Raw genomic sequence first — 70,497 nt, 5'->3', positions numbered from 1 at the left:
ATAGGAATTTCCTTATTAATAAGTTGGGATATGAAACAAAATTGAAGCAAAGGATGTGTCATCTAATAAAGCAAATAAACACCTTGTGCCATTAATTGTTGCATGTGCAAATTATATACAAATTCAAGATTTTTGTTTGGTCCCTTTTACTTCTTTAGTACCTCCCTCTCAAGCATCAACATATATTCGCAATTAATTACTCAGTCAAACTTAGTAACTTTAGTTTAAATTCAATCGTTAATTTAAAATTTACTATATAAAATTCAAGATTTATAAGCTTCAATTTTGAAGCCTCAAACAAATGAATTCTTTATATATATATATATATATATATTTGTGAATTAAGACTCGAAAAAGAATAAAAGACGATTTCAAACATTTGTTTCTTTGTTTTTTTTGAAATCTTTTTTGATTTTATCATTAACCGCATCTTTGAATAATCATTTTTTATGAGAGTTAGGTATTCATTGAAACTCTGAAATTTTAATTTAAAATTTTGCTAATTATTAATTTAAAACTTATCAACTTCAAAAAAAACCCTCGTAAAATTCAAAATTTATACGCTTCAAAATCTAACTCTATTTGATCATACACGTAGAATCAATGCCTTTTTTAATAAAAAAGAAAAAAAAAGTGAAGCAAGACTTGACAAGGAATAAAAGACTATTTCAAAACATTTGGTCCCATTTCTTTGTTTGCTTCTTTGAATTCCTTTTTATTTTTATTTTTTTTACCATTAACTGCATTTTTGTATGATCATTTTCAACGACGGTTACTGAAAATCTATGCATTTAATGTGGTTCTCATGGTCTTCCATATATTCCAAAATTGCCATTTAACGAAACTACTTACTCTTCTTAGAAATCTACTCCTTTTTATAGGCTTATCCCACTCTTCTTAGGGTTAGGGGTAGCCTCTCTTTGAAAATAAATATGTTTGTTATATTTTGTTGTTTAGTGAGTACTACATCTCTTTTTCTTAGACACCATATGTGTAATTATATCGAGTATATTTTTATAATTGTAATTAAAGACGAATTTAGAATTTGAGGGTAATGGAGAGCACCACTAATTTTAGTACACAAAATTTGTTCTGTGAAATTAGCACTTTTTCTTAAAAAAAACACATAAATTAGTTAAAGGGGGTTTAATATTTATTATCTATATGCAATATTTTCATAAACGTTTTTGGGGCAAGTTTCGGAACGGCGCGCATAAAAAAGCTCTGGGGCGTAAGTTAAAGGTGTAGATCCATAAGGCGTATGTTCTAAAATTTGAGGCGTAAGCCTCGGGCATAAAAACGTAAGTCCTGAGCGTAATAAGGTAGGCCGGACATTTTTAATTTTTTTTTTTGCTTGAAATCATATTTTATTATTATTGGTGTAATGACATTTCTCAGATAGTAATTATAATACTTTTTTCTTCATTTGTTGATTATTAATACTTATGTCAATTAAAAATCATAGTATAATTTCTATATATTATAGGTTATATATAAATATTTATTTTTAAAATCATTAAAAGATTTAATTTGTTTATTTTATTAGTAATAAAACTATAAAATTGAATATACATGAGATGTCTCAATATCATGGGACTTACGCTCCGTGAATCCATAAGACTTACATTCCGTGTCTCGAGACTCATACCTCACCCCATTGTATAAAACATCTTACCTTACGCTTCCGTTTTTTAAAACACTGTGTATCTAAAAAAAATTGATCATATATAAATAAAGTAAATTATTTCACCAAAGAATATTTTTAAATGAACCCAATAACCTACGTTACAAAAAGAAGATAATGGTTCTGCACAACAACTAGCTTCTCCAATCTAATACATATGATTTCAGAAATCCCCTCACTTAGTTAATATGAAATTGTGCAATAGAAAACTTACTAGACGATATTTTAAACCTCTTTATAGAATACAAATCGAATATTAAATTTGATATCTGATTGAGATTTTTGATTAAAATAAAATAGTGATAAGTGAGACTATATTAACACCTATCGTATCGATGAATTTCGTTTGAAACATATAATATTAAAATTTAAAAAAAGTAAAGAAAAGTTGAGCTATAATTCATTGGACTTCTCCATTAGTTGTCACATTAATCTAGAAGGAACGATTAGAAAAAAACAGAGGGTTACGCAACAGACATGAAATTACCTAAAATCATTTTAGCAACTCAAACTTATTACAGAAACCAAACCTCCTAACTTTTTTCTACAAAGCTTAGACTATACTTGTTACCTCCTCTTTTAAGTTGTTAGGAAAATTACGCGGTTAAAAAAATGTATGTTATTTTAATTACTTATCATAATTATAGTTTGTTATTAATATTATTTACGATTAATAATCATTAAATATGTAGCTGATTTTGAGTTTATATAATTACTCGCGTTTGTGTAATTTTCTTTATTTGTATAATTAGCAACTAATAATTCATATTTTTTTATATTTGTATACGATGATTTGTATTGTATATGACAGTGATTTCGATTGATTTTTCAGTTTTGTCGTCATATACATTTAATCTTTTTGTGTATAACTTTTTAAAGTTCATATAAACATGTAGTTTTCAAATTTTGTATAATATAACTAATAATATAATGTAATTTGTATAATATATTTTGTATAATTGTTTAAAGTTCATATGTTTATGTTTGTATTGATTCGTTATTTCGAGTATTATCATACTTGTATAATTCAAACTTTATATTACTCAATTATACAAACGTACCTACAAATTATGCAAACAAGATGGGAATAATATAAATTATTGTCCTCTCTGCTCGTCTCTCTCTTCCCTCTCCCAATCTATCTCGCCTCTCTCCTCCTCTCCCAATTTCGCTCGTCAGATATATAAATACATATGTACAGTGTTGGGAATTAAACACACAACACACACAAATAATCTAGAGAAAAGAGAAACGGAACACAAACGGGACACACAAGAATTTAACGTGGTTCGGTTTCCCTACTCCACGACTGTAACAGGAGGATTTTATTTCACTTGTGCTACTACAGAATTACAAATACAAGGATCATATTTATAGGAAAACCAAATGGTTAACCTAGGGTTTCAGTAATGGGTCGGGCCGGCTCACAAGCCTCCACAAAGCCCAACAATCTCCCACTTGGAGGCTTGAAGAATTTCAACTGTCATCCACTTAGAACACTTGTATGTCTAGTAATCTTTTTCAACTCTCTCCTGCTACAGCGGCCTTCTCATCAGTCAACTGAAAGGCCCGTTGAAGCTCCCCGAAGCTTCAACACATCAGTCACGGCTGAAACTGCCCTTGACTCGTCCTCGGTCCCTACCGGCTCCCACTTGAGACACGAACTGCCGGATCCTAGAACTCCCTGAGAACAAACACTCTCCATACTCAGCAAGATATTTTCTGGAGACGTATCAACAGCTGGAATACTGGTTCTCTTGACCCACTGTCTTCTAGGAGCCTTGGCTGAAGCACGGCCGGTGCTCCCACTGCCACAAACGCCTCTGACTGGTCTTCCTGAACCTTTCCTTGCTCGTTCATCCTGAATCTGACCTGTGGCTCTGGGTTTCTTTCTTGCAAAGACAACCTTCTTCTGCCCACGAGATTCTGTGAACCGGACTTTGTTTTTCTTCTGAACTGGGACGGTCACTCCCTCAGACGGTAATCCGACAATATACAACGATCCTCTTTTTGTTCCACGAGCCATGACAAGATTGCCCCTCACGACCTTCCACTGCCCATTTCCGAACTTCACATGATGTCCCTGTTCATCCAACTGCCTAACAGAAATCAAACTTTTCGTCAAGCTTGGAACAACTCTGACATCCTTCAAGGTCCAGAAACCGACTGGCGTCTTCAGCACCATGTCACCCATGCCCGTAACATCAAGAGCTCTATCGTCTGCAAGCCTTACCTTTCCAAAGTCTCCAATAACCAGATTCTGCAATGCTTCACTGCTGTGGGTAGCGTGAAAAGAAGCACCAGAATCCATGACCCAGGAATCCACATTGCTCTCCGCGCAACAGATAAACAAATCCTCGTTGACGCTGTCTTCTGCAATGTTGACTTGTTTGTCTTTCTGGCATTGATTCCTGAAATGCCCCACCTCCTTGCAGTTCCAACATGTTACACCTGAGCCATCCCGAGCCTTCGACTGACTCCTTCTTCGGTTCCTGCTCCCACTACCTCTGTTATTTCCTCTGCCTCTGACGACGTTTAGCATATCACCTGATGATTCTCCAGAACTCCTTCTTCTGACATCCTCGCCAAGAACGAGATCACGAATCTTCTCAAAGGTGAATCCATTAGGTCCCACTGAACTGGCAACTGCTGTAACCGTTCCGGACCAACTGTCAGGCAATGATGATAACAGTAGTAAAGCTTGAACTTCATCATCGAACTTAATGCCAACTGACAAAAGTCTGGCTAAGATCGAATTCAATGAGTTGATGTGCTCGGTAACTGAACTGCCTTCCTTCATCTTTGTGTTCACCAACTCTCTAATCAGAAAAATTTTGTTTGCTGCAGATGGCTTCTCGTACATGTTAGACAAGGCTTCCAAGATGCCTTTCGCTGTCTTCTCCTTAAGAATGTTGAACGCAACATTCTTGGTCAACGAGAGTCGGATAACTGACATAGCTTTCCGATCCAAAACTGCCCACTCTGCATCAGACAATTTTCCTTGCTTGTCACCCAACACTACGTCCAAATCTTTCTGAACCAGCAAATCTTCAATCTGCATCTTCCACCAACTGAAATCTGTACCATCGAACTTCTCAATTCGGAACTTCCCATCTTCTGCCATCTCAAAGGACTTCGGCAATTCCCTTAACGGCGTCTACAGACAGCGGGCGGCGATTTGGACGATGCTCACGATCTGGACGCTCGCGGCTGGATCTGAGGCTCCTCGACGCGGCGGCCAACGGAACGGCGCGACGGACAGCACACGGACGACGGCTGTTCGCACCCTGCGCGGTTCTCCTAGCCGGCTGCTGCTTGAGGTTACCCACACGGTAACGGCGGCTACTCCTCCCTGCACACAGTTCTTCACACAAGAACCCTAGGTGACAATTTCTCACAGTTTGTGTTACAATGTTGTTGAAACCTCGCTCTGATACCAATTGTTGGGAATTAAACACACAACACACACAAATAATCTAGAGAAAAGAGAAACGGAACACAAACGGGACACACAAGAATTTAACGTGGTTCGGTTTCCCTACTCCACGACTGTAACAGGAGGATTTTATTTCACTTGTGCTACTACAGAATTACAAATACAAGGATCATATTTATAGGAAAACCAAATGGTTAACCTAGGGTTTCAGTAATGGGTCGGGCCGGCTCACAAGCCTCCACAAAGCCTAACATACAGTATATGATTATCTAACCAATATACATATACAATTCACACCTCTCTCACTCTCCGCCCTCTTTCGCTCGCCTCTCTCCTCCCTCTCCCAATCTCGCTCGCCACTCTCCTCCCTACAACATGTAGCTACGACTCCTAATTAGCAGAGTATAGCTATGGAGCATAATTCAGCTATTTTTGAGTGAGACTATATGTGAAAGTTCACCTTGTTTAAAAGTTAATTTGATTAAATTAAATTATATTGATTCAATTTTTATAAAAAAAATAATTAATATTCAGAATTATATGAAAAGTATTATATAATTGTAACTTTACATATCAATATGATGAAAAAATACATTGTAAAATGTTAGTCGAACTTTTTATCGTTTGACTCTAAAAAAAATCATGACCACTAAAAGAGGACAGATGGTGTATATATTAATCAACGATGATTCAAGATCTGAATATTTCCCTCCGTCCCATTTCTATTTTTCATGATGATTAAAAAATCAAATAGATTAATCAAACTTTACTATTTTGCCCTATGTTTTAATTAGCCTCTTGAAAAAAGAAACTTCATATCTCAAAAATTTGTTTACACTTTTATAAGTCATATTAATTATAGGGATAAACTAGAAAAAATTAATTAATTCTATCCTAATTTAATCAAGATCAAATAATATGAAACAAGTATTTTTAGTAGATGCTTAATATGGGACGGCGTGTATATTGATTTAAGTTTGGAATATAACTCATTTGATTTTAAAGAATTTAGAATTGGTCCATGGACTAAACTCGATTAATATCGATATTTTGATAATATTGTAATTATAAAATCTTTAATTAATGTATTTGACATTTGAGTGCCATATTATCAAATCATCAAATATACAAAATTATAAGATAGTGTGTTTACTTGGAATTTACCACTTTGAATATTCATTAGCAACAGTTTATCTAAGTGTAAATGTCAAAAATATAGTTTACAAATAAGATCTTACATTAATCGTTCATTCTCATTTTTTGATACGCTGTATCTCGTAACGTCTCATTCATTTTTTTATCATCTGAACACCAACCTTTAATTTCGACAATATTTATCTAAATTATATATAAATATATTTAAAATAATTTATTTTAGTTAAATATCAAACTAAAAAATAAATATGAAATTTACCTATTTTACAGAGAGAGAAAAAGTTCTCTGTGGGAAATAATTTGCTTTAATTTGTACCAAACACAACTAGAATGTTGAAATAATATTTGTGACGTGTCATATATGCATATATGAAATTCAGAAGAGGTACGTAATTAATTGAAGGATTTTTTTAACTTTTTAACTAATTTATATGATACTTTTTTTTTTCCTTTTGTTTTAATTTATGGGTTGTTTTACTTTTCAATCTATTCTAGAACGAATGTTTTTTTTTTTTCAACTTCTTAATCATTTTCTTACGTGTCATATTTTGAAATTAATAATATTAACGAATATTTAATAATATTTACATATTTTTAATTTAAAATTATAAAATTTTTAAAAAAGAAATTATACTCTTAAATTATGTGATCAAGATAGAATTAATAATAAGGATTTTAGTGCTGTATTTATATCTATATCTCATATATATAAAAATAAATTATACTCTTAATTATGTGATCAAGATTGAATTGTCTTGTTTTAAATATATATTTTTAAGCAAAGAAATTTAAGCATTTTTTTATAGTATTTGGATTTAAAAAGTTTTAAGTCAAAATAATCAAAATAAATCAAAAACCATGAGTTAAGATTCTTAAATTATGCCTTATAACTTATAATTCATTTTCCAAAATCAATTCAGTGAACTCTAAATTTGTTTGTTAGATTGAATAAAAGTTAAAATATCTCATTAGATAATGTAACATAAATTTAAATAAAATAATAAAATATATTTTTTGTCCAATCACTTGATGTAAAAGTCCAACATGAAAGAATTTCTCAAGTAGAAGCAATCATACTTGTGTTAGAAGAATTCTAAGGACACGTCACTTCAGCAAGTTTCAGTTCTACGTGAATGATACTGCAACACAAAAATAAAATAACTAAATTACTATAATGTTATTAATTAATTAGAGTATCATTCAACCTATAAAATCGAATTCGTGTTCCATAGATCTCATTAAAGAGATTTTAAATTTCTTTATAATAAGAGTTTTTCTATGCCTAACGACTCAAACACATGACTTATAATAATTTAAAATAAAGAAATTTCATTCATCCAATGTTATTTTAATCTATGTAAGTATGATCATATAGTTGAAACAATCTATGTACGTATTAATTATATATAGTTGAAACTTTTTTTTACATATATATATGCAATGAATAGTAGGAGTGATGACATTAAATTCAATACGTTCGATCAGCTCAACTGATTTTTTTATTTACCAGTTCAACTAATTTCAATCCGTTGAGAATTGAATTCGAATTGATTCTTAAGAAACTTGTTAAAATATTTTTTTAATAAAAACATATAACCATTTAAAGAGATTATAATATTATAAAAGAATAAATAAAATAATAAAAATTAAATATGTTAAATTATGACTTGTAATTTAATTTATTAATATCAGATTAAATAACTTTTGAGTGGATTAATAATTTGATCATTATTGAGTAAATTTTATTTTAATTTTTTTCAAATTTAATGTAACTCGTTCATTTAATATCTTTACATGCCGACATACCTAATATAATATTATCGAAGTCAATAAAGGTTCGAATCGAATGAAGAGAGACAAATAAGTTGGAATACGTAGTGTCACGACTAACTTGTTACTGTAGTAACTAGTAAGCAATTGATGAACATTTTTTGTATTCTTGAAAACTTACTTAGCACTAAATTTAACCAACCTATATAATGTCTAATCATAACTATTTGCTTCCTTTTAATTTTTTTTTTAATAATCCACTGGTCCAAAGAAAAAGTTAAATTTTCAACTACTTGTAATATGTTTAGTTGCCTAACTTATTTTAAAGCTGTTGGGATTTAGCAAGTGTGAATGGGAAAAGAAAAGAGAGAATATGAAAAGTGAGGGAACTACTTTGGAGGGAAAATGAAAAGTCATTTGCAAAGTACAAATGAAAAGTCATTTCTCCCATATCGGCAAAAGAAAGGGAAATTGTTGCTTCGGCTTCGGATTCGGCTTCGGCTTTGGATTTGGATTTGGATTTGGATTTGGATTTGGATTTGGATTTGAATTTGGATTTGGCAAATGATGTGATTGATTGATAAATTTTTTGGACAAAATTTATTTAATCAGTTTTTGTTAAATCAAATAATCCTGTTAACATTATCTCTTATAAATTTGCGGGTAACGGTAACATTGGTAACATTCCGAAAAGTTGTTACTCTTTCCGAAAAGTTGTTACTTTCCGATAAGTCGTTACTTTCCAAAAAGTCGTTATTTTCCTAACAGACACATTTTTCCGAAAAGTTGTTATTTTTTCCAAAAGACAACTTTCTGGATAAAACAGGTCTGAACAGATTTCTCTGAACAGACACGTTCCTTGCTGAAAATGGCTATAAAAGGAAGTCAATTTTCGATTTTTCAAACACTGAAAATTTTTCCTCCTCTGCATTTATTTTTCTCTCAAATAAAATCAAAGTGTCGATCGACTGAGTCTGTGTGACTTGTCGCTGTTCTTAAGTTCGTTGAAGTTGAAGAAATTTGAGGCACCGCTATTTCTTTAACAGGTTTAATCCGTTTTATCTTGGGAGAAATTAATCCATAACCTTGGGTACAGTGAGGGGATTAAATTTCTCAAGGACACACAGTAGTTTCTGCGGACTCGGATTACTTCTTGTATTTTATGTATTTTCCGCTTCATCTTATTTCTGTTTCTGTTCATTGGTTAACCTTATAAATACAAGTTACTATAACAATAACAAAAGCTACCTAGGTTACAAATTAGTATCCCTTATTATGACGTATTTTTTAAAATGATTTTTTATAGTCAAAATTCTTCTAGTCCATATGATCATAAAATCTCTCATTTTCGATAAAATTTGGATCGTTGATTAGTAACATTTCGCATGATTTTTTATTTTTAAAAAAATCTTTAACAAACGAGTCAAATTCTAATAGAAAGTTAGTCCGAATTTACTAAAACTTATAGCAGTGCGGCAAACTGATAATTGTTATGTTGTTTGTGTGTAGTTACATATTATAATCACATATCAGGTATTGAAGACACGATCCTAGATAGGAGGGGTATAAAGGTCAAGAATTAGAGTAGAAGGTTAGTAGGTAATTGTGTGTTGTTTAGTTTCTCTTATGATTATTGAAAATGCTATAGAACTACCCTTTATTCATGTATGGCTTCCAAATACCTCTGTCATCCACCTAGATATGTTATTATTGCGTATCGATATCATAAAATCAATGAGGCCTACTATCGTTTAGGTACTTTAACCGACACTGCATCCTCTTCACCTGGCTAAATATGTAAGAACATACTCACTCATGGACCATCTGTTTATTTTTATTTAGATATGTTAATTATAGGTACTATTACTATTATTCATGAACTTGCATATCAATCATATTCATATGTGTCATGATTCTTCCAGTGTTCTCAATTAATTACCCTTCACTTCATGAGACCCAGATTAATAATTAATTAGAAAAACATAGTTGACATAATGTGCGACATAATAATTGTTATGACTACATTTTCATGTCGTAACATAAATAAGTAGTTAAATAGTTGCGATCATTTCACACGGTTCGAACTTTCGATGAAAGATCAATTTGATTAAATTTCAATATAAATATTGAATAAGTAAAAAAAAAAAATGCATAATCCCTTCATAAGAAAGTTGTATGTCTAGTGATCCTCCATTCATACGATGTACATACATATTTTGTGGAATACAAGATTTTATATAAAAATCATATAAAGGACGTAATCACAAGTGAAATTAATTTTAAAAATATTATTGTTATAGAAAGAATAATTTAATTTAACAATTAAAGTGTGACGAGAGCAAGTGCTATAGATCAAGTATCTATGACAAATTAATCACAAAGTTAAATTAACTTTTAAAATGATATTGTTAAAGAGAGAATCATTTGATTCAAACAACTATAGTATGAAGAGAGAAAATTTTACATATCAAGATTGAAATTTATGACATGTATTTTCGCATTAAAATACAAATCTCTGCTTTTTATCGAAAGGGCTCAAAAAGGAATATGATATTGTCTTTTTGATCATTATCTCTAAAACTTTTGCCTTATTGTATATCAAAACTAAAAATGTGTATAGCATCTGAATTTATATATTTTTCACCCCCTCAATTTATCAGCCTCTCCTTCTACATAAGTCACCTTTATCATGAGCCTCAAAATAAGTATGAAACTACATAACTCACAAATATTAGAAACATATATACGTGTTTTTTCATAATTTTTTAATTCGAATTTGGGAAAAATATATTCGTCAAACAATATTTCAAATATTAATTAAAATAATTGCTCGTGCGATTGATTAGTTTTATACCAATATAAATTGTAATGAAATATAATGAATAAATTTTTTAACTTCATCTTAAATCAAAGATCTCGAAATCTATTCTCTAAATATAAAAAGAATACTTTAACTTTAAATAAACCTTATACAATGCTATTTAAATTACATAAAGCTTCAATATAATATCAGGCTTTTTGAAATAAAGAAAAAAAAAAGATAGATTAGTTAGTTTTGTGAAGACAAATGTGAAATTGAGGGGCTCCCGGTGTTACAACGAAGCAAATCCAAGCATAGTTAATTTTTGTTAATAAAATAAAAATAGCAAGTATCTGGCTTTTCCGCGTAAATTTGAATTTAATGAAATTTTAAAATAAATTTCAAATATTAGGATAAAAGTTAAAAAAATTAAAAAAAATAGCTGTTAAAATATCGTAAAACCACGTGGGACCTACTATTTCTGCATGGATGATTGGTGCTTCTTGCCAAGCCCCCATACAATATCGTAGCGTTGTATATTATGCTCAGAAAATATTTAAAAGTAAGAATATGTGATTTGATAAAAATTGAAATTTGATATTATAATTTTATTTTTATTAAAATATATAATTTGAATTATAAATTTTGTATTTTTGTTAAAGAAGATTTATCATTCTAAATTTTATAAAAAAATTAATTATGATCGGTATGGAGAAATTGTTTATACCATATTTATGATCTATAATTTTTTCATTTGATAAGATTATATATAAAAATGAGGAAAAATGATAGTTTTCTCTTTTATTTTGGGAGAGAAAATACAACTTAAAAAATTAAAAATTACACATCTTAGCATAATTTTAATTTCAACTCATAATTTCAAATTATGTCCCAAAAAGGGACCCTAAGTTACTTAAAAGTAATTATTAATTATTTTATATAATAATATTTATTAGTAATCTTAAATAGATGATTGATAACATCTTATAACAAGTTAAACAGGGTATAAGTAAGTTTTTTAGTTTATGAATTGTGAATCATATACTTTCTTTTTTCGTTTTAGTTACGGGTTTTGAATTAATATAATTACAAAATTTGAGTTAAAAGTAATCAAATTTATCAGATTCCACAATTATCATTATAACTCCGCCCCTAATGAATAATGATGATATAAAAAGTTGTAAGTATATATTATTTTCTCCGTTTTAATATGTTTCAAAAAGAGTGTTGTTTTTTTTTTTTTTTTTTTTGACAACTCTTAATTTTAAGTTTTCCGCGAAATGCAAAACGCCAAAAAAATTAAATGGAAGTTTTAAAATCTTTTACGTATTTTTAGTTTGAAATTGCAAGATTCAAAAATTTCTTTTACTTTTTTAAACTTCATATCAAGTCAAATCAGATAAACAAATTAAAAATGAAAAAAATACTAAAAATGAATTTTTAATATAAGTACAACTCAAAATGACTTAATTATATGTTTGTCGAATCTGTAACTACCATTATAACATCGATAATATAAAAAATTCTTTACACTACCGGTATTACTAGAATCCAAAAAATTATTGTACTGTAGTACTCATCAATTCTCATGAGCATCTATTATATAAGACATTGAGTCCCTCCACTTCTCTTTCCACACAAACTCAATATTTGTAGTCTATTTGTAGAATCTGTTTGTGTTACAGTAGTAATTAATTTGTATATTTTTATAAAAAAAAAAAAAAATGGGGCATCATACATGTTGTAACAAACAAAAAGTGAAGAGAGGGTTATGGTCTCCTGAAGAAGATGAAAAACTTATTAATTACATTACTACTTATGGTCATGCTTGTTGGAGCTCTGTTCCTAAGCTTGCAGGTTTTATTCTCTTCTTATTTTTTTTTATTTTTGGGTTTCTTTGCATCATGACGTTATTCAACGTCATGATGCAAAGATTGACCGGGGTAGTCTAATTATATCGTAAGATAGTTAATATGATTATCATAGAGTTGATTTTTTAGAGAACCACTAGAATTTCTATATATCTCGATCCAGAATTCGTTTCATTATTTAATTTTAATGATTGAATTCATCGAATTTATATCTTGAGTTCACCTAGTTTTTTTTCACCATTAGTATAGTTAGTGAATATATGTCCATGTGGAACAAACAATCAAAGATTTTTATTCTTTCTTTTCTTTTCATTTTTTTTACTTGAATTTTTTAAATTAAATTTATATCTTGAATTCGTTTCTATGGCATAGGGCTTCAAAGATGCGGGAAAAGTTGTAGATTGAGGTGGATAAATTATCTAAGACCAGATTTGAAACGTGGGAGTTTCTCCCCTCAAGAAGCAGCACTTATCATTGAGCTCCATGGAATTCTTGGTAACAGGTAAATAATATATACAGTGTAATTTTTTCGATGAAAGAATTTTTGAACAAAAAATTTCTTTTAAATGAATATTTTTTGATGAAGAGAACCATTCCGATATTATTTTCATGCAAAAGAGACATTTTGTTTTGTTTTTACAGGTGGGCGCAAATAGCGAAGAATTTACCTGGAAGAACAGACAATGAAGTGAAAAATTTTTGGAATTCGAGTATCAAGAAGAAGCTCCATCTTTCTCATGGAATCCTCCCTGATAACTCCATCATCATTCCTAATTATAATAATTTCATCACTAATCCAATCCCTAATCCCTCTTTTGATAATTTCTACTCATTCAATCCCAATGTTCCTAGTACTAATAGTTTCATGTCAAGTATAAATTCTCCCCTAATTCTTGACCAAATGAACAACATTAATCATAATGGGGATTTGAATTTAACTAATCAAGTGATCATGCCTAATTCCCTTCCTAATTTGTCATTTGACTCAATTTCAAATGATCCTACATGGTTTAATTTCAATTATCCTAATCATCTTCAACATGATCTTGAATATAACCCTAGTGTTATTAAACAAGACAACTCCATTAATTCCATGCTCACCTCCAACATTTCATTGAATTGCACTAATGGGGAGAATTTCATGGATTCAACAAACGCGGCTATAAAAAATCATCAAGATCTGATAATGGTACATATACTATCCATCTAAAAGTTTAAGCTATTAGAGAGCATACTTTTACTAAATTATGTTTTTAACATGTCCAGTCTTGCCCTGATACTATGTCAATTGTGATCATCTTATAATATTCAGCGCCTTTAATTATTTAATTATATCTTCAACAGACACTGCCTAAGCTTTCTGAAATGATAAAGGAGAATGAAGATGGCATTCTAGAATCAACTCCAGTTGTGTCACAACATAGTGACACCATGGTGGTCAATAGTACTCTCCCATGTACTAGTTATATTATGAATCCACATAATAATGTGCATAGAGTCGTAAATAAAATTGAGCTAATGGAATCCTTACACATGTCGTCGTCGTCATCATCATCATCATCAACATCATCGTCATGGTCAGCATTTTCATGCAACCAATTTATGATGAACCCTAGAACTTGGGATTCATAAGAGACATGTTGATGACTTTTGTGATGAAAATGGCCAAAGAAAAAGATGGTAAGCTTTTTATATTCTAAGGGAGTTTTTATGATTATTATAATTGTGCAGCTATAATATAAATTTGCATAGTTAAGTTGAGAATTTCAGTTACATTTATGTTAATTTATTATTATGCAGTTTTTTTGTTCCCTCCTGTGAAGTACTAGTCTTTATATTGTATTATATTATATCAATAAATATTTACGATATCAATATTATAAGTAGTTAATTAATTTCATGTCTTTCAATAATTTGTTTTTACTTACATATTGATCTATGACAAATTAAAAGAAAAAATATATCACATATATACTTTTAAAAATAACTAATTTTAAAAATAAAATAAATAAAAAATAGTTCTTTTTTAATTTTATAAAATTGATAACTATTCTAGGACAGATATTTTGAGTAATATTGTCAAATAATATGAAAATGGAAGAAGTAAATAATTTTCCTAATCTCTGATGGTCAAAATACTGAATTGAAAAGTTAATTTAGACCCAACCTATTTGCAGATACTAAAGGGGACCATTGTTTATATTGGGAATTTTTTTAATTTCTAGTCTTTTTTTTCTTCTTTTTTTCTCAACGTAAATCTCTAATTTCTACATTTGTTAATTATTCCTTTTCATATCTTAATTAAGAATATATGTCAGTCAATGAATCAAAGTTTTTATTATTAATTGGATCGTATTGTTTGGTCCAGAAGAACTTTTTTTTAAAAATTTTCATTTTCCTTCTCCATAAGAAGTTTAAAAAGAACAAAGAAATTATGTTTGGTAGCTTTATAAAGAATAAAAATTCATGGAAAATTACCATCAAATTTGGAAAAAAATTCCTATGTTTTCCACAGTAGATGTAATGTTTGTTCTACGAGGTGTCAACATCCTATAAAATTTCCAAATCAAATTTGATCACACTACTTCATTTTTATTACTATTATGCTAATTAATTAGAAAGATAAGCAAATACGTTTGTTTATTATAAATAATACTTCACTTATAATTTGCTTTGAAAAGAAAGACATAATTGTAAAATATTTGAAAATTTGTCTTCTCATTTTTATAACCTAATGTTATTAGCCATGAAAATGTTATGAAATACTTAATACTACATGTTCTAAGAAACTTTTGATATTTGTCAAAAGTATTTATCAATTTTTTTTAGAGTCAGTGCCCAAAGTATGAGAGTACGTGAACAGTTCCATGGAGTTTTTGGCGTTGAAAGTAGTAAAAAGATAAATCTGCTGATAAGTGCATATAATTGTGTGAAAGGACGTTATCTTTTGAAATCGTATATATTACTATATTATATTGGGTTGACTCCTCAAACATTAAAGTACTATACATACAATTCAGAAAATATAATGATGGAATATGCACCTTTGATATTTTAGTCCTTCCACAATCCTAGTACAGATTTGAATTGTTTTGCCTTTGACACTCGAAAACAACTTCTTTACCTTATCAAGATATACACTATTTTTTCATTTATTGAAATGTATTGACTTGCTTAATGAAAAGAATATATAATACACCTACGAATTATAACCTAAAAATATTATATAATACACCTACGAATTATAACCTAAAAATATTGCTCTTATAAAGTGAACGCATGTTATGAAGTTGATACTAATAGTTAGATAAAAATAAATCCTGAGTCAATGGCCTCTTAATCTTAAATCTAACCAATGTTTTGAGCCCATGAAAATTCAAGTCCTTTTCTGGTTTCACAAACTCCCAGATGAATGAACTATGAAATGATAAAAAGCTTAAGAAAGAAGAGAATCAACTCCATTAAAAACAGACAACAGCATTCCACTATATTTGATCAAGCTATTTCCAGTTTACAAGGATTCCACCATCCTGCCTAACAGCACAAATTTGCCCAGTAAAAACCAACCTAAAACACAATTTTGTGGTACCAAGCAAAAAAGTATGGCACTTTTACAACATGCTCTGGCCTTTTAAGTAAACAGTGGAAGCATTGGCTTCGCGGGACACAAATTAAAAGGTTGAAAAACCAAATAAATAATTGAGGCATCACAATTATGGCCCATGTAAATTTTGCAATATGACCTGAACAAAGTCATCTAAAGATGTACAACAAACAATACTGAATATTAGCTTCATCTTTTCACTGTTCCACTTCTAATGCAGAAGAAATCCACTTTGATGCAGCTGCATTAACATCTGTTTCCACACGCATTACAAGAGATACTGGAGTGACTGCCACCTGAAAAAGCACAAAAAGACCTACTTGTCAAGACCACAATGATGGATTTTTCATAGTTCTAAGGTCCAAAACATAAAAGGTACTTTCCGATATTGCATGTGCCTCTACAATGGCAGAGAATAATATGACACTCGGAGCACAGAACTCTCTGACTATGAGTTCTCATCCTTTAAGCAGACTAGAAAGCTTTTTAGTTTGGAGCAGAATACCCAGTGTCATGTAGAAGAAAGTAACCCATATCAAGAATTAGCAGAAATAAACTTACAAATCCATTTTCGAGAGCTCTAAAATCTAAATCCTCGTCTTCTTCTTCCTGTTTCTTGTCAAGCAACTGCAGTGCAAATAATCAACAAGGCATGTAAGAGAACAAGTTTAACTTAGTTCGTACTACATTTAAAAAGAAGATTGCGTAGGGGAAGGAGAGCAAATGGCAAATATGTGAAGGGTCACAGAAGGAATGCTGGTCTGTATTTGGCCGTATAAACCACAATTCTGCAGCATTTCAAGGATCAACAGTAGAATTGTAGAAGCATGTTATACCATCAAAATGACCAACACTTGCCATATATATAGAAAAAAGAATTAGCAGAGAAATTAAAAATTACTTATTATAATGTTATAATTTGCAGTTTCAATTAAAAATCCAACTGACCCTTTGTACTCATTGAGCACAGCAACTAAATACAACGTAGCAAAAAAAGGAAAAAGCATTCATACCTCCAATCTAAAGTACTTAACTTTCCTGTCCGGATCAGATTTCCCAGCAATACCAACAGATTCAACAACCTCTATGTTCTTTCTCTGAGTAACTAATTTGCGAGCAGCACCCTGTGCAAAAATAAGAAGGCAGAGGTTTGATGATGTCCAAGGGAGGAGGAAAGACATGAGGACTGGGACAACCAACAAGAAATAGGGATATGCCACTAAGTGTCCAAACACATGCCACACTTCTCAAACAATTAATGCCCATTATTGTCTCAATTAATTTGACAAGGAATAAAGAAGCATCTTAAAATACTACCCAGCAAACTTGAAGTTGGTTACCGAATAGTTTCCTAATAAATAGCCTTTCGCTTAAGCACTTGGAATCCTATACTATTTTCCTTTCTGTTCTAAGTATTGATTTTCTATTTCTTTTTTTGGGTCGACAGATTGTACTGCTAAATGGGGTTTTAAATACAGCAGATAGAGACATAATTGATTGGTTGATACTTCTAGACTCATCCATGATAATTTCAACGCTTTACAAGTTCCTTTTAGATGAAGAACATGGGATAATTTAATTCATGATTTTCTACAACTGTAACACAACAATGTGCAATTCGAACATTACTTGTTTAGGTCCATAGACACTCTACTCTAAAGATTCATAGGATCACTCTATTATGAACTTGTTTACACCACTATGCAGTTAATAGGCAACACACATTATATAAAGAGCAGTTATGCCAGATACAGTGTCATTTACTCACTGCTGCAGAAGCATCTCGACCTAATTGTGCGAGCTGCATCCCAAGGCTTTGTTGATTTGGAAGAAAACGTCCAGCTGCAAGATTTCTGGTGGATGATTTAGCTTGCCAGCAAAGCTTAGAGCTCCAGAGACTTTGCTTCGTCAATTTGAATCCCTGTCAAGTAGAGGTTTCAAAAATGATATATCTGTTGTTTGAAATCTCAACAATAGGTGGACTGGTGAAAAAATGAGATGTGCTTCAGCAACCATTGCAGAAGGTATGATTAATAGTAAGGGCATTAACTCTCTGTAATGCAATTGTCAGTAGACCATATCATAAATCAAATGTTTCTCTACTTTATTCTTCCCAATTTGAAAGATTATGAAATCATTTCCCTTTCTGGAAACTGGAGTCGGTGCAAGAATGCCTGTTTTAGCGCTCACCCACAACAGGAAGACACAGGTGTGATACATTTAGCAGTATTTCCTAGGCTTGTCCCATGGCATATTAGGTGTTGTATAACACTTAAACTATTTCTTTTATGTCGTATATTCATTAACAGACAACAAAATTCCAAGGTAGACATTTCTATTACTCCCTCCGTTTAAAAAAGAATGTCCCTATTTCCTTTTGTTTGTTTCAAAAAGAATGACTCCTTTCCTTTTTTGAAAACACTTTAACTTTAACTTTCCACGTAGCATGTTTAAGACCACCAGATTAAAGGACATTTTGGTACATTTGACATAACTTTAATTTAAGACCACAAGATTTAAAAGTCTTCTTTCTTTTCTTAAACTCCGTTCCAAGTCTAACTAGGCCATCTTTTTTTAAACGGGGGGAGTATACAGTAGTTTACCCCTAAATAACCTCTAATCACCACAGTCCCCTCTAAACCAAATCTCACTGCTTTGTATTAATAATAGAAATAAGAGGAAGTCCTGATTAAAACTAAAACAAGTTACACAAATTTAAGATTCCTGTGTGGAGAAATGAAAAGGCTGGATTTCATTCATTTTTTGTTTTCAAAAGAGGTGCAGGTGAGATGGAGGATCATTTTACAGACCTTGTTTGTCAGAGGAGATTTCGGAACTCCAATATGCAACAAGCAACTTTTAGGAAATGCTCCCTTTTCTATGTCTCTGATGGCTGCATTTATCAATGGTAAACAAACACTCACGGCGTCCTTGAAATCACTTTCTTGACTTTCATCATTCCTCCTGAAGTAGATTATGGAACAAACTATTAGTTAAGAACGAACAGGACCTCTTTTGATCAAAAAAGAAAGGTAAGTACCAGTCAAGTGATATCGATATAGATGGAACACTGTTAAACAATGCCTCCCTAGCACCAGCTACGACACCTGAGTAAAACCTGTACAATGGAGTAATAAACATAATCACAGATCCCCAAGGAGACAAAAACAAGAAATATACGAGTGCAAGAAGCCTTAAACAACCATTTGAATAACTTAGTGACTAAAGAGCTTCAGGAATACATACGTACTAAATTAGAGTTACTAACAAAGACTATAATACTTACATTTGATGGCCACAACTTGAACCCCTGTTGATTCCACTTATTACCTAAACATCCATGGGGGAAGAAATAACAGAGACACAGCAGGTAAGCAATACTAAATCCAATTTATTAAAACAGAAATGATATACTGTAGAAAGGGTGCCTAAAAATACCAGGACTGGCTTTGACCAGGAAAAGAGTGCCCCAGACAAGGCTAATGACACACAATCTACAGGAGTCCCTGAAAGAAGATTAAATACACAAAGAATAACACTGTTAAGATAAAATATGGTATATAATTCTTAACATACAAACTGTTCTAAAAGATAGAGTTAATGCGTCTGCAAGCTCTTCAACACAAAAGAATCGAAATAACCCTACAGTAATTGTATGTTCGTACCAGATACTTCATAAGCAGTAGCACCGTGAATGTCAGTCGGAGTAACTGCAATGGTTTCTTTAAGTGTAAAAGAATGGCCCGCCACCGATTTATCTCTACAATAACAGATAAGATTTAATCACAAAAATGGAACCTTCAAGATCATTCAAAATCACGATATGTTGCTTTTTAGCTCTAACCAGAAGGCACTCGCAAAGTAGACTCAATGATCCACATTCAAACATCAACACAAGACTCAGTTGAACACATACTAAAGAACTTCAAAATTAACTACACTAAACTTCAATACAGTAACACAGAGTGACCCACCACGATTTGCCTCAACAGTAGCTGATATGCTTTAACCACAAAAGAAAAAACCTCCAAAATCATTCAATATCTTGGGTATGCATTGTAGCTCAAACTAAAGGACACTGGTAAAGCGGGTTCAAAATTCAAACTTCAACACAATATCAGTTGAAAAAACACAAAATTATATCAAAATTTTCCACGCTAAAATCATAAACAAAACTTAAATAATATGGAAAAAAGAAACATACACAAGTAGAGAAACTCACGATTGGGGAGCGCAGACATTAACATTACAGAGACCTTGACGAACAAGAGCATCAACAAGACAAGTAAGACCAGGAGATTCAATCCCATCAGCATTAGTAACCAATACCACTGGCTTAGCACTGTCAGCGTCATCAGCGGCAACATCGGGAACCGAGTCAGAAGACGACGGCTGAGTTGATGGGTCATCATCTTTCGGCTTCGATTGCTGATCTTTATCATTTTGAGCACCCTTTCTGTTAAGAAGAACTTCCTGAAGATTTGACACCAATCCCGGTGGCAAGAAGTTGTTCTTCACAGCAGAAGTCGTCATTTTTCGAAGAAGAAAAAAGTGGGTAATTCTTTGATGATGCAAATAGGACCCCCTTTTTCGTTGTGCTGCTACAGGAACGAAATTCAAACCCTAGAAACAACTTTTAACGATGGATATACTTGTCGCAATGGAGTTTTTCTAGAGAGAGAAAATAGAGAGAGAATGAGAGAAAATGGCCTGTTTCTCCAATGGGGTACCGTGAGGAAGGAAAAGACTGAAGGAACAGTGATGAAACTTGTAAGCCTATGAAAACCAAAACAAATCCCATTCGCATTCACGACGCGTTAGCTACACGTACTAATCAAAAGCACATCTTTTTGGTGGAATTTTCAACTCCACAATAAAACTAGTATATTCTATTTCCGTTCAAAATAAACATCACTTTAATAAAATTCAAATTTATCAAAAAATTAATAAATATTGATACATACATCTTTAAATTATTTATATTCAATATATATTTTTGAAAAGTTAACATTATTAAGAAGATGAAGTACAAAAATATAGTTAAAAAATATAGAAATCTGGCAGATTATTTTTGCTAATGTTATATTTATTTTGGAGTGAAGTAAATAGTAATTACGAAAATATATCTTATTGTGACATTCATATTAATTAGCACATGTCTGAAATCTTATTCCTGCAATTGGGAAATTACCTTGAGTTATTAATATATATTCTTTTAATATGTTAAAGTGATTGGAGCGAGAAATATGTATTAAAGAGTTTTTATAGTAATAACTTTGAAATGACTTACCAAGCTGCATTTAATAAGAAATTTAATTGTCCATTTTTGATTTAGTACATTTATTTAAAAAATAATTATTAACATAAAGAATTTATTATTTTATTTCTTTTATTTATCAAGATAAACAAGTAATTAGAAATAGAGAGTATTTTGTTGGAAATTTGAAATTTACTGTGCAAATTAAGACGAATTATTAATGTGAAAAGTACAAGTACAAATTTGAAGAAAATATAAGGCACTCTTCACTAATTAATATATTATAATTGTAGAAAATTTTCTTTATTCATGTGATTGTGGCATAACTAAATCTTTAGAGGTTCCTATTCTAGCTTATTTAGATTACAATAGAAGAAAGCACATGAAAATTAAGAATCTTGAGGTGTGACATTATACACTAGTGATTTTTTTATTAAACAATTAAATCTTACAACGTAATATTTGTTATATACATGAACACTCATTAAATACAATAAAAATATCATATCTTTACAATTATTTATCATCTTAATGTGATTGTCGAGTGAAGAATTAATAGTAATATGTTTTTTTTTATAGATTCAATTAATCCTATCTCAATTCTCAAATTTTGAATAATCAATAACTGAATTCAACAAATTTCTTCTTAATATTTATCTTTTTACCAATTTTTCTTGTTAACTCATTTAATAATAGTACCTTTTATTTTATTCTATTAAAAAGTCAAAAGACAATATACTCCTTTTTCTGTTTTTATTGTGAGTCAAATTACACCTTATATTTATTCTTCATTAGTATATAAGAAAAATTTCATCATATTATTTTTCGTATAATTTTTAAATATCAAACGATTAATCGTGAATCGAAACACGTACGGGCGTTATCCTGGGCGGCAATGATTTTGAAATTGGCAACGTGCCTGACACGCAGTGTGAAAGAGCGTGAAAGAAGTACTAGACGATGTATAAGTAATTATCAACGTGGCCTCCTGCAATTGCGAAATTGTTTAGTTGGGTCCCATTTTTGAATTAATGATGCATTTAGCCTTTCAATAATGTACTGTAAATTGACATTGTCTACATAATCTCAACTTTCTTAATTAATAATTAATCAACAACAAAAACAGTAACGTATTACTAATATACTCATATTGATGATTCAACTCCGTCAAATAAAGTTAATTTGACCTTCATAATTATTAAAAGTTAATTTTTTTGTAGTAATTACTACTATTACATTATAGTTGTAATGAAAGATAAAGGAATAATTTGGATATGAAAAGGCAAAAAGGTTTATTAGATAGAGGTTTAATAAAGGAAATACGTCAAATTACAATAATAATACATATGTAATTGAGTATTTGTCAATATAGCTAGAAAGTAGTTGAAATCTGTCAATTTCTATTTTCCATTTTGTTATTCTTTTCGTTTTAGTTCGTTTAAGAAATAATGTTACTTTCATAGTTTGATAACATTTTTAATATGACATATTTAAAATCACAACATTAAATGACATTTTGATATATGCTAGTACTGTAAATTAAAAAAAAATCTTTATTTTCTTAAATTTTGTATTAAATCAAAATTAAATAAACAAACTGAAACAAAGAAGTAAGATATAAGAGGATAGAGTATTGTTTTGGACTAGAATCAGAAAGAGAGATCAGATGGAAAAGGAATCTAAGCATCAACATGGAGTAAGATGAAGAAAAAAACTAGAATAAAGTTATCTAATACATTTATAATACCTTTACGTGTTTCGTATACACAAAAATATGTGAATAAAGATGTCTTATACATTTCAATTTTCAAATACTCTTTTTAACTTAACTTCGAATATTACTCTTTTTCTACTAAAGAATAGATAAAAATTATGTAATGTTTTCACTTGATAAAATTTAATAGTATACTCTAAACATTTCAATGTGCTTCACATTGTGAAATTCCAAAATACCTACCAAAAAAAACTAGTGTTATGTATTTTAATTTCTAATATTTTGATGAGAAAAGGACATGGTCTATATTTTTGAAAAAAGGGATCATTCATTCATTTGTATGAAAATAGATCTTACAACAATGCTCTTTTACTAGTTACAAGATAGCTTTCTTTGTCCTTTAGATCTCACTATTCTTTGCAGTAGTACATTTGAAATTAAATACTCAGACCCACCATTTCATTTCAAATGAAAATTCATATATCAAATTTGATTTGATCTTTTAGCTGTAAAATAATTACTTTCTATCTGGCAATCAGATCTTTAAAAGGGGAAAGGGGGGTTCATATTCCTGATTTGTCCAATCAAGTAGTGTTTTTTTTTTCATTTTTATTGTATGTTCGTTAGTCAACATACCTCATTTTCACCCTTACCCTCGTAGCTTCCATCACCTCAACCATCTCAAGTGTTTTCCAATTTTTGTATGTTTGTTAGTCAATATACCTCATTTTTCCTTTTTTTTTTTGTATGTTCGTTAGTCAACATACCTCATTTTCACCCTTACCCTCGTAGCTTCTATCACCTCAACCATCTCAAGTGTTTTCCAGTTTTTGTATGTTTGTTAATCAATATACCTCATTTTCACCCTACCCTCGTAGCTTCAATCCCCACCACCCAACACCCCGACCCTTACCAACCACCTCTCTTATAGTATCTCTCTAAATTATTTATAAATACTTTTAGGATTTTTTTCTTATCTATCACATAAATTATAAATTAAAAGAACTCATTAACTTTTTTGAAAAATATATTCTTTCCTACCGAATACTCCTTTTGTTTCATGGATTTTCTAAATATCTGTCATCTTAAGAAAGTGTGATTTTAATTATATTAGGTTTAAGTTACAAATTTATTAATCCACTTCAGAGATATTGAAAGATAACATCTGACCAAGTTCCCAAAAACCGAAAAGAAAAGAGTGGTTAACGTGGACAAATGTCGGAAACAGAATATTCGGAGAGCAAATTTAGGCTTTGACGGATCTACTGAAACCATCCAAGTTTTAATTTTTTAAGCTAAGTAGATCCCTCCTGTTTCTTTATGATTATAATTTTTTATAATCATGATGTTCGGGTCAGCTTTGACACATCTCCATTAATTGAACGAGGAATTTGATATCTCCGACCAGACCAACATACTTCACCAACTCCTTTCTTTATTCTTTACCCTTTTGGGGATGCGATGCCGGTTATGGGACAAGGCGTTGGAGACCATACCAGTTATGATATCATACAAGTGCTTAAACAATCAGCCTCTCAACGATCTTTTTAAGCAATTTTGCCAATATTAAAAATAAAATAAGAACATATATGATGACAATATAATAACAACAACAACAATAATAATAATTATAGTAATTATGTTTAAAGTCCAAGTTAGTCGAGAGGAAATGACTAAGTTGTCTCCTCGTAAGGCTTTGCTACCAAACCAAATTAAAGATCATTCACGTTGTTTCAACAAATACCAGAGAGATTTTGAAAAAATGTGAAAGGAGGTATACATGTGAAACCCTTTGAAATGGGTTAACAATGAAAACATTCGTTTTGAACCTAAACAGATTTAACATATCATGGTGGATAAATAGCATAATGCACACAAGCTTACCAGGCAAAGACTGCTTTTATGTTTACTGTTGCAATTTCACTTTCAATGCTTCAATTACTGCAGAGAAGTCCTGGTCACTAAGTCCATGAGATTTCGCAACCTTGTAGAGTTCATTAGTTGCTGCAGCAATTGGAATAGGTTGTGAAACAGATTCCGCTAAACCCAGAGCTAGACGAAGGTCCTGAGACAAGCATATTTTTTCGGTTAGAAGAGACAATTTAGTTTGCATACACTAGGCAGTCCTCGAAGGGTTAAGAAAACCTTTTGCTGATGCTTCAGAGGAAACGCTGTTGGATACGAAGATTTAACCATTGAAGGACCTTTAACGGCATACATTGGAGCACTAATAGCACCCTGTGAGATCACCTGTGTTAGACCATGGAGCAAAAATTAGCGACAGATATAAGACATATTTCCAGGTTCAATGCCCCCTGTGAGAAATATTATAGTAGGAAATCCTTTGAAAAGAGGATGAAGATCTCCTAGCATATTAGAGGCAAAAAGAAAGGCAGCAAATCTTCACCCTGCATACTCAAATGAAGATGAAAATCAATTAAGGATTCATCTTATGCGTTTTTCTCATTTTACTTTTCCTCGGGCACATTTATCTATTTTACATCTTTTTCACACCATGCATTGTCCCGAAACTCCAGGAGATATTTTTAAGTCAGCGCAGACTTTTCACTAAGTAGCCATCTCTATAACTTCTCCATACGCAAATAGAATTTGTCATGGAATAGGCTTTCCCATTTGTTTTCCTTTTTGTATTTACTGCTGGCCTAATCGTATCCGAGTAAAGGTAAATCATCAACAACTTCAAATGACGTGGAATTAAATTCTTCCTTAGAAATCCAAGAAGAAGTTTTTGGGATGCTATCAACATTAATTAATCTACAGAAATCCAGTTCAGAAACCCTAAAGAGCACAGACATGCTTCTGGTTTATATTAGTTGCTTACCTCCTCAAGAAAATAATTATATTGTTCTCTTCATTAGACGAGTTATTTGTGACTAGGCAAAGAACAGAAAATTGTGCATGATAATTTATAAATAATAAGAAGATAAAGTGATACAAGAAGCACATTCACAAGGGACCAACCTAAAAAATAAGCTACTCGTTTATCAGGAAATACCTCCACTAATACACTTGGATCAAGCCCGACTTTCTCGCTGAGAACTAATCCTTCAGCAAATGAGGCCATCATACTGCAAATTATTTTAGTGAAAGGAAGGATGACGTTAGTTTTTAGTTGATAGAACAAAACTCTGAAGAGATGAAAATGGATTAAAATCAGCACCTTCCCATAACCATATTGACGACAAGTTTCATTGCAGCTCCATTACCAACTTCACCAAGGTAAAATCTTGACTGAGATAAAGGGCAAAATATTAGAAGGTGGAAAGGGTTGCATCACACTCAGTGAAGAGGCAGAATGAGACCTTCCCCATGATATCCAATAGAGGAGCAGCTTTATCATACAGCACGCTGTCACCTGAATAGTTTGCATCCATAGTTTTAATTAAATTCTTTTTTCTTTGATGGTCACAAGAAATTGACTGAACAGCTTTTGTCAAAATTAGAGATATACATGCATTATCTGTGGATACATTTCATAGGTAAAAGTATCATGTGGACAAATTAAAAGTCAATTGCTTGTCAAAAATATGTTTTCCTATAAACAAAGTTCGAGCAATACAAACTAATTATAAATGAAAGAGTGACTGCTAATTTCCTAAATTTGTAAGACACCAGCCCTCATGCTTCTAAGTTAACAGTAACAAGCCCATCTTTTTTTTTCTTTCTAAAACTAGTACATTTCATAAAATGTCAACTAAGAGTTAAAAATCCAGTCCCCGATACAGGGCACACCTTCTCTGGGTGATGATGGAAGGGAGAGATAGAGTTAGGTATTGCATCTATATTTAGATTTATGAATCACAATTTAAGTATGACATCCATAGGTTTATACACAACTCACAGTTTACCCCCATCCCTTGGAAATATATTACCCAATCGATTTACATAATGTTATGGTGTGTTGTCTTCCAGTTGAAATCACAAATCAAAATACAGTTAACACCACAGATAGGTTTATACGCTACCCAAAGTTCATCCCTCTGATGACCAATTGCTCTAGTATGCGACATGCAGATGTTTGATATTTCAGTTTATATCTCTTTTCTGCGTTAATTCTGTTTTCCAACTTAACGAGAGTTTCCCTAATTGAGATCTTTTTCTTTTGTCTTAGTATCATATTTATTATATGATCAGAGGGTGGTTTTGGATATGAGAGATTAGCTTGTAGAGAGAACTGCCTCATTTTTCTAGTAATCACTGAGCTGTCTCATTTACACTTCCTTCTTCAAGACAAAAGGAAAGCGAAGTCTTTTCGGCAATTAGATATGGACCATATATCGTCATCGGATAACAATGAACTTAAAAGCGTAAGGACAAGCAAATTTTATTATATTAAAAACTTGTAACAGTATCTAACCAATGCATGTTTCATTGTCAATGACTCAAATACATTAAAGGGAAAAGCTTCACCTGCAGTGAGAAATATTAGCTGTCCATCTTCTGCTGGCTTCTTGGACCCTGATACTGGAGCCTGTTCGAGAAAATGGAACATTATTCAACATGGTAACGCACACAAGACAATATTTTACTGTTGTCTGGTTTTCTTTGGTCTGGGGGAAAGGTGGGGAAAAACTGAAGTAAAGCTTTCATATGAAGAATTCATGACAGAGAGGGAACTTTTCACCTCCAAAAAATGAGCTCCAGTAGCTCTAATATGTTCACAGATCAGTTTAGATGTTTCCCCATCAACTGTTGAGACATCTACATAACTGCATTTACCCAAACAGAGTAAAAAGGCAAAAATAAATTTCAGGGAGCAGTATGAAAGAGCCATAAAAAAGCAACCAAAGAAACTTGCATTCAGAAAACGCTGCTCTAACAAATAACAAGAATGATGTACTCACCAGTTTTACATATGACAGTTTGTTAAAACTGAAATAATATTTGCAGTACCAAAAAATTCAGATTATATAAAAATTTGACTTAAAATCTGCCATGAAGGTGTAACTTATAATTAGTTCCTCCTAAAGGTTGGCAACTTTGGATTTCTTTCCTTTCCAATTTCTTGCATCATGAACAATCATAAACCTCATGTTTCCAGATATAACTAAGACAGACATCTAACACAATAAGCAGCAGGAAGAAAAAAAATCATTTTCAAATAAAAAAAAACTAACAAAGCATTTTGCTGCACTTCTTGACTAGAATCTCTTTTAAACTCATTCACATAACTAACAGTAAACTAACTAGAATTCTTTACCTGTCACTCAGTACCAAAAAGAACAATTGTGAAGTTCAAACCTTTAAATTTTTGGAGGAGAGAAAGTAAACCATACCCTTTTCCTGGACCCATTCCTTTTGCAGCTCCATATTTTCCACAAGCAACATCCGCCTGGAAAAATAAGGTAATACTTTCTATATGATTACAGCTTACTAGACATGTCAATATACAGAAAGATGAGAAATGCACTTAAATAAACTTTAAACTCACTGCACTCTCAGGGTCCGCAAGCATGGCAAATGTGACATCACAAGATGCTGCAACCTCCTCAGGGGAGGACTTGTATCTGCAGAAAAGAACCTCAACTTACTTTGAAATGCAAATTATCCTCAAGTACAAGCAGTAATAACAGTCAAGAAAACTTTTAAGTGATTTCATACAAGCATTTGCATGGATCTTTTGTTTTTTTGATGTTAATGATTAGCATAGATTATCATTGGGTACTTCACTGTTGGGTTTTCTTATAAGTTTAAACCAACATTTCCTGGATGCCAACATAAACAAACTTAAGTCTGCAGCATAAACCAAATTGGCATATACTTACTTTGCACCCAAGGAGATGAGGGGTTCACATTTGCTCTTGGTCCTATTCCAAACTGTCACATCACATCTGCAGCATGAGAACAAACACAATAAAATTGTAAGAGACTGAAATTCGATTATTCAGAAAAAGAGGGGTTGAAGTATAAAAATAATGTCTCATTGCTCCAACAAGACCACTTTGTCAGACTGCACATCATTGGTATTAACAATGTGTACTTCTGAAAGATGAACAGTTTAGAGTACTCATAATTCAGTTGGTTAACAAAGAACGATAACAATGACGAGTCTGAAGTTAACTACACACTGTCCAGTGAGTTATGAAGTTCACAAAGTGAAAGCTCACTGAAATCCATCAAATTAGTCTATCAAAGTAAAAATTGGAACATGCCCTGCTTTTATGAGATTTTGTGCCATTGGGTTGCCCATAATTCCAAGACCTAAAAATCCAATACTTGCTGGAAGATCATCAGCTGCAGAAAACACAAATTTCATCAGACAAAATAAACACCTAATATTTCTGTCAGTTGTAAAATAGCATCTGAAGGAGGTATCTGTAACTCAATGGAAAATGACACCTTAAAAGAGGATATCAGGTTTTTGATTATCAATAATTTCATCCTATTTCGATTTTTTACGTGATGTCATACTGCCAGAATATTTTCTTCTTGCTTTCGGATGGGTGGATCAAAGAGAAATGCCTAGTCAATTTTCTATTGCTACTAGCTGATCGTGCTAAAACATACGTTACAGTAGTGTAAAAATTGCTAAAATTTAACGGTTAGCATAATAGATTCAATATCATGCAGCCTGGATAAATCAACTTAAAGAGCTCATCATCATGTTATCCAACATATTTGCCGTTCAACTTTTCAATATCACTGCTTTAGATATCAGCAAGTCCTAAAGACTTTATCAATTTTCTAGCTACAGAAAGAGGCCTTTGTTTAAGATAAGAATTCAGTATGCTTAACAAAATAGATCATTACTATCTAAATTGATTAGTCCAAACTACAGAACCACCAAAAACATTAAAAAAAGCGAAGGAATAAAAAGTCGTCCTCTTCCCTTTTCTACATCTACTAGAATCACATGAGAGCCAGCTGTAGCAGGTAGTATAGCGGATAGCCCAATTAATGGTGTGCAAATGGAGAACAGTTTTTAATAGTTATAGTGAAAATTGGAGGAAAAGGAGAAATGTACCTTTGGGAGCAGAAGTTTGAGCAGAGAAGGCCTTGATTGTAACAAAGAAGCGATGCTTAACTGGGAAAAGTGATAAGGATTTGCAATTCAGGTGAAAGGATAACCGGGGACAAAATGTTGAGCACATTGCCATGGCTGAACAGTGCAAGTGGATAGGAGGATGTTCAAACTGCAATTGGGTTTAACCCATTAATGCCTTTTCCTATTCTGCTACTGCCTTCTATTATTAGCGTCTAGCGACACACTTTTGTCATTTTGCTAACCCTCACTAAATTGGCCTAATACTAAATTTCACTACTTTAAGATAAGTTATTAAATAATTTTTATTTCAACCAAACGCGAAATAAACTCATCATAAAATTAATCTCACAATTAGTTATTCCTTTCTCTTATGCATCTCGAGAAATCACATCTCCAAATCAACTACCAAACAAACACTTATTAAATAATTTTTATTTCAACCAAACACGAAATAAACTCATCATAAAATTAATCTCACAATTAGTTATTCCTTTCTCTTATGCATCTCGATAAATCACATCTCCAAATCAACTACCAAAACAAACTTGTTCTACACAACTTAACAACAGACTATACCCAAATTATTTTTCACGTTTCACGTTGTTTAAAATTCATGAACAGGAAAACTTTTAATTCTAACTTGAAGTTGAATTTCAAATTTTTAAAAACTACTCCAAATTTGTTTTCCAACTTCATCTTTAATTTCAAGTTGATAAAAATGCACCAAACATGAGAAAAGGGCTTTATTATCTCTTGTGCAAAAAATATTAACCAAGCACTACTCAAATCTTCAACATCAACCTCATAAATTTCAAATAAAATAGAAAAATTTCGGAATCTATGGTACATATCTAATTTACCAACTATCAATTGTCCATGTAGGTAAAAGCAACCGTATCATCCAAATTTCAGAGCAGTAACTTCTTCCCTTACCTTAACAGAAAGGGTAAAATAACTTAAGCCAAAAGACTGTGGTTGCAGTTCTCGCAGATCAGTATGCTAAATACAATCTACAGATGGTTTACTCGAAAAATAAGCAGGTTACATCTAACTGAATCATTAACCACAAAGAAAACAAACTCAGCAGCAAAGATTTTACGTCTAGCTTGAGCCAACCAAGAGTAGTCGAAACAATTGCAACATTAGACTCGTCAAGAAGGTCTCAATTCCTGTAAGGATGAAACCTTCCACCTGCAGCACCACCATTACCGTATGCTTTTGCACCTCCAGTGCTACCCCCGGTTTCATACCCTTTAGCATTGAAAGATGCAGAACTTCTAGCCCCACCATACCAGCTACCATCATCACTGCTTGCGTATCCTCTACCGCTACCATACCCAGCAGCACCACCATAGCTTCCAGGAGCACCATAGCTAGTGGCTCCGTATCCAGCTGCCCCATACATAGCTCCACTAAACCCAAATCCATAACCATATCCACCATATCCAGAGAAATATCCTGCACCACCTCCGCCATAACTTCCTCCAATGTTTCCATAACCCCCATAGCCAGCACCAGCTCCGCCGCCATAGCCTCCATATCCACCATACCCTCTACTGTATCCACCACCATACGCTCCTTCAGACCCACCGAAGTTATTATACGATCTTGAACCACTGCCACCACGATGCTGCCTGCTCTCAATTGCACTTTCAGCACCAGCTCTTTTTGGCTCAGCCCTCTTAATTTCAACCTGAAAATATCAAAATGTCAGAGCTGTATACATTTCATTTAACATAAGCACCAGAGAGAGAAACACAATCATGACTAGCACAGAGTCCGCATAACTTACTTGTTTGCCATGGATTTCATGCATACGGCCATTGTTTAGAACTTTTTCAACGGCATTTTCACTATCAAAAGTAATAAAGCCAAAGCCTCGGGATCGACCACTCTCACGGTCCAGCATGATTTGTTGCTCCAGAACATGGCCATAAGAAGAAAAATATTCCTTCAACTCATCTACAATGAATCGCTGGATTAAAAATCTCTTTTAGATCGTAGACAATAAGAACTCTTCTTTAATAATACCTTCAGTTAAAGTTAATGGAAGACCGCCAACAAAAATTTTCTTTGTTTTCGGAGATCCTTTAACTTGCATGTCCTCCTTAGGTACTGTCCTCTTCACTTCCACCTGATACACAAATTGCATTATATTTAGTGAACACATTAACTTCCATAAAGGAGGATAATAAACCAGATAAAACATGATAGTACAAGATACTCCCACACATAAATCCTACCGTTCTACCGTCTATGATGTGCTCTTCCTCTAAAACCTTATTTGCAGCTTCTGGGTCTGCAAATGTTACAAAGCCGAATCCCCGTGGCCTTCCAGAGACCTTATCCATCATTATTACACAATCTGTTATCTCTCCAAACCTGCTGAAATACTTCCTAAAAGATTCTGCAAAAATAACATGTACAAATTAAGCATAGCTGAGAATAGGATATAAGAGTACAAAGTATAGACGAACAGGGACACATGCATTAACTAACATACACCAGTTGGAAGTGCATTTATACAACAATAAAACTGTTTGTCTGTTTAAAATTACAAAGATTCACCCAAAACAGAAAAAAAAAAGGCCAATAAGGAAGGAGATAATGAACTCGCAAATAGTTACAAGAAAGCTAAAACAAAGCAGAATTTTCATGTCAAAGAAGCATGACTCAAAGGTTGCAGTGTTTTCTACTTTTCTATTGAGGTCTATCCTATACACTACTGTGTATTTCCTTGTGAAACCTACTTGGAATTGCTTTACTTGAACCGAGGGTCTTTCGGAAACAACATCTCTACTTTCACAAGGAGGGTAAGGTCTGGGTTCACACCACCCAGACCCAACTTCTAAATTACAATGGGTATGTTGTTTCAGATGTCTATCCTGCAGAGGTACTCAAGAACACACCACAAGATCAAACTTCACTCACATTTCTCCCGCATCACTTTTACAGCCCCCACCGTAGTGATCCTATAACTTCCATTACGGTTGATATATGCTGAAAAAAGAAGACCATCAACGCAAGGGGGACTTCCTCCATAGAATACCAGTTTGTGTCATGCATTCAGAAAGAAATTTCTCTTGGAGAAGAGCCACAACACATTTTTTTACTCCTTTTTTGAAAAAAGGAACCAACGCAAACCAAATTCAACAAACCATGGAACTAACCCTAGTGATGGAGCTAATGTGTGAGCATGATGTCATTGTGAATAAATCAGTAAGCAAAGATGGTTATGAGTTATAAGATTCCAAAAAGTCCAACATTTCATATTCGTTGGGCAAGAAAATGCTCAAGAAATAAAATTATGAAATGAAGACCCAAAATTTTATATATTAAATATCTTGGATCTTTAATCCAAGGAAGGAGGGAAATCGACGTTGATGTCAAACATCGTATTGGTGCAGCGTGGATGAATGAAGTTTGCCTCTGAAGTATTCTGTGATAAAAATATACCACATAAACTTAAAGTAAATTTTACAGAGTGGTGGCTAGTCAACTTTGTTGTATGAGGGAGTGTTGACCATTCAAAAACTCTAGTGTTCAAAAAATGCAAGTTGGGGAAATGAGGATGTTGTGATGGTCTGATAAAGGTATGCGCAGACTAGGAGCAAAGGATTAGAAATGAAGATACCATGACAAGGTGGGAGTGGCATCCGTGGTGGACAAGATAAGAAGTGACGCTGAGATGGTTTGGACATGTGTAGATAGGAGGGTGTGGAGGTGGATAATTAGGATACAAGGTTAGTACTTAGTTGGTAGTAGAGTGTTGTCTTGCTTTTCAACAGATTTAGGCTTGTTGGTATTCGTCATGTTGGCCTTATTCTTGTAGTTCCTTGATTTTCATATCTATCACTGTTTGTTGTTTATTGTGTATCAAATTATCGCGCCATTTTGTTGTTGTTAATGTTCCTTTCTTGAATGATCTACACTGTTTTTCTTAATGATTGTTATGTTATCTTCAATATCATTTTTTCTTTTCATAACTACTTTTATTTGTTGCACCTAAGATGAAGGTCCATTGGAAAAAACTTATATAAGGTTTGTGTACAATCTACCTTCGCATGGATTTCACAGGGCATGTTGTTGTTTGTAATTAAAATACTAACTTCCATGCAAGATGGAAATTTTCCTATCACAAGCTCATATTAAGTAAGGTTTCAAAATTTCCACTACATCAGAACCAAATTCTAAAATGAACAAGCAGGACTGCTATACAGCTATACTAGAAAATCAACTAATATTTGTCTTCAAATTTATCATTGATTCATATATAAATGAAAAGCTAAAACACTTGTATACACCAAGTATAAACAGACTATGCTAAAACAGGTGAAAGGGACATTAAAACGGCAAATAAGTAGTATGGAATATTAACAGCATGAGTACCTTCTCTGGTCTCCCAAGCAATGCCTCCGACGAAAAGCTTTCTATGAACAAGCAAAACCAGCAGTTACAATAATTTCGGCATGGCCTCATGCAGGAATGGGGATTTGCCATTATCTAAAACCTAAAGACCCAAACTATAAGCTATAAGCTATAAACTACTAACTACAAACTACAAACTACAAACTAACCCTGCAGAAGAATCATCGAGTGAATGCTTTAATTCATGTCCTGCACTACCATCGTTTCGTTCCTGCTCTTCTGAGAAATTTTGCTCAGCTACATAATCCATTGGTTCCTATTCTTTCTCTAACTACGAAGATACCTGCAAATGAATACGAGATTATTTCCAACTACACCCTATATTTTTGTTTTACCTGTGGTTCCGCAAGTTTTCGTCTAAACCCTAGAGGGAGGAAAAAGAAGAAACCCTAACAAAACCTTGACAAATACCAGAGGCGTAGGTAGCTTGTGAATTTAGTCGAAACTGACGGAAGACCGAGAGTGCCTGTAATTGCAAAAACCCTAGCTGCTTTGCTCTTCTTACTGTTTATTAAGACGGGGAAGTTGCCGCCGAGTCGGACTTCTTATAGGTTCTGTTCAATTACATTTTTTTTTTCGGAAAAGGGCCTAAAATACCCTTGAACTATTAAAAATGGTACAAAATTACCCTCCATCCACCTATTAGTCCTAAAATACCCTTGCTGTCTACCTTTAGGTCCTATATTACCCTTTATTTTTAACGGTCACTTTTTAAATTCAATTAATAAATTAATTAATGACGTGGCAATTTTCTATTGGCCGAATTTTAAATAACCTAAATTAATTTAAAAACCCACCCATTCCCAAATTAGACCCGCCCCAAATTCAATTAACCCATCAACTTCTAGAACTCTTGCTAATTCTTCAGCTGCTAACGAACATTCTCAATCAGATCGTATCATGTTAAAGGAAAAACTGCATTTTCTGATGCTAGGATTCTATTGGTAGTCATAAGCCGAAGCTTAGCATATAGTTTTCGTACAAAGCTGGGATTGCTTCTCTAGCTTAAGATATCATTTCCGGGGCTTAAAATTGTGTCTCCAACCTCTTTTATGCATATTGAATAATTTGAAATCAATCTTACCTGAGAGTTTGGTCATCTCAGAGATTATTTTCATCACTCTGATAAGTCATCACAAGATTTTTCTGTAACAGTTCAACGGGTTGAGTCTTAACTTTTCCCAACTTGCAGAAACGGTTAGAGAGCTTAACAGAAGCGGAATTACAAGTATTGCTTGAGCAGGTTGAAGAAGAGAAGACCCACCTGACTAGTGGTGAAGAGGTCAAATAGATATTGTTTTCCTTGTGGCTACGTATCACATTTTTGCTGGGACAAAGAAGTTGATGGGTTAATTGAATTTGGGGCGGGTCTAATTTGGGAATGGGTGGGTTTTTAAATTAATTTAGGTTATTTAAAATCTGGCCAATAGAAAATTGCCACGTCATTAATTAATTTATTAATTGGATTTAAAAAGTGACCGTTAAAAATAAAGGGTAATATAGGACCTAAAGGTAGACAGCAAGGGTATTTTAGGACTAATAGGTGGATGGAGGGTAATTTTGTACCATTTTTAATAGTTCAAGGGTATTTTAGGCCCTTTTCCGTTTTTTTTTTAAAGAATAAAATTCAATTTAATATTCATTATTTGTGTATGAAAATTAGCGTATATATTAATTTTTTGTTTTTAATTACTGATTCACCTTTTTTTTTATTAGTGATTTTAATTATTTGTCTATTTTGATAATTTAAAATAATGACAAAATGTTTTTAAATATTACTATATCTTTAATCAATTATTTCTTAAAATTTTAAAGTTTTAAATTCATTCACTTCATAATTAATATTAAAAAAATAATAAATTTATTATTTTTATAATTATGTTTTTTAATATGTGTATAAATTTAAAAATGTACAATTAATTAGAGACAGAATAATAAAAGATGGAGGTTGAAAAACTTAATGAAATTATTTCCAAATATATTCATTCATTATAGGAAGATGCTTGATAAATTGTAAATTACCATATGAATTTGATTTTAATTTAAATAATGTTGATGAATAGTGTTTTACTATTAAATTCATATAGGATTAAAAAAATGTACATTTAAAGTTGCGTCAATATTATTTTAACCCCAATAACAACTAATATATGTATGTTAATATAAGAAAAACTGATTTTTTTTTATTAATACAAATACATGAATTATTCAAATTTTATTTTTATGTTTTAAATTTAATTCTATTACGATTTACTAACTTCACTTGCATCATCTCATATCGTCAACTCAATAGAATGGGATGGGATAGGCCTAGCACTTTATTCTCCGAGTCACATTTCGCTAGTATTTTGATTCGCTTATTTAATAATTTATCGATAAAAACTTAATTACTGATAAAATTTATCTAAAATAAATAAAAATAAATTTCCTATAACATCATAATAGAAGTTAAATCTCAAACAAGATAATAGTATATTTAAACTGATGTTAGTACGATAAATCATAATTCACCTATATTATACTAATAAGTTATGAGTAATTTATTAAATAGGTAAAATTTTGATTTACGATCATGCATAAAAATACGAGAAATAACAATGAGTTCACATAAAAAATGAGGAATACTCCATTTTTCATTTTTAGTTAACTTGCTTTCCACCCAAAAAATAACAAAAAATAAAAAATAAAAATGAATCTTAAGTAAAACTCGAAATTTGAATTTTAACCCAACATAGCTTGACCCTACTTTAATCCAAGACTCAGCTTTCGATCCCCACTAAGATTCAATTTAAAGACCTAAAATACACTACTATATTTGATTCGAAACATTAAATCCTCTATGGATAGTCGAGATTAGATTGCGGATCTCAGCTTGGATCCGAATCTTAAAATTCGATTCAGAATCTAACGTGAAAAACAATATTGATTCAAGACACTACTCTCAATTTTATCCCCAAATTGAGGCTCAGAATTCAGACTTAGACTCAATTTTAACTTGATATTCCACTTCCATTAAGAAACACGACTCTCGACCTCAATTTATGACCTAACTCCTGATTTCAAGGTTACGATGAGTGTTTTCTTATGCGTTACTAATTGCAAAAGTAATGTATTATTTTCAACTTCATCATCAACATTATTTTTTTATGACATCCACAAATAAACCTCTAAACATGTATCACTTTCATCCGGATAATCCAAAAGATTATTAACGTCAATCTTTTTTAGTAACCGACATTATTAATCACAATTTAAAATTCATAAATAACATTTTCACAAAAGACTTTTAAGTTAATATATATAAATTTATTGATTAAACAACACCTCTACAAAATCATAGCAATACTTTTGACTTATTCATATTTGACTTAAATATATTTTTCGTGTGCATATGATAGTTTTATCTTGTTTTCAATTCGATTTGATTTATTGCCTTTTTCTCGAACACGCTCGAGCGGCACCGCCGAAGGTGGCTTTATAAATTTGAAACCATCAAAAACAACTGCTCGCACCCAAAACCCTTTTACCAGTTCCCTCCTTTTCCCCTTATTCACTTCTGTCGTTTCAAAACCAACACAGATTTCTAATCCGTTCACCATGAGTAATAATTCCAATAAAGATCAGTTCGACATGTCCGATCTCGGCGGTTCCCTCCCCGCCGCTGCCGCCGGTAAAATCCCTAATCGCTCGTTTTTTATTGATGAATTAAAATTAGTTCCATTCATTTTATGGTTGTTTCTGTGTAGCTTTGAGTGCCGAGGATCGTGCTGGCTTAGTCAACGCGCTCAAGGTTTGGTTAATAATATTTTGGTTCCAATTGTTTTCTATCTAAACGCTACCAGTTTTCATCTTTGTTTTTTTTTGTGGAATTTGTAGGATAAGCTTCAGAATCTGGCTGGGAAGCATATGGATATACTCGAGACTTTGACGCCACCAGTTAGGAAGCGTGTAGATGTTCTAAGAGAGCTTCAGGTGCTTTTATTCATCGCTAAGACGTTCATGTTTTTTTTTTCTTATATACGTTTTTAATTTGGTATTTGATGGTATAGTAGGACTGATTAGTCTGTTTTGTTTAGTATGTAAGTGATTGAGTTAAAGCTGCGTTGTAATTCAATCTATAGTTTGAATATAATGTATAGGTTGATAAATGTAGAGAGGAATGTGAGTGATATCTGAAGGTTTTGAGGTACTAGTTTAGGGAGAACAAATTGTTTTTTTGGAAGCTTAAAGTTTTTCATGTTCCATGGTGCATAGTGGCACCGCGTAAGAAGTTAGGAGTGTTAGATAGGCTTTGCTATTATCTGTAGAGTTTGTTTTCCACCAAATTGGTTGAACTCCTTTGTCTCTTTACTTGACAGGGTATGGCCTGTGCTAGCACGTGTATAGACTGTAAACCAACTATAAGCTAAATAATTCTCACAATAGATACTGATCATGTGCTTCCTTTCTTCTATCTTTTCTGTTCCTTAGTGGAACCAGAACCAAATGATTATGATCTTTGCAAGAAATAATTAAATTAACTATTTAGGAGAAACAGTTTCTTGTTTTTACCGTCCCTACCTTGGACTTCTTTTTGTGACAAGAGAATTCACAATCGCTACCCTTCGGATGCTCATTATCTAGATTATACTCCTAGTATATTTAAGTTTTAGAACATTCCACCATACATGAAGTTATTAGACTCTTAACTTCCATAGATAGATGGTCAGGGTCCTTGTTCCAAAGTGATGTCTAACAAATACCACCTTTTCAGCTTTTAAATGTCCAGTCTCACGTAAAATAGACCAACATACAGTAGAAAAAGATTCATTGGACAGAAAATGCTGGACAACTATGTTTTATATGATCCAGAGTGAGGAAAAAAGTACTTCGATGATATTAAATAGCAAGTGAAAAAGGATTGGAAAAAATATCTTTTTCCTAAAATTCTCCTTTCCTTCAGTTAATATCACACTTTTTCTTAATGAATATTCACTCTAGATTTCTTAGACCATCTAGCTATTAATTCATTGTTTTAACAAAATAGCAGGCTGTTAGGAATATCCTTATGACAGATAGCAGTGAAGATCATGGTGTGTTACTAGTCATGCCTGATTTTTATGTACATTTATATGAGAGGAAGATAGACTGGCAGATGAATATGACCATGGTTTTGGTGACTGTGCCCTGTTGCAGCTGGTTGTCCTTTAATATAACTTGGTATAAGTTTTGCCCATCTAGAAAGACACACATATTGCATATTAATATGCTATGTTTTGTGATGGCATGACCTCTTATTCAGACATTTCTATTTTCTTTCTCCAGTAAGGCTTAAAACTTCGGAAATATGGTCACGGAGGACTAAATTCTTAACATAATGATTAATTTGCGGTGTCCATTCTCATTTTCTCCAACCATTTTTTATATGTGGATTAGATTAGCTTTTTACACGGGGCTGGCATATTTCCATATGCTCCCTGTAAATGTAAGAAAAAGGGTTAACATGATTTTGTCTAAATATAGAGCCAACATGATGAGCTGGAAGCAAAGTTTTTCGAGGAGAGGGCTGCACTAGAAGCTAAATACCAAAAGCTGTATGAACCATTGTATTCAAAGGTGGGAAGAATAACTCTGTCCATGGTAGCGTCGAGATTAGTTCTCCCACCCCTCCCTAACCCACCCCACCCCCCAAAAAGAGAGAGAGAAAGGAAATGATATGGTTTGGCTGTTTTGTGGATGTGTGCAGAGATATGAAATAGTAAATGGGGTTGTCGAAGTGGAGGGTGTTGATGAAGCTCCCATGATCCAGGGCGACGATAACGAGACTGAAAATGGTAAATTATTTATTGCATTTCATTCATCCATGCAGATTGATCTTGACACAGACTTTAATTTTTTATGGTGTTAATTTAGTGCCAGAGAAAGGTGTTCCCAACTTCTGGCTGACTGCAATGAAGACTAACGAGATATTGGCAGAGGAGGTAAATAATAATAATATTATTTCTTGGTCTGAGTTATTGGTTGTTTAATTGATTGCAAATGACTGCTGTAGATCTCTGAGCGTGATGAAGAAGCCTTGAAGTACCTCAAGGATATCAAGTGGTGCAAGCTTGATGATCGAAAGGGCTTTAAGCTTGAATTCTTCTTCGATACACATCCTTTCTTCAAGAATTCTGTCTTGACTAAAACCTATCACATGATTGATGATGATGATGATCCCATATTGGAGAAGGCCATAGGGTAATGTTCTGTTTTTACATACTGTTATCCTATTCTTTGTATGTTTATTTGATGTGTGATGTCTTGCAGGACCAACATTGAATGGTATCCCGGTAAATGCTTGACACAGAAGATCCTAAAAAGGAAGCCAAAGAAAGGGTCAAAGAATGCTAAACCCGTAATTAAGACTGAGAGCTGTGAGAGCTTTTTCAATTTCTTTAATCCACCACAAGTACCTGAAGATGATGATGATATAGATGAAGATGCGGTAGGTTCAATAACTTTGATTTTGTTTTTTTACTATGCAATGCAGAATGTTCTTGATCTTATTTGGTGATTACTGTCTTGACAGGCTGAAGACCTGCAGAATCTAATGGAACAAGATTACGATATTGGGTCTGTCGCTACTCCCACCTTTTCCCTTTACCTTTAGGATTCGTCATGAATTGATGTCCAGATTTGCTTTGAACCTGGTCCCAATAACTTCTACATGTTCTGGAATTCTGTGGTGTTAATATGTTAAACTGAAAGAGTGAATCTGATGTTTCCATTTGGGACTTCCATGTTTGCAGCTCGACAATCCGGGACAAAATCATCCCCCATGCTGTGTCATGGTTCACAGGTGAGGCTGCTGAAGGGGATGAATTTGAAGATATCGAAGGTGATGATGATGAGGATGATGAAGAAGAGGACGAAGAAGAGGACGATGAGGACGAGGATGAAGATGAAGAAGAGGAGAAGAGCAAAAAGAAGGTACTATTTGTTTAGCTTGCTTCTAAAAAGTTATTTATATTTTCCCCTTGTTTTTCTGGTGATTTCTTCTTTCTTCTTTCTTTTTCTTTTGTGTCTATCCCGAATGGTTTATACGATTGTCCTAGTCGTTCAACAGTAAAGGTTAGATGAACGAACTGCTTTGATGTATCATTTCTTTTAGGTGATAATGTAAATTTCCTTTCGTTTTCTTGAGCATGTGATGTGTATTTATTTGACAAAATTGCAGAAGAGTGCCAAAGCACAAGCTGGAGAAGGTCAACAGGGAGAACGTCCTCCCGAGTGCAAGCAGCAGTAGTTTGTGTTGTGTGCCCATAACAGCTCATGAAGCATGTCATTGCTTGTTGATTTCGTGTTGGCCGTGTTGTTATATCTGCTCATTCTTTGCTTTTTTTCCCAATCTTCCTTTTTGTTTGGTTATCAATCTTGTAAAATCTAATGGGGCTTTGTGTGTTTGCTTGGGGTAAGCTTTTGCTTATAACAAGAATTTCATATTTATGTCCTGTTCTTTGCCTATATCAACATCTGGTTTCGTTTAAGTTTGTGTTTTAGCTCAACTTAAGCGGCTGTTCAGCGGTGATAGATAGTTTCTTAGCCTGTATTTGGACATGCTATTTCATATTATGATTCACAGCAACAGTTGGACATGTGATGTGAAATTATGATTCATATTCCAAATTCTCTAAAAAAGGGATTCCATTTTTTCTAAAAAAAAATGTAAAACTTATCTCAGATTTTGGAAAAAAGAAAAATTGTGTAGTGTGAAGAGATCCCTATAAAATTATGTGCATTATAAAGTCTGTAATCAAGGCCTTGGGAAGTTCGTATTGTATGGTTAACAAAACTTAAACTTAATTTAAAATTGATCTTATTTCAAATTATGATTCCAAATCACATGTTCAAACAAGCCATTAATCTCTCGATCTTAGCTTTAACGCATCAAAGTTATTTGACACAGAGAGGAAACGACCTCCTATAACTACTAACAAATCTCTCAATTTTAGCTTTGTTTCATCAAAGTTACTTTGCACATGGAGGAAATAACCTACGACTACTAACAAGTTGAGTAGAAGGAAATGATTATTTTTTTCATATGTTTGTTGTGTTTATATTTTCTAATGTGTAAAATAATATCTTTGATATGAAGGACCAAATTAGAAAAAATCCTCAACGTTACCTCATTATGATGTAAGTTACTATATTTTTTTTAACAACAATCATTCAGATCCCAATGTAGTCAAAATATTACTTAAAATGTTTCCTAATCATTATTTACTCTATTTCATATTAATTGAATTTTGATCCTTTTTTATTCTTCAAAATAAGTGAATTATTCAAAGTTTAAGATAAATGTTTAAATTTTTTCCATTTTTGTCATTTATTTATATTGTCTAGAGGATAATTTCAAGAGAGTTAATTGCTTGTATTTATGATTTTGCTTTGAATTATTTTTATTTTCAAGAATAGTATGAGAATAACTAAAAGAACAAATAATGGAAAATAATATTCAATTTATGTCCTAAATTATTTTTAGTATGTAATATCTCACAAATTCACTTAATATTGAATAGAAGCCGTATATTAATATCTTTCCATATTAAATCCATAAAAAGAAAATTCATTATTATCATTCCAAATTATAACCAACGTTAATATTTTCCTAACCCACTCTAATAGCTTTCCTTATACTTTTAAGATATCACCTTAATCCTTTTCCCACTTGAAAACAAATTTTAGATGTTTCATTCTCCATTAGTTTTAATTTTTTTTATATATATATTACTCTAAACCTCATAATACAATATATCAACTGAAAACAAATTCCATTTAAAAGATTCCTAATGGATTTTGCAGGAGATGATTATTGTGATGCTCATCAAGATGAAAGTCTTGACGTAAGCAGTGTTGAACCAACATCGTATGATCAATTTTTCATCAAATTCGAGGTCGAATTTCTTAGAGAACAAGAAGATGAAGATGATGATGATGATGAAGAACTCTATGTGTCTCGTTTAGAAAGCATTATTAAAACTGGAATATTTCAAGAGCGATGTGATCGATTGCCTCGTAATAACTTATCGTGGCATAACGTTACAAGAATGTTACATATAATGGAAGTGCCGGTAGATAGACAACCAATGATATTACATCAAATATGTAATTTTGCTGATAGAATTGCTAATGAACCTTATAATAGGAACAAGAAAATATTGCCAATTAAAGTTTATATTAGCCTTCCTGTTAATTACTTAATTGAAGAAAATGAAAGTAGTGATGTGACAATTCGTCCTGCTAATGAATTGGTTGAACAAGATTTGGAGAAAGTGAAAATTGAAGAATCAGAATTGGGGAGTGATTTTGTATGTGTGATATGTATGGAAAAGATGGAAGTTGGAAGTGAAGCAACAAAAATGCCTTGTTCTCATGTGTATCATGGGAATTGTTTGATGAATTGGTTAGGGGTAAACAGGGTTTGTCCAACTTGTCGGTTTGTGTTGCCATCTTAATTCGTAAATAGAGGCAGATCTAAAATTTGAAGTTTAATTGACTTTCGTTGTAAGGTTAAACTTTTTTTATTTTGTTTGTTTGTACTAGGTCTTGCTAATTTGTTGTTTTGTTTTGCTCTCTTGATCTGCATTAAAGGCGAATTCAGAATGTAGACTTCAATTATTTAAGAAAGTTGTACGGATGTTTTAGTTTGGTCTTTTTGTGCATCTTATTTTCAACCTAACAGTTTGAAGATTTTTACTATGTAATAGTTCAACAATAAAAGTAATTACTTATGAATAAGTATTTCATATTTTATATATATATATATGAACAATATAGTGTTTGTTTTTTTACACACCAATTACCATTTAATGTTCTTAGAAGAAAAAGTGTTCGACTGACCATTCTATAATTTATTGATGAGAAATGATAAAATGATCAACCTTCAGTTGTAGATTATAGAGTAGATTAATAAAATATAACGTTATCAAATAAATCTATATATGTTGGATTTAATCAATTGATTTGAGCTGTTTTCATGCTCCAAGCAGTCAATTTAGAGATGTCAACACTCTGTGAACCATTATTGAAGACATATAAATGGGTTGCACCATCCACTGCTAAATTAGTTGGATAAACCCTAGCTGTAATGCAAGCCTTTCCTTCTCCTCCAAAGCTCTCCACTATTGAGTGATCAATCTACAAAAATAAAATAAAACAAAACATATTCATTGTATTCTCGTTGAAACTGAGAATGTGTTTGGTATAACGGAAGTCATTTAGAAAATGTATGGAAGATTGATAGTCGTACAAATGTTTTCTCATGCAATTCTTCTTTAAATAAAAATTTGACTTATAATCTCTATATTTTGAAAAATATTTTCCCCATCATATCAAACACCTTGAATTGTATACAATTTTATCATTACCAAAGTCCTGAGAGACAATTTTTCTTGAAGAGGATCCACATTCAACAAGACCCCATAAGTTGTTTTGTCATAATCACTAGAAGGCAAGTGTAAGGAAGACCTACAAAAATGGGGGGAAAAATGAATACTTAATTAAGAAAAAAAAAGGTATTATAATTATCAAAAAATTTCTTACACTGACGATAAATAGAGATCAAACATATACCTGGTCTGATCACTACACATTAGGACTATAAAATTGTTGTTATCTCCTTTGAATATTCTGAAGAAAATTGCAGTATACTCTTGCATGTCTTTAGATGCCAAAACTAGTAACCCAAATGGGCCAAGCCCACCTTTTACTGTTGCACCTTTTATGCTACACACTAGTTGTGGATTTGTCCAATTTGCTTCCCATTTCTCTGCATTTTCCAATGTTTTAGCTGAAAATGACATTTCTACATCTGCCTGTAACCCAAATTATAGTTACAATTAGTTAAAAACCGAAGGAATCTAAAGCTTTGGTGATTATTGGACAATATCACTTCGGAATTTGGCTCGTCAACAAGCAATTTCCTATAGAAATGTGTTAGTGTGACACTTCAATAAAATGTTATTGATGGGCGTGATATTTGTGCCTGGGACTTGAACCTCCAGTAAAATATTTGGGAAGTTCTGGCTCGGCCACGGCCCAGGATTTCGAAAATGTTAAAAAATATATTGACAGCGAAAAATTTTCTTTACCTGCGTAGCATTGACTCCAGAAATTTCACGTATTGATCCTGGCATAAGCACTGTAGTATCTTCAATAACTGGATTCATTCGAAGCTTTTCAATTTCAAATATCGGCCATTGAAGCAGCTGATTTCCAGATTTATGAAGCCAAATCCTTCTAGGAATTCCTTGAAGACCAGCCCATCCTCTCATACTATTAATCTCAAGATTATTAACCGATTCATAAACCCATCCAAATAAAATCCTCCTACTAGTAGAACTATCGAAAAAAGTTTTCGATGCATAAAATTTACCATAATCATATCGAAATCCTAATCCAATATCAAGTGATTTGTTATCCGGAATAAAAATATCCTTATTCGGATTATATGTACCAATTGTGTAGTAATCAGTGATTGGTGTACTTGGTGTACTTGCCTTGAATACATGTTTCACATTTGGACCTATTGTGGAAGTTTCTAGACCATTTTTACTGATTTTTGAAACAGGGAAAAAATCAGGGCATTCCCACATTCCAGAATTGTTCAAAAAATGCAGTGGATTTTCAGCTTGAATCCAATCAATGAAGTTTTTGCTTCTATACAATAACCCAATTCCGCTCCCGTTTTGTTGATTTCCAACTACCATTCTCCAATTTCCGTCAGGATTTAGCCAAGCAGTACTTGGATCTCTGAAATTTTGTCCATCAATTTTGTTCACCGAATTCGGTGCGATTAATGGATTATAAGGTGATTTTACCCATTCTCTAAGGTACGGGTCAGCTACATTTTTGGGGACTGCTAGATTTTGTACCTGGATACCGGAGAAATCTAAGCCGGTGTAGAGAACTGCCGGTTTTCCGCCAGAGAGAAGAGTTGTAGAACCGGTAAAACAGCCTTTGAAATCGTAAGGCTCTGATGGGAGAAGCGCCGGCGGCTGAGGAGTCCAGTTGACGAGATCAGTGGATGTGGAATGGCCCCATACAATGTTACCTGTTTGTGCATCGTAAGGATTGTACTGATAGAACAAATGGTAAATCCCCATGTATATCACTGGTCCTGCATGCATAACGAATTTCATGAATGACTTTTGTCGTACCAAACACAAAGCAACTTGAGAAACTTACCATTAGGATCTGCGGAACGAAAACCAACAATTGTAAATTTGATCACCATTGACAACACAAAACAACAAAAAGAATTAGGATTATATAGCACAAGATAGAAATGATCATCTATTTATTTTCTTCTCTTTTTGATTAATCAATGACTGATATTACCATTCATCCAATACTTGGCAGGTTGAAAATGATAAGCAGTGCGATATATGTGATCGGGTGTCTGTATGACACGAGAAGAAGCTTCAAATAGTCTAATATTGCCATAGCTATGAATGGAAATGAATACAAAAACTCCAAGCCAAACACTTCTAACATATCCCATCTTTTAGTTGAAGATGGCAACTACATTTCATTTTTCTATTATATAGAATAGTGAAATGGAAGGACGAAAGATTAAAATTTAAATTCATTCTAACAAAAATTAACAATCGAGGTAAAAATATAATTTTGCACTAACAATAATTGAAGGATAACAAAAATTATTCTATTTTACCATTACTTAAATTTAATGCTTAAATTTAATGCTTATCTAAAGTGCTTACTTTTAATATAAAAATTTATTATGAATTAATTATTTTCAGCTGTATTTTGACTCTAATTAATGTACTTGAAATTAAATAAGTGTGAAGAAATTAATACTAATATATATTAAATTGAAATTAAAGAAAAAGAAGTTAAAAAATAACTTTACAAATAAAAATGAATAGGTAGATAGATATATTTACATTTAAGATGATCAAGAATTAAAATTTAACTACCTCATGTTAAATTACTGCAATATATATATGGAAAATTTTTCAAAATGTCAATATTTTAGCATTTAAGAGGGCTTATTAGCAATACTTTCAATATTTAGTAAAAATGTCAAATTTTAATTTGTTATGTATCTTATTTATGTTTTTATTATTTGTTTTTAATTAAAGAATATAATTATTTAATAACAAAAGGGAGAAAATCAAGGGAGAGAATATTTCAAAAAAGGTAAGGATCCTTAAATTTCTCTTCAGTTACATTTTCAAATAAAATTTAAATTTTATTCTTTTTTTCTTCTTCAGAAATTTTACCTTTTTAAAATTATATTCATTCCACAATATATTCTATTTATATACGATCCTCTTAGTTGGTCCACAGAAGAAACATGACTAGCTTGAGATAATTGATGAAAGATTAGGCCTTCCTCTTTAAAGCTTTCAACTGTAACCTAACTAGGAAAATGACATTCCAAATTAATTAATAATTATTATATATATTTATTTGGCAGCTCCTTTGTAGTGGGATTTGTTTTCGTTAATTAATTTTTGGGAAAATTTTTAAAATGTCAATATTTTAGCATTTAAGAGGGCTTATTAGCAATATTTTTAATATTTAGTAAAAATATCAAATTTTAATTTGTTATGTATCTTATTTATGTTTTTATTATTTGTTTTTAATTAAAGAATATAATTATTTAATAACAAAAGGGAGAAAATCAAGGGAGAGAATATTTCAAAAAAAGATAAGGATCCTTAAATTTCTCATCAGTTACATTTTCAAATAAAATTTAAATTTTATTCTTTTTTTTTTCTCCAGAGTTTTTACCTTTTTAAAATTATATTCATTCCACAATATATTCTATTTATATTTATTATAGTTTTTTATTAGTTTGTATTCATTCCAATAGGTATGCCGAATCTATCTATATAGTTATTTAAGAAATATATTTGTATTTTCATATATTTTTTCCCTATATAGTTATTTTTTTCTTCAAAAATCTTGTATGTATTCATTTTAATATATATTTTATTTGTATTTCTATTTATTCTAATTTTATTGAGAATTTTGTATAATAATATATAAAATACAAAAAATTAGTATGATGAAAAAGTGAATGAAATATAAAATTGAAAAGAATTAATTGAATATTTAGTGTACTAATTCTTAAATAAAATGCATAACTAGTTGACATACCTTTAGAATAAATACAAATTAGAAAAAAATATCAAATTCAGAAATAATGCAACATAATTTTTGAATGAATACAACTATCAATTGTAAAAATACATACTGACTAAAACAGTATCAAAATTCAATATATACTTCCAAATTTATGAATACAAAAAACAAAAAAACTATGAAATACAAAAATAAATACTAATTGTGGTACATTGGCATAACTATCAGAAAAAAAAATAGAATACAAAATGAATTAAATATATGGAATACGATTCCAAATCTATGGATACAAAATACAATAAAACAATGAAAATACAAAAATACATACTGACTAAAACAACAACAAAATTCAATATACACTTCCAAATCTATGAATACAAAAAACATCAAAACTATGAAATATACACAATCAAACTCATATAATGTGTTACATTGACATAACTAACACACACACAAAAAAAAAAATAGAACACAAAATACAATAAATATATGAAATACAAAAATAAATACTAACTATAACATAATAAAAATTTCATATACACTTTCAAACGCATTGTAACATGAATTTTCTTGAATCTTAAAAATTACTAAACAAATTAAACTAAACATGCAAGACACAGAACATGGTAAAAAAAACTCTTCTCCAACAAATTAGTCTTCTTCAACTTCATGGTATGAATTTGTGTGGAATTTTGCACATCGACGGATCCAGGCATTTTTTCCGTCGTATATCCTCCTTAGATTTAGAAGCGGAACCTACATTGTTGTTTAATTCTTGAGTGAAAAAAAATTAAATAATGGAAAATCTGAAGAACTTTGATTATTTTGTCCAATACCTCTAGTAACTCTCTTGAAAACGTCCATTGAAGAGAGAATTATGTAGTCTCAAACCCTAAAAAATGTTTTAAGAACAACAACAAAATAAAAAAATTAAAAAAACACTAAAATTAGTAAGTAAATAAATAAGGAATCTGAAAAACATAATACCCAAATCAATGTTAATCTTCAAATCAAATATTGCAACGAAATTAAATGAGAATAATAGAAAATATTAATATATTGAATCAAAAATCTGTGGAATTGATTTGGAAGAATGTTAGAGAGAGAAATTGAAAAGAAGAATAAGAAAAGAGAGAAATCTGGGAATTTGATTAGGAAGAAAGTAAGAGAAAGAAATTGATAAGCTTAAGAAAAGAGAGAGAAAAATTAAAATGACATTAATATCTATCCAATTACATAAATATAGGAAAATGTGTAATCTATGAGAGAGAAATAATGAGTAAGAAAATATTAATAATATTAGAATAATTAGTTATTTTTAAAATAATGACATTTTTGACATATTTACTAATATTATTAAAGTATGAATATTATCACTAAATAAGTTTATTTTTTTGACTAGTTAGCTAAATTTCGCTAAATTTCCCTATATAGATACTAACTTTTGTTTATATTTTAAAATTCTCATTATTTGAAGTAAAACATTCATTCATCATGTATATAAATTAATTTAGAAAAAAAATCTTACTATACTAAATTCTTCTCCTAATTTTAATGAATATAAATACAAGATATAAAATACTTTTTTTTCATCCTCTTATCACTTTGTAAAGAATGAGATGATTCGTTCTAATTTTCATCAAGTAGGTCATTATTTTTGTTTGTTAAACACCTATAAGACAAATTTTAAGTGTATTAAAAATTAATCTATCGATGGATCAATAGACTATATTTCTTCACATAGTTTATGAAAATTGCTAATATGTTGAGACTCATAATTTTAATCTATTCTCTTAAATAATTTTCAAATAAAATAGAAAAAAAATACCATTAAATTAATTATTTAATTTGAGCATATATGTTTGACATGATGTTAAAATAACCACTGGAGCATGAGTGATATTTTTATATTATTTCTTATCATGTTTATTTACAAATGTCATAATAATTTTTTTATTGAAAACTAATTAATTTTATATGATAAATATATGTATAATATTGTAATATCGAGCCCGTAAACGGATCTTTTATTTTATTGAATCCGTATCAACGGCCTTAAATTATCTAGTTCATATATAAGTTTCATCAACTAGTAGTGGGTGTTAAAAGTACAACTGGTGAAGTTATTAGAGACATGGTGACTAATATATTCAAAAAAGAAAGATCTAATTTAATTTGAATTGAAGTTTAAAAAATGAAATGAGACTTTCTAAATTTATAGTTTTAAACTAAAATTATATTAAATATATTAAAATATTTTTTAATTTAATAACTTTACGTGAAAAATTAAAATTAAATAATTAATAACCTTACGTGAAAAATTAAAATTAAATAATATCGTTTAAAAAATATCATTTAAAAAAAATATTTTTTTAAACGGACTAAATAAAACAAAATTGGACCAAACAAAAGGAATATTAACTTTTGCCATGTGCAAAGTTGGTTTTTGAATATGTTATACATAAGTTGAAAAAGTAAAATGGACCATTCTTCTTCGCACGCGTTAAATTAATGATGGGAAGAAGTTACCAGGTTATATTCTTGTTTACACTTACTAACAAATAATTTTTTCGTGGGATATAGGTTTATCTTTTCATATCATAATATTTTACAAGTTATGTCCGGATATGACTTCAATTTTAAAATTTTTATGCCTCACTAGAAATATATTCAAATGCTAACAAACAAGAATTACGGATCAATACATTTGAAGAACCATAATTAAAGATCAATTCATTTAAAGAGCACAACGTGTAATTTTATCGAAAGTTACTTGCAGTAATGCAGAGACCATATCTCAAGTTGGGCCTGAACGGGTAAACCGAAAAACTGGACCATTGACTTTGCATCAGTGTAGGCCCAATCTAGAAGCGGATGGACAAATGTGTCCATGACTCTACTTCTTCCAAATTGTAGATCGGAGTCTACAACTAGAAGAAGTAGAGTCATGGACATTGATATCCGAGAATCACGTTTATTAATATTTAGAATTAAATTAGATTCTTCTCGTCATCAGATGAAAAAGTATAGTTTTTAAAAGTCTATATAATTTGAATTTCTAAAAAAAAACAAAAAGTGTTATATAAACTAAGATACAAGGCCAAATAAGCAAATTTATATACATAAAACATTGGAAAAACTATCTTTTATTCTGTTGTATATTTGACTTAACATAAGAAATCTAATATTGTACGTATGGAATGGATTGGAAATCAGTAATACATCATTGATTTATTTATTAATGAATATTTCTCCCATGCCCCAACTGCATGTCCAGTATAAGAAAAAGTGTGAATTACTACTTTTCAATGTATTCTAATGTCTGTTTGACTTTGGAAAAAAATATCTAGTTTCTAGAATGTCAAACTAGATTTAAAAATAAAGTAATATTCATTCAATTTAACTTTAGAAATTAAAGAAAAATAAGATTGAGATGGTTCGAACATATAAAGCGGAGAAGGAGAAGACGAGCCACTCATCAGATGGTTCAAGCATGCTAGTAAAATCAACTCTTGGTTATGTTTTAAATACTTTTAAAATAACTAATTATATTTTAAATAAGGGAAATTGAATTTTTCCCGATTTTTTTCTTAATGGGCCGGCCCAAAACGAGAATTAAGGCTGGGCCCACATATCGACGAAATATCTCAAACTCAAAACTCCTGGCCCAGACTGTATTTTTCGTTTGCAACGGTTTTGTTCTTACAAATCTAACAGTTGAAACGAAACCGGAGCGAGGAGTTTAGCTGCCGGAGTTACATCGGGACTGCAAAATCACAAGCCAAAATGGCGGTATTTCTCGGAATTGTTCGTCCTCCTTCCCATTCACTCTTTTCTATCACTCGTTTCACTCGTCAATTTTCTTTCACCAATAACAATTCAATCTCCATATCTAGAAAAAGTTTTTCTCGATTCAAACCCATCGTCGCAGCTTCTCTTCATTCTAGTAAGTATCTTCCCAATTTTTCAATATTTTTCGCTAAGTTTTGGTCATTCTAACGGTATTACAGTTCATTAGATACTTCACATACGTCGATTGTAATTTTAATCATGTTACAGGTTCTGCAAATTCTCCAAATGGAGCTGAGATATCTACAAATCAGTCTGAGCTAATATTTTTGGGAACAGGAACAAGTGAAGGAATTCCACGAGTGAGCTGTCTCACTAACCCCGTGAAGACGTGCCCCGTAAGCCTGAGAAACCTAATACAGCAATGTGTTTTAGTGTAGTTTTTCGAATTACAATAAGTGGTTAGACTATATGGCTTTGTTAATGTTCTATTACAGGTGTGCTCAAATGCTGCTGAACCGGGTAGCAAAAATAGGAGACTGAACACCAGCATCCTTATTCGCCACTCCAGGCCCTCCGGCAATCGTAACTTTCTTATAGATGTTGGCAAGTATGTTAGAGACTTTTAGATCATAATTTTTTGTGAATGCGTTTGTGTTTCTCTTAGTTCTGAGATAACTCATAATCTTACTGATGTTGTGTAAGTCGGAATGGGGTAATATTTTGTTTGTTCCGTAAACTTAGTTAATCCTGATTCAATTATATGCTTATGTAGCTTCATGTTGGGTTACCCCAAAAGTTTTCCAGATAAATATATATGTGGGGAAAACAAAAATCATTAGATTCTAGTTCCTTATTGTCTAAGAGCATTTTCTCTATGTGTGATCCAGGTTCTTCTACCATAGTGCTATGAAATGGTTTCCCGCTTATGGGTAAGTCACTTCCACTTGACTTCATGTATTAATTTGTTTTACTCTGAAATGATTATCTCATAATGAAGCTACGAATACTAGTGCACTTGCTAAGTTAAATGGTCTAGACAACAGAACTTCAGTGTTATTCTTCTAGGATTAACTGTTTCCTTCTATTTTTTCCTTTCATGAATTAGATACTTTGAAGTATTGGCTTTCTGCCCCTTTAAAGTAAAAAACTTCATAACTTGTTGCTTATGTTCCGTAGGACTTACTCGTGTCTAGTTTTTCTGTGTCAGGATAAGAACACTTGACGCGGTCATTATTACTCATTCTCATGCTGATGCAATTGGAGGTCTCTGATAAAATCACTTGTGACGTTTAGTGCAATGTGGATATGTCTTTTCCTGTCCATTCTGTGCACCCTAACCCCATACCCCAAAAGTTCTCCTTTCTCTCTATATCTAAGCAAAGTGCACACACTCTTGCAGGTATGGATGATCTTCGCGATTGGACTAACAACGTCCAGCCCTCCGTTCCAATTTATGTGGCCAGTCGTGACTTTGAGGTCTGAGTTCATCTGAAATTTATTAGATGCAGTGCTTGATATCTCATCATGAAGCTACAGATACAAACATTCGTGCCTCTAAATGAGAATGCATCATCTAATTTTTAGCATCTCTTGGTTAGCTGAGTGATTGCAGAATTGAATCCATTCAGCCTTTATCATTTTCTTGATAGCTAATACCTTAGCCATGTGTTAGTTTGTATTACTGAGCAAATTGCAGTGCAAGTTCAAGAAAATTATAAATAAACAAAGAACTTGTCCTAGCTGAAAAGATTCAACTTGTAGATTCTATATATATAACAACCAGGTTGCAAGAATGCACGATGATACATAGTTATTGAAGTACTAAGCTAGGTTGATGGGACTGTCCAACAATCATTACATATTGAATCATGTCCTTCTGCTGAAGGATTTTTATTTTTAGCTACTGGCTGGAATTCTCAGAAATTACGATATTTGTTTTATAGTTCACTGGTATTCTTTTGCCACTCTGAGATAGCAACTTGCTCCAGAAATGTTATTTTTATCAGCTCAGAATTTGCAAATTGCTCTTTCATTTTAGGTGATGAAGAAAACTCACTATTATTTGATAGACAAACGTGATATCATCCCGGGAGCTGCAGTCTCAGAGTTGCAATTTAACATCATAAAGGAAGATCCATTCGTTGTACATGATCTTAAGGTTGAGGCTTCTTACTCTACTAGTTGATTTTGTTTGATTCATTAGTACCTTTTTAAATATTTTACTGCTAAAGGATGTGCTACTATGTCTATAGCAACTGTTTTCCAACGTAAGTGATATTTTGACCCTCTTGTTTTCGTGCGGATCATATTTTTGCACTTATTATTTGGCTGGAATCCTAGCTTCTTACTATAATATTTGTGTAGGTAATCCTTTTTGTCAAAACATGAGTACTTGGCCATGACACTGTAAAGTGTAGACTTTGATTTAAGATTTAAATTGTTGTGACCACCTGACCTGTAGCAACTTGAATGCATTTAATTTCCAATTGCTCAAAAGTCCTAGTGAGAGTAGCATCTTAGGGAGGGTGCAGTGAGAGGCAAAAAATTTGCCGTTGTCATGAATCTGTGGTAAATAACTTAGACAAGGCTATGAAAAACTGTAGCGTATTGTTTAAGAAAACTCATGCTTACCAGTTACCTATATACTTGCTATATGGATAGAGAAATTGTACAACACTAATATGATGTACAAGGTGTGCATGTACTTCTTTTGACTTGGGCTTTGTGTAGTTATCGTTGTCTCTCTCACAATTTGGTTAATCCTTCCATCGGTCTTCTGATTATTTGTGCGTTATAAGTTGAAACGGTTAGTTATCATGGCTTTGTTTATTATCATGCCTAATGGTTCCCATGGTCCCTAGTAGGTAATTCCTTTACCAGTCTGGCATGGTTCTGGTTATCGTTCTTTGGGCTTTCGATTTGGGAATACATGTTATATCAGGTAAACCTCATTCTCTGATTTTGAAGTTTTCATCAGCAGGCATGAACCTCAGCCACTAACGTTTTCCTTCTCTCCTACCCCGACTTGCCTTTACTAGCGATGTAAGTGATATACCAGAAGAAACTTACCCACTTCTACAGGACTGTGAACTCCTCATCATGGTTGGTCTTTTTCTCTCTAATCCTTTGAACTCTGCAATCCTTTATCCAGCAATTGGTTAAAGTTAAAAGGCTAAACCAACTAACCAATGTCTTCTCACATTTTTAGGATGCTTTGCGACCAGATAGATCTTCTGCAACACATTTTGGACTTCCAAGGGTGAGCTCTAATTTATTTATTTTTAATCTATTTTGGGCTGGCTTGGGGGCAGTGGTATCAAGAGCTTTTAACAGTTGAATAATTATACATTCTGTCATTGACATTTCCATAATAACAATTGAAGGCTCTGGAGGAAGTGCGGAAAATCAAACCAAAAAGAACACTTTTCACTGGTATGTTGGTTTGTTCTTTTCGTATTTTAGTTTTCTCTTCTCAATTTTTTGTGCACATGCCTATGTTGGTTCTTTCTTTTTTCTATTTTACTTCTGTACACGATAGGCGAGGCTTTTAGTATCCTCCTTCAGCTTGTGCCTTTCAGACCATAGTAAATCTTCAAATACCAGAGCTTTTATTTATCTTTGAGGAGGATTTTTACACTACAATTATATGAATGACTTGGTTAATACCAATATTATAATGCCGATACATCAAATAGTGATTGAAATTTGATGCACATCAGGAACTGCTTCACAGCTAACAAGCACATGTTTTGATGTTATTTGAAGGCATGATGCATCTCATGGATCATGAAGTTGTAACTGAAAGGCTACTGAAACTGAGGGAAACAGAAGGCATCGATGTGCAACTTAGCTATGATGGGCTTCGAGTACCCGTGAGCTTGTAAGCTTTCAGGTTTGACTCAACAAACCTGGCTATTCTTTCTGAATAAATGAAGATCATTCAGAATTTTGCATCAATAATTCTTTAGGGCCAATGTGAAGTCCCACTAATTCTTGCGTATGCATATTTTAGTTTCAATTATGTTGAAGGAAAATAGTTGCACTTTGTTTACCAAAACAATTTACAAGCACAAATTTGAGATGTTTTTTGTATCGAAAGACTGATATAGGATTTTAAGTCAGCTGCTGGCAAACGCCAAAATACAATTGCATCCACGATCATTATTTCTTTATGACGATGGATGAGGTCTGCAAATTAAATACGATTATTATTTTCAACAGTATATATTTTGAATTATTTCATCTTCTTTTTGTTTTTTTTCTGTGCACGCGCTGATCAACGTGATCTTGACGCTTGTCTCCTATGTGTGTCTACACGGAAATTCAAAATATGAAAGAATTAAATATATGAGAAGTTAATGGGGTTTGCCGTTAAGTGTACATAAAGAAATAATAATTGATCTAGAATATACAATATAATTTTCTAGCAAAGGTGTTCAAATGAACATCATAATTCTCCTAGCTCCACCTCTGTTTTTATGACATACTAACGAAGAATAATATACCTAGCGTAATCTCGTGAGTGGGTTCTGGTGAGAGTAGAAAGCACTCAACCTTGTCCTAAATTAGGAGGTAGAGAGTTTTTTTTTATTCCGATTTGACTCTCAATTCAGGAAAAACAATTCAAAGTAGATTGAAAAAGAAATGATGAAAATGGAAAACAAAATACTAGAAAACATGAAGTATAAGAAATAACATAAATACTTCTTTTCAATGACATTCTAGCACCTTGCAATTCTCTTTCTAGTACTTTTTAAAAATGATATATAAGTAGCAATTTGTTGGAGTGTAGTATGAAAGGAATCGTATCGTGGTCTTTTCAAGTTTTAACATCACTGCCTTGATAATGGAAAAGAGTGGAAGAAATAGAATTTTTGTGGGGTGAAGAAAAAGGATCAAACATAAGAAAAGATAAATAACAAATGGAGGGTGTGGAGAAAAGTTGAAAATGAGCAGGCAAGGCAAATGACAATTTTCTTCTCTGTAAACACGACACGTGTTGGAGTCAACATCTTATATACGGAAATAATTGAGTATGGTACTGCTCTTTTAATAAGCATGAGCTGCAAAGCTGGTCAACTTGAGGGCTGAGGTTATGTGCTCAGTAACAACTAAAATCTTTTTTCTTCAAATTGTGACATATTCTTCATTATTGAATTCTTATCTATCACCATATTGTTGTCATAAGGTGTAATTTAAATAGGAAAACTGTATATAATGACAAATTAATAAATTAAATTAATTGATATAATTATTTTTTAATTTAATTGTGTTCCGTAGCAAATTATTTGTCAGTCGTCTCTTTCTCTCAAACTTTCGCTCGCCACTCTCCTCTTTCGCTCGCTTCCTTCCACTTTTATATAAACACAAGTGTATAAAATTTGTTTCTATTTGTATAAAACAGAGGAAATTGTATAAATATATATATTTTTGTTTCCATCTCTCCCCTCTCCTAGATCTCGTTCGCCACTCTCCCTAATCCGCTCGCCACCGTCGCCTCTCTCACTTATACAAACAGAAGCAAAATGTATAAATTGCGTTTCTGTTTGTATAAAACGAGAGGAGATTGTATATACACATATATTTTCGTCCTATACACTTATAATTATACAATAAAAATACTCCTCTGCCCAGTTTCTTTTGTCTTTCTCTCTTTTTCGTTTTATACAAATTCAAATTGTATATAATTTCTCTCTTTCTTGTTATATACAATTCGATTCAATTGTGTATTTCCTGTCCAAGTCTCTTTTGCTTTTCTCTCTTTCACATTTTATACAAATTCAAATTATATATAATCGTTCTATATACTTATAATTATACAATTTGTTTTACACACTTCTCTGTCCAAGTCTCTTTCTCTTTCTCATTTTACACACTTCGTTTTATACAATTCGCTTCAATTGTATATGTATAGTGAATTATACATCTATATGTTTGCTATGGAGTGCAATTATGCAAACTTTACTATAGCGTGCAATTATGAATTTTATGTTTGCTATATGTGAAAGTTGCCCAATTTAAATAACCCATATATAAGGATTGTTATTTTTTCTTTAATTAGTTGTCTACTCTTGAATTGACACACATATTAAGAATACAATTATTGACATAGTAAGAATACAATTTTAAGATTTTCAAAAATTTTTATTTTATTCAAAATAATTAATTGAGGATATAATAGGTAAAAAAATTATCAAAATGGATAAATAATTAGGAACGAAGGGAATATTTATTAGTACATTCATGCAAACCTATCGAAACTTATGATATAATAAAAGAGGTCGCGCTAATATTTTTGTTATAATATTAACACGTTTGCTTTAAACTTAAAGTTTGTTAGGGTTCTTTAATTTTCCCAATCATTTATAGGCTAGTAAAGAATTAAATGCTAAAATACAGTTCCTTTCTGTTTTAGGTAGTTTCTTTGTTTTAATCTGACATATATGAAAAGTATAGAAGATGTTTGAATAGAGCGTTTGAATTGATTTAAAAATCAATCAAATCTATTCTTAAGTTATTTTTAGTTTTTAAGAGTTTTCAACAAAATTAAAATAACTTAAAATGAATTTTTAAAAAAATTGAAATCAAAAGTAAGACTCTCTCTCTATTGTTTATTTCTTAACTTAAAAGTTATTTTTTTAAGCTTAATCCAAATAGGTGTTGAATTTTATGATTTAAATTATGTTACGAGAAAAGTTGAATTAAAAATAATAGAAAACAAAAAAAGACATTCTTTTTTATTAATTTCTAGTTAATAATTCAAATTTTATTTTGTTTAACCAATATAAAAAAATGAAGAAAGCTAAGCGTGGACAAGGACAGTATACGGACGCAATTTGCATGGGGTTTGAAATGTGGAATAAGGCATGGGGCCACGTCTACTGTTGGTCCCCACAACAGTTTCCTCTCTAGACTTCTACTGCAATTTTCTTCACCACACGCTTTAAATTTTATTTTATTTTATATTATTTTCTATATCTCAATTTATATAATATAATTGGTGTAAATTTAAGAAAAATAAACAATTTCATCATGTTCCAGAAATTATTCTAAAATAATTAAATTGTTAAATAGAAAAGTACACTTTGATGGACTTCTTCTAAATAAGTAAAATTCAACACGAGGATCACTTTATAAATTTTAACCGATAAAAATAAATTGTGTTATATAAATTTAAAAATAACAGTACCACTTTTTAAATTCTCTTTTAATCAATTATATACATTTAGTTACCTTCTAACTAATTCTAAATGTCTTTAGTCAATCTTTGCAATACACTTCAACTTGCTCGTAACTAAGTGAAATAGAAAGTAAGCAAAGGACTGATGAACTATAGGTTATAATTAATACTATGAGTTTCTGTTAAAGAATGACAAAAGTCCCACGTCGGTGGTTAATAAGATGGGTGGACTTCTTATAAGGCTTGGGCAATCCTCCTTTCTTTGAGTTAGCTTTTGAAGTGTGAGTTAGGCATAAGACCTAATTTCATATGGCATCAAAGCAAGACCCGTCTCACCCGATGTTGGACCCTCCGAAATCAAAATTGCCCACGCAGCAGATGCTAAGCACTAAGCGTGAGGTGGGGTGCTAAAGAATGACAAAAGTCCCACATCGGTGCTTAATGAGATGAATGGACTCCTTATAAGGCTTGGACAATCCTCCTCCCTTTGAACTAGTTTTTGGGGTGTGAATTAGGCCTAAAACCTAATTTTACAGTTTATGCGATTTTATCTGTTGTAACTTGAAGCAAGTAATTTTACTTATTTTCAATTGTACTCCTACATTTTAAGCTAATTTACTTGTAATCAAATATGCTTTTAAAGAACCTGATTATAGATAAATCTAATTTTTTTTATACTATCGACATATATAATTTAATGTTACTTTTTTCAAAAAGCTAGAATGGTAAGTGTCATGTACACATCGTTATCGATGGGTTATTGGAATTGTCTGTATGTAGTTGTTTCCTAACTCCTTCTGCGAAACTCGAATTGTCTCTCAAAGCAACAATTCTTTTCTACGTCTTCCGTTTATTTTTATTTGTTATTTTAACTTTTACACTAGTTTTGACAAATAATAGCTTGGGTCACGACGGGATTAACCACATATATATGTTTCACAGATTTATTTACTTATTTTTAAAGGTTATTTAAACTCTATTCCGTTATATACATGGATCGTGTTAAAAAATCAGATCCATTCTCTCTTAAAATCCTAAATATGTCAATAATGAATGAATTATACTAATCCACAATAATATGCTACTTTTATCATAGTATTCAATTGATGTATATTATTGAATCTTGAAAAATGATTATAAATAAATAATTAATATTAAAAATTAAAAAAATTCATTTTTTTTGATAATTCAAAATAAAATTTAAATTTTAAAATAATGAAACAAATAAAAATAAACGGATCAAAATATGGTCTTCTCTTCTCTCGCTGTCATGCATAATATGACTATATACTGCTCCTTCTTTTTAAGTAGGTCCTCTATTTGCTCAATCATTTTAGCTTTGCATCGGACCCACTTATATGCCTCCTCGTGATTTTCTCTCTGAATATACTGTATTACTAATTGATTTGTCAAATTTATTGATTTGATTAATTTAAATTTAAATATAAATTTGTGTGAGATAAATTTATGTAGAGGTAAAACGTCTTATACTTAAAGGTGAGGTTTTGACTAAATTAAGCTATTATATAAAATAATTTATCAAAATAATGTGTTTTTCTAAAATTTTATAAAACTAGTATAAATGTATTTTACAGTAATGTTTTAGAGTATACTTTATTTTTAAAAGCTGACGGCGTTAGATTGATATACGTTACTCATAGTAGCATTTTACTCCTAAAACGTTACTCAAAATAACATTTTAGGAGTAAAATGTTACTTATAGTAACGTATATCAACCTAACGCTGTTTAGTTTTTAAAAAATAAAATATACCCTAAAACATTAACATGAAATACGTTTATACTAGTTTCGTAAAATTTTAAAAAAACGTATTATTTTGATAATATAATTGCTTAGTTTGGTTAAAAATTCCTTAAACGTTATCAATACCAGGCTTATTTGGTTGGCATTCCCTACTTCTCTACTTACAAATCTTATCTTCGATTTAATGTTTTAGTTTACATAATTATTCTTTACATGTAAAGCAGATAATATACACTTATATTTTAGATAACAAATCTCATATTTTAAAAAAACTTAGCTATAAATATTTTTTATCATGAAGTCATGACTCAATTAACTGATAACATTCATCAAGTTGATTATTTTATTAAAAGATTCTTTAGTATATGCACTGAAATGGTAAAAAGTTTTGAAAGATATCTAAGGAATGTATACAAGAAAAACAAAATAATAACTTTCTAATTTCTTAAAAAGATTACATACTTTGACAGAATTTTAAAAGGCTACAAAATCACTTAAAAGGAAAGTTATATTAAACAAGCCTAAAATTATTTATATACTATATGTATATATATAACTTTAAAAAAATTATGTCAAAAAATTATATTGCCTCTGAACTAAAGTTGAAGATTTGTTAACAAAAAATCCTATCTAACGTTATAACTAAAAATATATATGTTTTAATGAAAATTTTAATTCTATCGCTGTTCCATAACATAGTATCTATATTATTTCCTGTTCCAATCTATTTTTACTCAGATGCATGCATGAATAGCTTAGAGATCTCTATACTTATGGTAAATTAATAATGGAATCTAAAAAACTTGTGGAGAACAACACGAGTAGCACTCTAAGAGCTCACGGTAGAGTTTTTTATCTTAATATATATATATTTTCTGATCACCTTTTAAAACTATATTGATTTTTATAAAATAAAGCAGATCATACAGTATAGTAGTAATATTTTATTTTTTTAAAAGTGAGAAATGAGCTGGGAGAGCATGTCTGATACTTTGGGTAGAGCAAGATCCCATTTCCAAAACTAAATCATTGAGGAATAAACAAGAAAATGACAAAAACAATACTATTATTTTATTATACTTTACCATACATTTTTTTTCCTCGTAAACTGTGGATGTATATTTTTTATCTGAACACTACCTAATAAGACAATACTTTCTTTCATTTTTTAATAAATGTATTGTTTGTTTTTAATTACTTTCTTTATTAATGCTGAAAAACTCGAACATGATATCATTAAAAATATTTAGTATACAGTAGTTACCTATAGTACATTGCAGGGATGTCGACAGAAAGAAACAAATTCAGTTTTAATTTTGAGATATTACATTTACTATATTTCTTTTCGTATTTGATTTTGATATGTTTTATTTGTGTAAAAGATTTATTTGAAAGCTCTACTTCCACAAGGTGGGTGGGCGGACAGATGGGGTTCAGATCGCATACATATACTCTTCACAATCGAAACTTATATATAATTTTCCAAAATAAAATCTTAAAAAAATAAAATATACGCAAATCTTAGCAATCAAAACCGACTATAATCACTGGATAGTGCAGGTTAATTCAGATAAACATTGTTAGCCCGTGAAACCACACTATTTTTCAGTGTAAAGTCTTTTTACCCCTAGAAAGTTACCCAGTTTTTCAGGTTGATAGCTGTATTACTTTCTCCCTAATTGGGATCCGTGAAGATGCACTGCTTTCGAAAATGTTCTTGATCTATATACTTCCCTTTAAATTTTTCTTACAGTTTTGTCAATTTCACACCTTTAAATAGTAAACAGAATAATGGATTAAAAAATATAAAACAAAATCAAGTCATCCACAAAAGATATACTAGTCCATCGCTTTAATTTGCTTTTTAAAAAAGTCTCACTTTTATGATCTCATATACAAAATTCATCAAAAATAAAATAGTTGATAGATATCATGTGGACTTGATTTTGTTATAGTTATAAAAAAAAATGTGACTTGATTTATAGACACTACAATTTCAGTTGTTTATTTTAAATAGTGAGAAATTTTTTTCTCTAGACACCTTCGCCTGCTAAAATTAATAATAAGATGAGGGAAGAGGGTGGAGGGAAAAGTTAGGCAGAGGTCACTATTTCCATTTCTTTACTTGTTATAAAATTTTTAAAAATTAGAATAGACTGCATAATGTCAGAAATTTCTGCAGAGTTTTGTCTTTCAAAAATAAAATAAAATTAAGGTTGAATGATTAATGAAATGAAAGGTGGAAAAAAAGGAAAGGGGAAAAATAGTAAACTTTTAGACAACACTGGTATCTGTGTTACTTATTAGAAGTAGAATTAAGAGTTAAATCAATTACTCAATCATATAACTGTAAAAATAATACTATTGTAGAAAGTTGCATTTGAGTAAAGGGGGTCTACTGGTGTGTACCAATGATGTTTAAATCAAACATTTCCAAATCTCAAATCTTTATAAATACAAAATTCACAGACTCTTTTTACATGGTTTGCTTTTTGATGAGAGAAGGAAGGAAAGTGATTTTTTTTCATTTGAGACTTTGTTAAAAGGCAGAATTATTAGTAATAATACAATAAAGAAAGATGATATTTTTTTAAAAAAATTTCTTTGTTTCTGGGGTTTGAGAAGAGAACAAAAGAAAAGACAGAAAGTGCACGTCAGAGTTAGCCGTAGGGTGGTCTCTTTCTTTCTTTCTTTCTTTCTTGTGGAGAGGATTACAGAGAGGATTCCCTCTTCTCATCCAAATCTCTTTCTCTTTCTTAACAGTTGTAAGAAATTTGGTCCAGTTTTATTTGTTCTTATATGCATGTTTATTATTGGATTTTCTTGATTTTAGCAAGTTGATTATATATCTATTGGAAACTTGAATGAAAAAAAAAAAAGTCTTCTTTCTTTCTCATTTTCTTTTGGGGTTTGGGAAAAACAAGATTTGTTTGTTGGGTTGATGCCAAAGGAAGAAGAAACCACAAGACTAGAGAGGTAGCTGAAGGTGTTTCCTTTTATTCTTTTCTTTTTTTCAGGTTCAACCAATTTAGTGTTCTTTTTTCCTCTATGTAGTTTTGTCCATTATATATATCATCTACTTTATCTTTTTCTAGGTTTGTTTTTTGTCTTTAGATTTCTTAACATATTTATATCTTTATAGCTCATACTTGTTTTAAGGAAAGATCTTTGCTACCCCATCATGACTAGCTATATATACGTATATGAGTGTCTTAAAAAAGTCTCTTTTATCAAAATCAGTTGGTAGATTAGCTTGAAGAGGGAGACGAAAGAGATCAAGATTATGATGATGAAAGATTTAATGAATCAACAAGCTCAAGTACCTGGTGTTGTTATGGAGGAGAACATGTCCAATTTAACTTCTGCATCTGGTGAAGCAAGTGTATCTTCTTCGAACCGAAATGATAATAATAATAATAATATTTATCCTCATCATCAGTATAACTTTGCTCCTCCAAATCAACAAACTCAACCTGCACAACAAATCAAGAAGAAGAGAAATCAACCAGGCAATCCAGGTTTGAATTCAAAGCTTTTTGAAGTACTTCTCTTATATGCTTTCTTTTTGGTTATGAAATCCTTTCAACTTTTTCTTTTCCCCTTTTTGGGACCAATCATGTGGTAACAGACCCAGAAGCTGAAGTGATAGCTTTGTCACCAAAGACACTAATGGCAACCAATAGATTTGTTTGTGAAATCTGTAACAAAGGATTTCAAAGAGATCAGAACCTGCAGCTTCACAGAAGAGGACACAACTTGCCATGGAAGCTCAAGCAAAGAACAAGCAAAGAAATAAGAAAAAAAGTGTATGTTTGCCCAGAAACTAGCTGTGTTCATCATGACCCAGCAAGAGCTCTGGGAGATCTCACTGGAATCAAAAAACACTTTTGTAGAAAACATGGAGAGAAGAAGTGGAAATGTGAGAAATGTTCAAAGCGTTATGCAGTTCAATCTGACTGGAAAGCTCACTCCAAAACTTGTGGTACCAAAGAGTATAGATGCGACTGTGGAACGCTTTTTTCAAGGTAACTAACAATGGGAATCATTCATATATACAGTATTTTCCAAAAGCATATGAAGACGAATCATGAAAAAAAACACCAAAAAGTCTAGTACTGTTCTCTCTCCTCTTCATGCTCTTTAATTTATCTCAAATTTAAATTTGTATTCTACCTTTTGTATTCTTGAGGTCGTCAATGGCAGAAGAAGAATTTCAGCACTGAATATATTTAGAAGAAGAATTTCAGCACTGAATATATTTATTTGTATTTTTTCAGGAGGGATAGTTTCATAACTCACAGAGCATTTTGCGATGCTTTAGCGGAAGAGAGTGCAAGAGCGATAACAGGAAATCCAATTCTGCCGTCTCAAGCTGGTTCTTCCACATCTCAAATGAATTTTCAGTTTCAACCATTTAACCATGAAATTCCAGTTACATTTTCCTTGAAGAAAGAGCAACAAACTGGTTTCAACTTGAGGCCTGAGATTCCGCCATGGCTATTGGTTGGAGGTGGTCCTGGTCCTGGTCCTGGACCAGGTCCTCCACAACCACAACCTATTGGCCTAAGTTCATCGATCTTCCAATCATCTAGGTTCAGTGATCAGGACTACACGCAGAGCCACCACCAACAACAACAAGGCTTTATGAACCCTAACCCTAGTCTATCCGGACCTACATCTGGAGCAATGGCCTCTCCACATATTTCTGCAACTGCGTTGTTGCAGAAGGCAGCTCAGATGGGTGCGACCATGAGTAACAAAGCGAGTACTGTTTCTGCAGTTTCATCAGGCCCAGGCCCAGCCATGCTGATGAGACCCCACCAAATTCACGTGTCTGCTACTGCTACTGCTGCTGAGTCTGTTAGCAACGCAACAGATTTTGGACTCAATTTGTCTTCACGTGAAGACCTCACCACTGGTTTCTTCAATAGCTTGGCTTCATATGGGAATAAAGCTGCTAATCCCTCTGTTGTTATTACTCCTGTTACCATCCCATTATCAACTGCACCTCATCCCACTCCTTCTTCTCTTCAGGATATGATGAATTCTTTCTCATCCGTTAATCCTACCGGATTCGAAGGATCAAATTTCGAAGATCCATTTAGCATTTTGAATCCCAAAAACAACAATGGCAGTGTTAACGATGATATGACCAAAGATTTCTTAGGCTTAAGACCTCTTTCTCATAGCGACATTTTCAACATAGCTGGTCTAGTTAATAGCACTCCAAACGAAACTCAATCACAAAATCACAAAACATGGCAAAGTTAAGTACAATTTTACCGCAAAATGCAGGTTCTTTTTCTCCCCTTTCTAGTCAATTATGTCTGTAATTGTTAGATCTGTATTACTAGTATGCTCTTTTTTATTTTTTTTGCTCAGAATAAAGAGATAGCTAGCTAGAACTGGGAAGAAAAACCCTAGCCTAGATAGTCTCTTTTGTTGTTACCCAGCTGTTATGGATAGTGACATTTTTATACAAAAATAGTGCATTCTCAAGCACTCGGATGAGTAAAAAGTTAAATTCATGGAAGAATTTTTGTCTTTAGAGCATCTTTTTTTGCACTTCCATTCATCGAATTTATTATATGTGATAGTTTATCATCCATAAATATGTAGTGTTTGTTGTGTTTAAGTACTTGGACCACGTTACTGCACTCTTTTCTATATTGATTTTGTGTTCATGATCTTATAAATGGTATGTTTGTATGAACTCTTTTGGATAGTGACATCCAAATTAATTTCATATTCAGTTGATAAGGAACTCATGTTCTTTATATTAATTTTAATAATAACCAATTAATATGTACGTAGTGTCATTTATTGCAATTCGTAAAGATATATAATATGTAGTGGTCGATGACCGGCCAGCCGGTTTGTTATACTTATTAAACATATATGACGGTGATTGATTTTTAATACAATGAACAAATAAAAGTGATCGAAAGATCGGGGTATAATTTTATAAGTTGGAAGTGGGTTCTGCATAAGCATGTATAATATAGGACAAAATTTTCTATTATACTTGTTGTCGAGTTGGTGAGGCACATGTAAACGACCAGCACAAAGCATTCTTTATGACAGTGTATTATATATATATATATATATATATATGGATATTCAACCGAAATTGACCATCTTTTACCATTTAAAGGATCTTAGCTTAAATATACCAGCATTAAAATTTGTCTTTGCTATAGTAAATTATATTTGCATGTACGGTTGGTGGTACCAAATGAAAATTAGCAGATGATTCATTTGATTAGAATAATTAGTAAGATGAATATTTGGGCAGGTGGCTTGTCGATCTAAAAAGTTATGGATATATGCATATTTTATAGTGAAACTTATTAATTAGAGTAGAAGTAGATTAGTCATGTTGCTATCGATTGGTACTTGTTATTTAAATTTATCTCTAAATCATCTTTCATTGCATGACGGCCACAGTAAGTAATTGTTTTAAACAATGACCACGATCGTTAGAAGGTTGATTGATATGGTTTGAACATGTGTAAATGCACTCTTTTATAGGTTCGATTCCACTTTATTTGGTATTGAGACATAGTTTTCACTGTTATTAACACATAATATTTAAATGTATATTGGATATTAGAGGGAGACAGGTGCATGCAAGTGTAAGTGTGGTTGATTTATATTTATAGAAAAAAAAAAGATAAAAAGAGAAAGGAGATGCTGTTTGACCCCTGAGGTGGGGTGCAATGTGGGCAGCTTCAATCCCAAGGTGGGATCAATTTTGAAGCCCATACAAAAGGCTGTTAATTACTTTCTTTTTGAGTTTACTATCTACCCCTTAACTTATTTTCACCAGCCAGTCTAATGTCACTACACACAGCACATATACACACCCCCACGCATGTTTTAACCATGCTGCGCGCTATAATGTGCGATCAAAAGCGTTTATTTGAAGACAACGGGGACACCACAAAGACAAATAAATTATTATTAGTAGAAGTGAGTATGAAATTTTGTTAAAATAGACTGACTTTTGCTAATTATGTTTTGTATAAAATGGAAGTGAAAAAAGATGCTTCTAGAAAAGGCTCATTTATAGTGTTCTATTATTTTCGTTTAAAAAAGAATGATATTTTTTTTTGTAACATTTTGATTTCAGATTTTTACATGACATGTTTAAGATCACAAGATTAAAGGATAATTTTGTACATTTAACCTTACTTTAATTTAGGACCACAAAATATGAAAGTCTTCTTTATACTCTTAAACCCGTGTCAAGTTAAATCAGATAATTATTTGTGAAATGGAGAGAGTAATTAAGCAAAATAATTAAGGCTCATTGGGCACCATTTTGCATACATTAGGTTGACTGGTCAAAATTCACCACCTACAAGTTTTATGCTTTTTTTTAATAGCAACTAAAAACGAAAATTATGTGAAATAGTAATTAGAATAGATCATTTTATATATGAGAATTATCCAAGATATATTAAAAAGATCGTCATCGATTAATCCTTTTAAAGATCGATATGAAACTCTTTATAAATTTTAACTCTAAATAATTAAGATGGGTAGGACTAGAAATACTATAGGTTATTACGAGCGATAGCGAAGCCAAATTATATAGAGTGAGCAACCCTTATCTCCAAAATAAAGCTCACGACCCCGCACGAAGAAATCCCTTGGATATGGGCATATGCAAATTTGGATTTATTAACGAAGCAATTATATTCAAATTGGGTCTACATACTTATTTTTTTAAAAATTAAAAATAATAATTAAAGAATAGGCCCTGAGTCCCTATTACTTTGTTTAAAATAATAATTGTTGGAACAATAAAGTAATATGATTTCATCAATTAATTTGCATTGATTTTGTATTTGAGATTTTGATTTATGCATGGTGTAAAGTAAATAAACAGTGAAATTGCAAACACTAGATTAATAATTACAATTTCATTCCCGTGCACGTGTATGTGTGCGTATATAAGCAACATCAAAAATTAATGGAGCATGATTAAAGTATACATGACTATACAAAAATATTAAACAAGAGTTTTTTTTTTTTTTTACGATAACGAAAATCCACAGTCGTTATTTTTTAGATGCGTACAAGATAAAATTTCTGTTTCTATACAATAATTCGAATGCGTATAGAGTAAAACCTCTTTTTCTATGTAATAATTCGCAAAACACGTAGGAAAGGTAATCCGCACTAGGCAAGCCTGGTGAAACGAGCTTGACAAAGAAGGCAAACCCCTGACTTTCGTTAGAAAGAGATTTTAAACTTGAGATCTCCAGCATGAAAGTCCCAAACTCAAACCCACGGGACCATCCCAAGACCTTTTTTACTACAAACGAATAAGAAACTTATAATATAGAACATTATTTTTCCATCTCATCTTCATCAAACCATCCCACTCGAAAAAAAATCATTAAAATACAAAAAATAATTGGAAAAAATTGTTGTTTTTTTTATATAGTGAAACATAGTAAAGCCACATATATGAACTGCATGCATGTGTAAAATATAAAAGTGGTTGGCCATAACATGCAATACATGAATTATGATAATATTAATTTGTGGAATCAAGCTAAGACTGAAAGTGACTTTACCAATTGACTACCGGCATTATGTCAACATAACATTCTTTAGATGCCCACTTCCTATCATATTAATTATTAATTATAAATTTAAATACCAATTAATATTTATTTAATTATTACCGTATAAATTGAAACAAACGAATGAAAATAATATTATTTAGCGGATATTGAAATTGCATAGGCAGTTAAGCACCTGTCCTTTTATTGTTAATGAAGAAAGGCAAGTTATATAAGACTTTGTTATAATGAAGGCAGTATATGTATGCACTCCATTTTCATCTTGTGTCATTTTCTGTCAGTCACAATTTTCTACATTTTTTATATG

At 31.7% G+C, this 70,497-nt stretch overlaps 9 protein-coding genes across 13 annotated transcripts; 5 read left to right on the top strand and 4 right to left on the bottom strand.

Annotated features, from left to right (window-relative positions):
• The first annotated feature begins 12,569 nt into the window (after window positions 1–12,569).
• LOC107014203 (transcription factor MYB26-like) lies at window positions 12,570–14,348 on the top strand. Its single transcript, XM_015214053.1, has 4 exons — window positions 12,570–12,702; window positions 13,089–13,218; window positions 13,359–13,905; window positions 14,061–14,348. The coding sequence occupies exons 1-4, from the start codon at window positions 12,570–12,572 to the stop codon at window positions 14,346–14,348; spliced, it is 1,098 nt and encodes a 365-aa protein (XP_015069539.1).
• A 1,825-nt stretch (window positions 14,349–16,173) lies between these two features.
• On the bottom strand, window positions 16,174–21,068 carry LOC107015123 (5'-nucleotidase SurE-like). Its single transcript, XM_015215299.2, has 10 exons — window positions 20,543–21,068; window positions 19,986–20,080; window positions 19,759–19,826; window positions 19,607–19,650; window positions 19,361–19,438; window positions 19,131–19,284; window positions 18,089–18,241; window positions 17,334–17,444; window positions 16,882–16,947; window positions 16,174–16,616 (listed from the first exon to the last, which is right to left on the bottom strand). Exons 1-10 carry the CDS (start codon window positions 20,851–20,853, stop codon window positions 16,518–16,520), a joined length of 1,179 nt encoding a protein of 392 aa, XP_015070785.1. The 5' UTR covers window positions 20,854–21,068; the 3' UTR covers window positions 16,174–16,517.
• A 3,842-nt stretch (window positions 21,069–24,910) lies between these two features.
• On the bottom strand, window positions 24,911–30,492 carry LOC107015104 (glyoxylate/succinic semialdehyde reductase 2, chloroplastic). Its single transcript, XM_015215277.2, has 12 exons — window positions 30,277–30,492; window positions 29,465–29,546; window positions 29,078–29,143; window positions 28,744–28,819; window positions 28,589–28,644; window positions 27,937–28,021; window positions 27,723–27,783; window positions 26,615–26,667; window positions 26,473–26,543; window positions 26,308–26,380; window positions 25,437–25,541; window positions 24,911–25,356 (listed from the first exon to the last, which is right to left on the bottom strand). The coding sequence occupies exons 1-12, from the start codon at window positions 30,407–30,409 to the stop codon at window positions 25,198–25,200; spliced, it is 1,020 nt and encodes a 339-aa protein (XP_015070763.1). The 5' UTR covers window positions 30,410–30,492; the 3' UTR covers window positions 24,911–25,197.
• Window positions 30,493–31,086: 594 nt separating this feature from the next.
• Window positions 31,087–35,286, bottom strand: LOC107015359 (heterogeneous nuclear ribonucleoprotein 1-like). 4 transcript variants are annotated; one of them, XM_015215609.2, is made up of 7 exons: window positions 35,137–35,286; window positions 34,875–35,008; window positions 34,687–34,727; window positions 32,541–32,704; window positions 32,329–32,431; window positions 32,090–32,259; window positions 31,460–31,990 (listed from the first exon to the last, which is right to left on the bottom strand). In XM_015215609.2, exons 2-7 carry the CDS (start codon window positions 34,973–34,975, stop codon window positions 31,460–31,462), a joined length of 1,110 nt encoding a protein of 369 aa, XP_015071095.1. In that variant the 5' UTR covers window positions 34,976–35,008; window positions 35,137–35,286. The 4 variants fall into 4 exon arrangements, with proteins under 4 accessions (XP_027771266.1, XP_027771265.1, XP_015071095.1 ...); XM_015215610.2 differs by having other exon boundaries at window positions 35,125–35,251; XM_027915465.1 differs by having other exon boundaries at window positions 31,087–31,990; window positions 34,687–34,807; window positions 34,875–35,247.
• Window positions 35,287–38,145: 2,859 nt separating this feature from the next.
• Window positions 38,146–42,295, top strand: LOC107012103 (nucleosome assembly protein 1;4-like). The gene is made up of 11 exons (XM_015211840.2): window positions 38,146–38,395; window positions 38,472–38,515; window positions 38,602–38,697; window positions 40,228–40,320; window positions 40,451–40,538; window positions 40,618–40,685; window positions 40,757–40,944; window positions 41,014–41,191; window positions 41,276–41,319; window positions 41,496–41,676; window positions 41,924–42,295. Exons 1-11 carry the CDS (start codon window positions 38,323–38,325, stop codon window positions 41,990–41,992), a joined length of 1,122 nt encoding a protein of 373 aa, XP_015067326.1. The 5' UTR covers window positions 38,146–38,322; the 3' UTR covers window positions 41,993–42,295.
• Window positions 42,296–43,520: 1,225 nt separating this feature from the next.
• On the top strand, window positions 43,521–44,408 carry LOC107013661 (E3 ubiquitin-protein ligase CIP8-like). Its single transcript, XM_015213521.2, has one exon. It carries the CDS (start codon window positions 43,536–43,538, stop codon window positions 44,199–44,201), a length of 666 nt encoding a protein of 221 aa, XP_015069007.1. The 5' UTR covers window positions 43,521–43,535; the 3' UTR covers window positions 44,202–44,408.
• Window positions 44,409–44,558: 150 nt separating this feature from the next.
• Window positions 44,559–47,274, bottom strand: LOC107015392 (beta-fructofuranosidase, insoluble isoenzyme CWINV1-like). The gene is made up of 6 exons (XM_015215643.2): window positions 47,086–47,274; window positions 46,933–46,941; window positions 45,837–46,864; window positions 45,319–45,560; window positions 45,114–45,213; window positions 44,559–44,883 (listed from the first exon to the last, which is right to left on the bottom strand). The coding sequence occupies exons 1-6, from the start codon at window positions 47,246–47,248 to the stop codon at window positions 44,701–44,703; spliced, it is 1,725 nt and encodes a 574-aa protein (XP_015071129.1). The 5' UTR covers window positions 47,249–47,274; the 3' UTR covers window positions 44,559–44,700.
• A 5,265-nt stretch (window positions 47,275–52,539) lies between these two features.
• On the top strand, window positions 52,540–56,887 carry LOC107012348 (putative hydrolase C777.06c). Its single transcript, XM_015212169.2, has 12 exons — window positions 52,540–52,804; window positions 52,918–53,045; window positions 53,145–53,257; window positions 53,538–53,579; window positions 53,858–53,913; window positions 54,050–54,126; window positions 54,689–54,808; window positions 55,515–55,591; window positions 55,689–55,752; window positions 55,859–55,909; window positions 56,034–56,082; window positions 56,416–56,887. Exons 1-12 carry the CDS (start codon window positions 52,645–52,647, stop codon window positions 56,532–56,534), a joined length of 1,056 nt encoding a protein of 351 aa, XP_015067655.1. The 5' UTR covers window positions 52,540–52,644; the 3' UTR covers window positions 56,535–56,887.
• Window positions 56,888–64,048: 7,161 nt separating this feature from the next.
• On the top strand, window positions 64,049–67,141 carry LOC107014757 (protein indeterminate-domain 7-like). Of its 2 annotated transcripts, none has more exons than XM_015214815.1 (4): window positions 64,049–64,579; window positions 64,834–65,111; window positions 65,222–65,618; window positions 65,871–67,141. In XM_015214815.1, the coding sequence occupies exons 2-4, from the start codon at window positions 64,877–64,879 to the stop codon at window positions 66,862–66,864; spliced, it is 1,626 nt and encodes a 541-aa protein (XP_015070301.1). In that variant the 5' UTR covers window positions 64,049–64,579; window positions 64,834–64,876; the 3' UTR covers window positions 66,865–67,141. The 2 variants fall into 2 exon arrangements, with proteins under 2 accessions (XP_015070301.1, XP_015070300.1); XM_015214814.1 differs by having other exon boundaries at window positions 64,072–64,569.
• Window positions 67,142–70,497: the final 3,356 nt, after the last annotated feature.

This window comes from Solanum pennellii, chromosome 3 (genome assembly GCF_001406875.1).
Source record: "Solanum pennellii chromosome 3, SPENNV200".
Lineage (NCBI taxonomy): Eukaryota > Viridiplantae > Streptophyta > Magnoliopsida > Solanales > Solanaceae > Solanum > Solanum pennellii.
Note: the sequence above shows the minus strand (reverse complement) of the source record. Positions and strands in the feature narration are given on the sequence as shown.

Coding starts and splice junctions, on each gene's coding strand:
- LOC107013661 (XM_015213521.2), top strand. CDS start 43,536: ATGGATTTTGCAGGAGATGATTATTGTGATGCTCATCAAGATGAAAGT.
- LOC107014203 (XM_015214053.1), top strand. CDS start 12,570: ATGGGGCATCATACATGTTGTAACAAACAAAAAGTGAAGAGAGGGTTA. Junction 13,219..13,358: donor CATGGAATTCTTGGTAACAG/GTAAATAATATA, acceptor TTGTTTTTACAG/GTGGGCGCAAATAGCGAAGA. Junction 13,906..14,060: donor ATCATCAAGATCTGATAATG/GTACATATACTA, acceptor TATCTTCAACAG/ACACTGCCTAAGCTTTCTGA.
- LOC107014757 (XM_015214815.1), top strand. CDS start 64,877: ATGATGATGAAAGATTTAATGAATCAACAAGCTCAAGTACCTGGTGTT. Junction 65,112..65,221: donor AAATCAACCAGGCAATCCAG/GTTTGAATTCAA, acceptor ATGTGGTAACAG/ACCCAGAAGCTGAAGTGATA. Junction 65,619..65,870: donor TGTGGAACGCTTTTTTCAAG/GTAACTAACAAT, acceptor GTATTTTTTCAG/GAGGGATAGTTTCATAACTC.
- LOC107015359 (XM_015215609.2), bottom strand. CDS start 34,975: ATGGATTATGTAGCTGAGCAAAATTTCTCAGAAGAGCAGGAACGAAAC. Junction 34,728..34,874: donor CTCGATGATTCTTCTGCAGG/GTTAGTTTGTAG, acceptor GCTTGTTCATAG/AAAGCTTTTCGTCGGAGGCA. Junction 32,432..32,540: donor ACATCATAGACGGTAGAACG/GTAGGATTTATG, acceptor TTTGTGTATCAG/GTGGAAGTGAAGAGGACAGT.
- LOC107015104 (XM_015215277.2), bottom strand. CDS start 30,409: ATGGCAATGTGCTCAACATTTTGTCCCCGGTTATCCTTTCACCTGAAT. Junction 29,547..30,276: donor TCAAACTTCTGCTCCCAAAG/GTACATTTCTCC, acceptor TGTTTTCTGCAG/CTGATGATCTTCCAGCAAGT. Junction 28,820..29,077: donor CTCATCTCCTTGGGTGCAAA/GTAAGTATATGC, acceptor TCTTTTCTGCAG/ATACAAGTCCTCCCCTGAGG.
- LOC107012103 (XM_015211840.2), top strand. CDS start 38,323: ATGAGTAATAATTCCAATAAAGATCAGTTCGACATGTCCGATCTCGGC. Junction 38,396..38,471: donor CCTCCCCGCCGCTGCCGCCG/GTAAAATCCCTA, acceptor GTTTCTGTGTAG/CTTTGAGTGCCGAGGATCGT. Junction 40,945..41,013: donor ATATTGGAGAAGGCCATAGG/GTAATGTTCTGT, acceptor GATGTCTTGCAG/GACCAACATTGAATGGTATC.
- LOC107012348 (XM_015212169.2), top strand. CDS start 52,645: ATGGCGGTATTTCTCGGAATTGTTCGTCCTCCTTCCCATTCACTCTTT. Junction 55,753..55,858: donor ACTGTGAACTCCTCATCATG/GTTGGTCTTTTT, acceptor TCACATTTTTAG/GATGCTTTGCGACCAGATAG. Junction 56,083..56,415: donor AAAAAGAACACTTTTCACTG/GTATGTTGGTTT, acceptor TGTTATTTGAAG/GCATGATGCATCTCATGGAT.
- LOC107015123 (XM_015215299.2), bottom strand. CDS start 20,853: ATGACGACTTCTGCTGTGAAGAACAACTTCTTGCCACCGGGATTGGTG. Junction 19,827..19,985: donor TACTGCTTATGAAGTATCTG/GTACGAACATAC, acceptor ATCTTCTTTCAG/GGACTCCTGTAGATTGTGTG. Junction 16,948..17,333: donor TTAAGTACTTTAGATTGGAG/GTATGAATGCTT, acceptor TTTGCACTGCAG/TTGCTTGACAAGAAACAGGA.
- LOC107015392 (XM_015215643.2), bottom strand. CDS start 47,248: ATGGGATATGTTAGAAGTGTTTGGCTTGGAGTTTTTGTATTCATTTCC. Junction 45,561..45,836: donor CTGGAGTCAATGCTACGCAG/GTAAAGAAAATT, acceptor TTTGGGTTACAG/GCAGATGTAGAAATGTCATT. Junction 44,884..45,113: donor AATTGTCTCTCAGGACTTTG/GTAATGATAAAA, acceptor TTATTTTTGTAG/ATTGATCACTCAATAGTGGA.